The 56,731-nt window shown below is 37.9% G+C and overlaps 2 protein-coding genes across 2 annotated transcripts; both read right to left on the reverse strand.

The window, feature by feature from the left end:
- Positions 1-1,482: 1,482 nt before the first annotated feature.
- Positions 1,483-16,568, reverse strand: LOC145785962 (uncharacterized). The gene is made up of 7 exons (XM_082597655.1): positions 16,274-16,568; positions 14,986-15,098; positions 12,482-12,589; positions 4,160-4,592; positions 3,571-3,720; positions 2,851-3,023; positions 1,483-2,517 (listed from the first exon to the last, which is right to left on the reverse strand). Exons 1-7 carry the CDS (start codon positions 16,566-16,568, stop codon positions 2,380-2,382), a joined length of 1,410 nt encoding a protein of 469 aa, XP_082453781.1. The 3' UTR covers positions 1,483-2,379.
- A 1,298-nt stretch (positions 16,569-17,866) lies between these two features.
- Positions 17,867-41,266, reverse strand: LOC145785384 (uncharacterized). Its single transcript, XM_082597039.1, has 15 exons — positions 41,131-41,266; positions 40,566-40,626; positions 35,375-35,468; positions 26,218-26,297; positions 25,586-25,673; positions 25,093-25,222; positions 24,136-24,854; positions 23,703-23,797; positions 23,036-23,147; positions 22,213-22,404; positions 21,459-21,662; positions 19,942-20,073; positions 19,347-19,491; positions 18,979-19,126; positions 17,867-18,470 (listed from the first exon to the last, which is right to left on the reverse strand). The coding sequence occupies exons 1-15, from the start codon at positions 41,244-41,246 to the stop codon at positions 18,162-18,164; spliced, it is 2,625 nt and encodes an 874-aa protein (XP_082453165.1). The 5' UTR covers positions 41,247-41,266; the 3' UTR covers positions 17,867-18,161.
- Between the last annotated feature and the right edge of the window lie 15,465 nt (positions 41,267-56,731).

The following is a 56,731-nucleotide window of genomic DNA, read 5'->3' on the forward strand; positions in this document are numbered from 1 at the left end:
ATTTATTTTCTTAGCAGATTTTAAAGACAACTTTTTTAATGAATGTTTTTCATATAATAACCACTCCAGCGCTTAAAACAAACCCTGTAGCAGTTGTTGTCAATCTGAGACCACTGACCTCAAGAGGGGGTCCAAAATGAAGTTTGAGTTACAAAGGTTGGCAACCACTTCCTGTAATTTTGTGTGGTTGCTATAATATCAGTTTGAGGGATGTGACGAAAGTTCAACGGTCGTATGCAAACTTGCAATACCAACGCCAACTCAATGGTCAGAGTAATTCTTCGCGACCTAAAATTTTGCACAGCCTAAGGTTTGAACAAATTGAGCGACCTCTACTTCAAAACAGTATGTTGCTTAAATTTGGACAACGTCTGGCAACACTTCTTAAGATACTTTTTTTTATCTGCATATTGCAGTATAACGCAACCTAATTGAAATTTCTTTGTTCTGAATTTCTGTAAATACAGAAAAATGTCTTCCAATCTCCAACCATCGGAGGATAATAGAGGAGCACTCACACCGTCGTAGTCTTACCTATAGTCACCAAAAGAAGCCAGTACCTCTTATTACCTTACAGAAGTTTGAACAACAAATTCTTGGCTTCGACTCTTTAGTCATGCTTGATAGAATGTTTTAGATTTGTTGACTTAAGTTACTTTTGCACTAAGGTCACATTAAAAAAATTTTTTTACGTGAGAAAAAGGTTTGATAAATATATTGCTATTGTAAGATCAAGCTTACCAAGCTGTGTTGAAGTGTCAACTTAAAACAGCAAACAGTAAGAAATAATGAAAACTCTTATTAAATAGGTTTCAATAGCTTAATCTTCAGCAAATACCTGACTCTGCCACCAAACATCACAAACCAAAAGAAGCAATAATACAACTCCAGGCTCATGACTTGGTTAACTCTGCGTCGCACAAGACACTAGATTCCCAAATTGCTCAGAATTACCAAAACAGGAAAGGGAATTATTAAATGGTCTTGGCACTTGTCTTTTTCGCTTTCAAAGCATTCCTGTGCGACTGTAACTCACCAGCCTGGGCCTGGGGCACATTGTATATAACTCTCTTACACCAATGCGTAAAAAAGATGGAGCAAATTAAAGTATCTGAATCAATGGCACTGATTTGGCTACAACTATTGAAGGTGACACATGAATTGCCACTCCATAAAAAAAAATTACTTCAGCAAAACAACGCACTTTGGTACAACTTTCCATTTGGCCCCACCTAGTGGATTAAATTTGATGACTTCTATAACGCCATAGCGACGACAAGTGGCGTAATACTGCCAACCTCGATGTGAATAGTTCATAACATCTGCAAAGATGTGAAACTGACAAGCGTATGGTTCCAAAGCATCTTTTTCAGTCTGGCAATAAATCTCTCTATTAAATTTAAAACAATTCACACTTTAAGAAACTTAAGGGGTAATGGAGTACGGCACTCAAATTTAAAAATATTATGTTGATCGGTGGCCTGAATCGCTATTGTGGGGTTTACAACGTTGTGATAAGCGCACGTGATGATTGCAATGCAAATGATTATCCTGCTTAACTGAGGGTGGAACTTCTAGAAAGAGCTCTCTACCAAAAAAATATAGCTTTTTTATTCTTTATCTATCTATTGGAGTGTCTGCTTGAGCGCAGTTGGGTTATTGGAGTAAAACAAAAGATATTTATAAATTTACGATTAACAAAATTACAGAGAAAACGTTTTCATTGAAAATACTGTTATTCTACTTTCTCAAAATATCGTGTTAATAGGCTATTGCATAGGTTATGTAGGCTATAAACAGCCTGTAACATGATTACTCGAACAAAAGTATGTAATTTTGGATTATTTCGTTTAATACTGTATACTGTACAAGTGTTTGAAAGCACTATAATCAAAGCATGGCTATCCACAAAATAGAACAAACGATTCACTTTAGATACGATATTCTGGGTAACTGAAGTTGTTGTGACTGTATAGTGACTAGGGATCGCCCTCGGATCCGCCACTGATAGTGACTGCATTTTCTTTTGTTAGAAACGGACGTTATAACGAAGAACTTGCACAATGTAATTTTGAAAAGTGTAAAAGGTGTAAGAAATAACCTCCAAAGGATAGTTTGAGATAACAAGGTTAGTTGAGTTTAAAGTTTCACATTGATGCTAAAATATTGATCTTGGTAGATTTTAGAAATATTGTTTGAATTCTTGCTGACTTGGTGGCTTACAATGGAATTCGATGTAAACAGTAGAAGTTATTTCCAAAGATTATCCAGCAACAAATTTTTGACAAAATGCAGTAGACAATTAAAAAAACTTTGATTTTAGTGTTGTATGTGTATTTTCATCTTCTGAGCTACAAAAAGAAATTCAGGTATTTTCTTTTAACAAACAAGGTATTCCATTCGGAGTGCGGCAAAGATGTTGGCTTGTATGACAGTCAATCTGAAATATCGAGCTGTGATTGGCTGAGGAAACATGTTGATGACGTAGTTGTTTCTGTCAGTGTTTCCCCGAAAAACCTAAACAAATCTGATGATGAAGTCATGAACAAAATTTTACAAAATTTCTTCTTGGCCTTTACGCGTTGTATTTTTGTATAAATTCTGTAATACTTCACAGTTATGACGTGACTTGTTGCAATTTGCATGTAGGGCACTGCAATTCAATAAGATGAAGGAAATATAACTTAAAATGTGATAAAAAAAAGTTTTCTATAGGAAACCTAGCAAAAGCCTAATAAATGCAAAATATCGTTGGATTTTTTGTGGACAGACGTCAGACTGTAGGATTGAATCGGGCGTTTTGTTGAAATGAAATCTGTGAAAATTTATTTAACTACAGTTTGTTATTACCTTGTCTTGACCGGAAGTATTCATGATCGTCTGCAGTTGATCTGTTGAGTTTCCGTAGGAAATTGTGTATCTTTTCACAAAGTGATTCAAATCTGTTCGTCCTTGTGTCACAATGCCAGCAACTTTTATCAGTTTTTGAAGATCCACTTGAATCCATTGCCCAAGAGCATGTACTGTAATGCACCGACTGCTACTTATCGATATAATCTACTGACATATTTGTTTTGTAATATTTTTTCTGCAATTGTTTTCTCGTGCAACTTTGCGATTCATAAATGGTGGGGAATAGCTTTACAAAACTTATAGTAGTTGACAAATTTAAAAAAAATTTTTGAGTGTTTAAGCTGTTCTGGTTCTGCATATTTTGTAAATTTTCCTTGTCCCATTTCATTTTTTTTTGACAATCTGATTTCATTCAACAGTCTTTATAGATTACTTTTAGTTACTTTAGATTACCTATAAGTCTTGTTACTCACGCAACAAACCGTTTACGAGCCTCCTTTTTTAATCATATTACATTATGATTAAAACATGAGGCTGGTGAACTTTTGTTGCAAGGCTTATACTAATGATATGCGAGACAGTGAACAGCTTCAAGTGAACAGTTTCTGAGTTGGTTTACAGAAACATAAAGGTTTTATTAGACTACTTCAGCGTAGCTTTACTTAAAAGCCATACTGCAACATTGCGGATTTCCTTGTATAAAAATGCATTTCTTACGACCAAATGAGGGAACCCATGCTACTCGATTTCGGACAGTTCGATCCAGCCTTGCATAGTGAGCGTCAAAGCCGCTTCCACCCGTGGACGAAGCTGTAAATGCGCTGTCAGGAATTCGGCCATCTTTAATGCCAACGCCGCATACCTGGACTAGAAAACAAACATTTTTATAAAGATGCCAAGATTAGAAATATCCCATAATGTAAATAAAACAACCTATAACTAATTTTAACTGGCTCTGTGGCATAGTTTGTAGATTGTACCACTCTGGATGAGTAAGTGCAGGTTCGATACCCTGTTGTGTCACACAAAAAATTTTTTAAAGGGTCTTGCTTGGCACTAAGCAGAGGGAAGAACTTAGTGTGATAATGTAATCAGCTAAGCTTCGATACGGCTACGCTGACACTGTCTGCTATATGTAAAGCGTTGAGAACAGCACATATGTGGAATGCATACAACCTATTATATTATGATTATGATTATTTTAGTATTGCTACTACATTCAGAGCAAAGTAGGCTGTAGCGTTTTGAGTATTGACAGCAAAACAATATCTACTCGACACTATTTATTAAAAAATAAGCATAATACCTTTGAATGGGGACGCTTTCAGTTGAGAATAAAATACCTTAATGAATTCTATCTCTTCTTTCAGTCGATTGATTTCACTCAAATCACATCCGCAATTTAACGGTGGAAAGCTTCCCTGTAGAAATCTTCTTGGCAGGGAAGGTGGGTGAGGTACTGAAACACTTCGTCCAGGTGGTCCTGGGGGGCCTGGAGGTCCCGCAGGACCAATCTTACCAGGACGCCAGGGCCCGATTAACCATGAGGCACAAGAGGCACAGGCCTCAGGCCCCCTGGCTTTGGGGGCCCCCAATTTTTTTACCTTAGTACCGTAGGCGTCAATACTTTTATAGGTTTCAAGCAGTGTCGTGTAAAGGGGGCCCGGACCTCGGGCCCACCATCTCAGGGGCCCACAAATAATAGATTTTTGCGTTTCAGTAAAGTGTTTTTTGAGTTGCTAAAGTTCACTGCATGTACTTGTCCATTAAGAAGATGATTTAGGCCCTTATTATACTAAAACATCTCAAATTTGGGCCCTATTATACAAATTTGGGCCCTAACTACAACGAAACATCTCTAAAAACAAAGTTAAAATGCGATAACGTTAGTAACATGATCTGCAGAAATGTATTTAACATATAACAGGTTTGATGCAATTGAATATATGAATTCGAAAAGGGCCCAATTGCCACAAAGTGTTTTTGGCACAACTGTTTTGATTATTTTGGTCATTTACATTTGTGGTGAAACTTCGATAATGATTATATGCTTAAACATACTGGTAAGAAGCATCATACCTAAAAAGTTCACTCAGTGAGGATTCTGTGGAGAAACTATAAAGAAGTTGAAGTGCAATTGCTGTAGTTGGGCCCATTTCAAAATCAATGTAAATATGATAGGGTATTTTTAGGTGTTTACCGATATGTTTGAAAAATTTGGCTGTTTTTTTTAAGTATCGTTTAGTTTAGAAGACATTGAAAGAAATCGGAAAGCACAAATAGTGAAATAAAAACAACAAAACTGGAGGGCCCTTTTTGAATTCACATATTCAATTTCTTTTCATTGAAAGAAATCGGAAAGCACAAAAATTAAAATAAAAAAAATGGGGTTAGGCCCTTTGTGAATTCACAGATTCAATTTATTTTCACCAATAAAAGTGTTTTGTTTTAAAAAATTGTTAGGTGTAAGCAAAATAGCATTTCAGATAGTTTAATTATTATCATTTCATTTTTAACATTTACATACAATACCATAATTATAAATATCCTTGACTAGTGATGTTGCGAGCAGGAAAAACCTGTCCTGTACTTTTAGCAGAAACGTTCGTCTGCATTTACTTTTTCTGAATATATGCACATGAAATTGCTCTTATCTTCAAAAACCTTATAAGCCTGGCATATCACATGTTGTACGGTACAAAACAAAAATTATTCTTAACACAAGGACCTGTTTATTCTTGCCACTATAACCTAGGCTACCATACCCTAAAAACTTTAATTAGACTTGAATGCCTGCATAAAATTATGAAAGCTTTGCCTTGGAATGAAATAATGTTGAATAAAAATAATTGAACACCTGATCCTCAAAACGCTTTACACTGCTTTTGTTTTTGTTTACAATTACAATGTTTTTACCTTGGTTGATAGAACAAGTAATGTTGTCAGATAAAAAATAAAAATGGGAAAAACAATAATGTTACCAGGTGACCAAATCTGAATGGAAGTTAATAATTTCTACAGTTTTGGTTTTATCTGCGCGGTACTGGGCGGCAAAGTTCAAACAGTCAAAATTTTGTACAATGGTATTACCGCGTCGTGACCGATATGTTTGATATGTTCCATTGCCAGTATTTTTTTTATTAGAAATTGTTGACACTTTTGGCTTTCATTCCGAGCAAAGGTGTAGCTAAGAAATGATAGACCTGTGTTTGCGGTTGCTTACACTTGTGTTGTTTTCTAAACTGGTGAGAAAGTCTATTGAAATGAACCACATTTCCATGTCGGTGCAGTGAAAATATACACAATATTATAGGCCAAAATTATTCTGGTCCCGGGGCCCACAAAGGGTTTAACACAGCACTGGTTTCAGGGATCAGTTAATAAACTCTGCTAGTTCAAATTCAAATGTAGCATATATTTTGCTAGTGTTTCCAGTATGAAATTGAAATGAGCTCAATTTCCAATCTGTTAGAGAGATTTTTCATCCAATAATTTTTGTAACAAGTATAAGAGTGTTCAACTGTTCATACTTTTGTTTTGTTTTATTATCTTTATCCTGCATTGCGGAAAGCGGACTTGAGCGCTATGCATCGGTGTACGCCTTCCGACGTACACCTGACCCACGCTGCAGCCGATGGCAATGTCTGTTTCCGGTTGTCTACTCTACTTATGACTTAAATTTGGTACTACTCATTACTCGAAATCGATCACTGGGTAGAGGCAATTATCGTTAAGTTTCTTGCCCAGAGAAACAACAGCAAGTGCGGGTGGCTGGAGTCGAACATGCAGGCTCTCGACTGCGAGCCCAACGCGCTAACCACTCGGCCACTGCTGCTCAGGCATACTGTTAGAAAGTTGTAAGTAAATTGGCTAAATTAATATTTATGAAGTGATAGTTTTGCTTGAACTATTTGTTAGCCCATATTTCATCATTCGCAGAGACTACATGGTATTGCATTGAAAGCGATTGCCAAACGGGGCCCCTAAACTTAGCTGTGCCTCGGGCCCCCGTGAGCCTTAATCAGGCCCTGCAGGACGCCCCTGTTGAATGACCGAACTAGAATGACCAAGCTCGTTGCTTAGAACACCACGACGCAATGGAAGGCAAAGGTCATCACCTTGACCGTAAACAACAACCACAGAAAGACAGAAGACAAAATAGAATTTAAAGATATCCATCTGAATACATATACCTCCGATAAATATGAGGTGAATAATAGGCAGTCGCGTTGCTACGTCGTTAGAGGACTCCTCCAAGTTGAGGCAGTGAGGCCTCGAAATGACGTGGCAGTTAAGAAACTAAGTACTGTAGTCTATTTTACATTTACTTAAAATGTAAACGTCGATTTATTTTATTGATTGTGTATGAAGACATAAGCTTCTGTTGTGTTTGTAAACAAGGTACAAAATTTTAACGCAAATATACAAAATGCACAACAGTTTCCACACAAAATTTATCACAATTTGAAAATTGATTTAAAGTAAATACTGTCTAAGACTCTAATATGATGCTCAAAGCAGGATTGCCAAAACTACTGCAGGGCCAACTCCGAACTGCAATTTACTGCTTTATGACCCGAGAAAAATTCGAAAAATGTTTCGAGAGTATAATAAGACCTCTTGGCGGAATTAAAATTTGCAAGAACAATAACTTGTGCACTTTTATCGCACCATTGCACTTTTATCGCACCATTGCACTTTTATCGCACCATTGCACTTTTATCGTGATACACTCAAACTGTCTGTATCATAACGTTGACATCATTTGTTACTTCTTGTAAGTGCAGCGCTATAAAGCGCACAGCTCTGCATGATTTTCAATTTTTATTGAAGAGGATGATGCAAAAACTTTAATATATTTTCCTTATCTGTATTCAACGCTGACACAGAATATTCATTGGAAAAATGCTTTTACTTTACAAGAACTAATTATCTCCAAATGCAAGCGAAACTCATAGCCTATAGCCTACATTCACTTTAAGTAACAGATGCAGCCTATAGTGTTGTTCGTGAAATTTATGGCAATGCTGTATAAAGCCTAGTCAAGGGCGTAGCCAGCACAACATTTCGGGGATTGGAGGCAAATAAGTATTTTTGCGTATGTAAGTGAACCCGGCAACGAATCACCGAAGGCGGAGCACCCACGAGAGGGTATGGGAAGCCTTCTCCAGAAAAAAACACATTAAAATTGTGCATTCTGAGAGTACTTTAAGCCTAAATCAACAACAAAACTTTGTCAAAAGATGCTGTAATAAAGTGTGAAATGTTTTTTTGAAATAATTCAGGGAGGAGGGCAATTACCTTCTTTGCTCCTCCTGACTACGCCCCTGAGCCTAGTATAGACTTATTGTAGTGTAAACTTTTAAAATGCTTTTCAAAGGGCACTTATGAGGTTTGTTATTTTGCAAGTGTTGGCAACAGAACAAAATGTTAATTTAAAAAATCTCTGTAGGCCTATAATGCTATCTATTTTTAATTATCTTTCTGTAACTGGTGCACTTAGATTTTGGGATACGGTACCAACAACATAGTGTGACGAAAAACGCTGGGAATCTCTAAATGACCTGCGCATAGTAACACGAGCTGCGAAAAATTAATTAAGCACCGGGTTAAGCGACGTCTGGGTTCTACCGGTAGCCTAAGCTTAGGCTACTCTGGTTTACCTGCTGATAAATGAACTAAAACTTCTTTATCAAAATGTCAAAATATACTGGACTGCTAGCATTTTTCATCTGAACTTGGATAAAATAAGTTGAATCTGTAGATTGGAGATCGGCTGCTTATGAAACCTGGAGCTTTGTATAGTCCCTTCGTCAATTTTATGCAAAGTGTCAATTGCAAGCAAGTTGATAAGACTTTTAGCGTCATGGTTTTGTCAAACCTTTAGATTGGGACCGTCAAACCCAAGGGTTCGATCAAACCCAGGTTAAGAACTACTATCGTAAACAGATGAATGATAACAGCTTGATTAGATTGAATAATACGTTTTTGTTTAGATGTATTAAGTCGTTTGCTGATGAGGGAAGAGATTCTTGCTGAAAACGTTCCAATTTATTATGTTATTATTTTGTTAGTTTGCCGTAATGTATTAGCTTTTGAATGATGCTTTTCAATCCAATTAAATTGGTATCAGTCACCTGCCTGGCATATTTAGTTATGTTATTAATTTTATTTGAATAAGCAAATATCTGATGATTACTTCTGTAGTAAACCAGGTGTAGCATTTAATAGCTTTTTTATCAAAGTTTTTACAATACTGTTAATACAATATTGCTACTCTGTGAGTCATTAAGCACGCTTGCTTTCAACTGTAGCAATCGATTTCTGCAAGACTGTTACATCATTAGCATATTAAATAGTGCCATTGTTGTGACGCAAAAGTTTATAATTAATCGATCCGGATACAGTTATTATTATGTGTTTTCGTGTCTTCAACTAAGTTGCAAATATTCGAAAATGGCTTTGTAGGGAAACTAAATGTGGTTCTGAAACCTAGGAGTCTGTGGTTCTAGGAGTCTGTGGTAAAAGGAGTCTGTGGTTCTGAAACCCTAGCAGTCTGTGGTTCTGAAACCCTGACTTGAGTAAACCCTTCTGAATTAGTTCATTCAGCTAAGCGACCAATTGTGAACGAAGATACTGAAAGGCCACAAAACGACGGTTTAACTCACGAGGTGTATAGTTGAGCAATGCACCTTAAAGACAACTTTTCCTTTAGCGGCACCTAATGAATGATATATTATGCACAGACAACCACATTTCAACAAGCGAAAACTTCATTCTGTCAATTTAGGTGACAGGGTCTGCGACAGTGGTTTAAAGCCTACAAATGTGGGAAACTGCCAGGATTTAGCTTCTAAAGACATTTTCTCAGTCCAAAAATAACCGTTCCCACAACCCAATATTTTTATGAGAACTTAGAAATATATATTTTTCCCCCTACAATGAATAATATTAATACTACAAAAGTGTTCAATGCCATGCAAAAAGCCTAGCAACAAGAACAAAAAAAAGGCTGTAGAGGTTTTAGAAAGTAATAACTATATTTGATATATTTCTCTCCGTTTATATGTTTCCTTTTAGATCATGTTACGATTTCTATTTTGTGACCAACTGTTCGTGATAGGTCATTAATATTTTATAAAATATTGTTTATTTTGAAAATGAAAAGACTTCACTTGAACTGAAGTGAAACTGATTCCCCTCTTTAAATATTTTTATTGAATTGTTATCGGAGCTTCATCGCAGTCAACCAATTCCAAATGGTTCGTTACAAAAATAGAAAAATTGTTGTCAATCATTTCTAAGATATCTTGATATTTCAATTTGAAGAAAAGAAATGAGACGACTAACACAATGAAAGCCTTTGAACAAAAATAAATCGCATTCGGCGAAGCGCTGTTGCCTGTGAATTTTTTTTCACTAGATGCCACTGAATAGAAATGTATTGCTCAAGCGTACACTTCCTCAGTTGAACTTTCGTCCTTTGATTTTGTTGTTTTTTTGTTAGCAGAGTCGTGGGTTTGAACGGACAAGGTGTCGGACAGAAAATTTGAAAGAAACGCTTGAAGGATTTATCCTTAGCCTAGTAAAAAAACAAGTGTGAATAATTACGTGACTTTAGAAACAAGTTTATAGACATAATATATGATTTGCAAAATCTTAGTAGAGATAAACAGCTAACGTGGCCATCGGTCTCCACTACTTTTTACCGTTTTATTTCTATGAAATTTTTTTGGTGGTCACCATAATGCACAGTGATGTCATTGATGATTACATTTCAATTGAAGCCTAAATGTAGAACCAGTTATTAATAACAGTAGAATTGGTTAAACTCAACATCTAAATGTGAATTGAAAAAGTCGTCTGGTTCGACGAAACGTCGCGTTGAGCAATTTTATGCATTTTTCAACAAAATTATGCGTATTTTTGTTTGCAAGAAGATGCGGGCCAGCTATGCAAGTTAAAACGGGTTTGGGAAAAGATGAGATGCGGTAATAGGCTAAACACACTCACTGTAAAAAATCCGTTGCTTAAAGTTTATTCATGAAAATACGTAACACTAGAACACAAAATATACCGGTACTCATTATCTCATTTTACAAAACCGTATGATACAGAAAACAAAGTAAAACTTCAATCAATCAATCAATGGTTTATTTGTCAACTTACTTTATATGTCAATCAACTTACTTCAGAAAAATGAGATGTTTCCAATGAAGTTGCGTTTCAAGTGTTTTTAGAAGCTTTTTAAAGTTTGTAGGCTGAATTGGGATGCTTAATTTCATTTCGTACTAAAATCTCACAAATGTTAATTTAGCAGCAGTGGTTTCAATGATTAAATTGGTTTTAAAGGACACTGCATTTAAAATCACTACGACAATGTTGCGTCGATTCACGTATTGCTGCTGTGTTTGTTGTCAAACAGTTCATAAGATTGCATGGCAAGTTACATTATATGACGTGATGTTGTTTGCTGTTAATCGCAGTTTTTTTAAATTCAAGACGATGTTGCTGTTTTACGAATGAGAATTATAACTTTTTGACTTAAAAATATTTGAAATGTTTAATGCTCTTGACTTACGAATTTTAACAGTCGCCAGTTCAGTAGATTTAAAACCTTCCAACGACTTTTGTGGAAGTTTACGCAAGAGTGGAGTCACTAAACTTAAGCGTCGTATGATATTATTCACTTCCAACAGCAATTTCACTCTTGCTGTCGATGAAAACAAGGCTTCCTTGTAAGCAACATGTTTCGTAACTGCTGATGGACTCTTTGAAATAAGATTTTTTTGTATTTTCTTAAAATACAGTTACCGATATAACTGCATTCACTGAAAGATAAACTTGTGATACCTATAAAATAAGTTTGTGCTATTATCCAGATTTTTTTTATTACGATTACTTAATATTCCATGTAATCGATTACGATTACTTTCTCATTATGCAATTATGGTCACATCCCATCTAAATTTCAAAATGATCAACTGGATCGACTTGCTCAATCTGCAAGCACCCTAAAGTTTCAATTCCATCAAACTGCAAAGCACAAATTTTCATTGCAAGATTTAGGTTGGTTATAGCAGATTGCTCATTTCCTATGTTCAACAACGTTGGTCTTTGTGGTGGCAAGACTTTCAATCAGAGAATGTTGGGATTTTGTCGCCACATGGCTTCTTTTAGTGATGGCTGCTTGGATGGCTCGTTTTCATTTTTCCATCCTGCAGATGCCTTGATGTATATCTTGACAATTTTAGAAGTTGGCGTTGCGGATAGCAGCAGCGTTAAACAACACATTGAGGAATAGTTCTAAAACATTGAGGAATAGGTTTTGTTCAACAAAACACTTACAATTATGGGAATAGCAAAGTAGTTTTGAAATTACCCCAGCTATAGTAAATAGCTCACTTAAGCCCCGTTTTCGATTTAGCTTTTGCTGGAAAGAAGAGTAGGCTAAATAACAAACATTTTCTGAATGCAATTTCAACCAATTGCATCCAACAGACATTTTAGTTGACAACCACTTTTCAGATGATAAATACGCGTGACTTTCAGTCCTGTGCGAAAAGTCTCCTCAAATTTAAGTCGTAAAATTATGTTTTCAGCAGATGAGATATTCCATTCGAAGTACTGCGTGGATGTTGACTTCCACTACAATTATTCGGAAATAGCGAGCTGTGATTGGTTGAGGAAACATGTTGATGACATAAGAGTTCCTGTCAGTGTTTCCTTGAAATACCTGAAAATGACAAATGAAACATTGAAATCATTTTTGCAACTCTTAAGCACATTATGCCAAAAGTCAGCTGATTCACTGGTCAACAAAATAAGAAAAAAATTTTTTGGCAGGACATCTAAGAGTGTTTTCTGGGGTTTTCAAGGCCGCTGATTACGAATATGACATTGGTTTTGCCAGATTGACTCTAGTTTAGAAGATACCTATACCCCTAGATTAGCCCAAATTAGTGTAGCCTATTTACCTGTATTTACCCCCTATACATCTCACCAAGAAGGACGCAAATCTTATCAATTTTGTTTGATATAACATAATAATTAAAACAATGAAAACTATTAATACTACAAAAAGTGCTCAATGCCAAGCAAAAAGGCAAAGCAGAGCGAATTAAATCAAATATAGTTATTACTATCTGAAGCCTTTACAAATTGTTTCACCTAACGGATCATCAGAAGGTCTGAAAAAACATGCAAACAGTAAAGAATCGATAATTCTGAAAAGATATTAAATATTACAACTGTAATTTAAACTGTAATTACAACTGTAACTACAACTGTAAAATACAACTGTAATTACAACTATAATTACAACTGTAATATGTAACTGTACAACTGTAACTGTATATTGCTCCTAGCACTGAGCGAGTTGAGCACTTTCTTTTGATGCTACTATCCAGTTATTATGAATTTGGAAAAGATTAACTACGGTTATTCTTTAAAAACATTGCTATTCCAAGTAAGGATCGATATTTGAAGACGATGTTAGGTAAGATTGAAAATTTTATTAAACGTTTACGTTGGAAGGCCTATTTTTTCGATCTTAACCAGCAGGATGTTTCTCAGTCTGAGCATTTTAATAACTTTGGCTTTACGACTGAAAGAACACCTCCACAGCATGGTGCTTTGATACCATTTGAGAATGGTTTATACGAGATGGTTCGTAATATTAAGTTCAAACCCATTTACAATTCTTTTTCAGAGAAAACTAACTAATGACATTAAGAACATTATTAACTCTCCGGATCTGTTGATATCAGCAGATAAAACTACTAACTTATACAAAGTTAAAACCCAGGATTATAAAAAATTGCTTAATGATAATGTATCGGCAAAATACAAAAAGGTTAATCCTGCTATCAGTGACACGATCAATACTGAGGCTAAAAAGATTGCCAAGGCGTTAAAGGTTGATGATCGGGTTGAAAAAGTATCAAGCAAGAAGCAACCCAGCGTTTATTACGCTAAAAGATCATAAACCTAACTTTACATCGAACCCTACATGCAGGTTGATTAACCCTTCCAAGTCCCAGATTGGCCGTATAAGTAAACAATACTTGGACTCTATTAACGTAACCAACCGTGATGCATCACGACTGAATCAATGGAAAAACACAGACTTTGTGTTATCCTGGTTTAAGGCTATTCCATCTAAACGTCAATGCACCTTTATGAAATTTGACATTGTTGATTTTTATCCATCCATTACGGAGGAACTTTTGTGTAAAGCAATTGAGTTTGCCAAACCATTTATGGATTTGGATGATTGTATCACACAAACAATTTTCCATGCCAGGAAATCGTTGCTTTTTGATGGTGGTGAAACTTGGGCTAAGAAAGATGGTTTGTTTGATGTTACAATGGCTCATTTGATGGTGCTGAGATTTGTGAGTTGGTCGGCTTGTTTCTTTTGAACGAACTTTCTGCTATTGTTGACAGAGACATGCTTGGCTTATATCGTGATGATGGTCTGGCTATTTTGCGTAATTTATCCGGCCCTAAAATTGATCGTTTGAGAAAAAATGTCATTCAATTATTTAAACAACATGGCTTCACAGACGTTTTCGATGCAGATGAGGTAGCTATCTTGAGCAAAAGGAAGTGAATTGCTCGGATCTATTTTCACAAATGTGCTCTGTGGAACGGAATTTCGGCGCAAGTGCTCGTAACTTTTGGTACTTTCGTCATCATAGCCATCAAACACAACAACAGCATGGGTATAATCGTAAAGGTTTTGGATATATTTCACATACGAATTTCAAACTTCCGAAAACTTCATTCTTTTTTTCCAGCGAACTTTATGTAGTAATGCACCACCGTAGATAATAGAAGTCACTTGCTTGTTGATTTCCTCCAAGGCATGCGACGAAGAACCATGCAGAACTTTTCAAAGGGAGAGTTTGTCAGGCTTTCCCATCATACCTTCCTTGAACATCGACATTGGCTCTGAAGTCTACTCGAATTCGAAAAATTGCTCAAGGCTTTCCTCTCTTTCAGCAGCAGCAATCATCCTATTGAACATGACCTTCGGACCAATACCACTTTTTGTTTTGTTTACTTCCATTAAGGATTTTAATGGCTTGATCAATCTTTGCGGTTGATTGATGCGTTAGTAACTGCTACCCCATCTAAACCTTTCTGGATATTTTGACCAATTTGCTCCGCTTGTTCACAATTGACGTCATCTTTTCCATCGATGGACACTAGACCATTTGAAAGAGAAGATAGGTTTACATCTGGTACCAAGAATGGGTGTTTCATTGTTAACCAGGCCAGAAATCTTCGTAATCCCTTGTTTTTTCTTGAAGCACCCAACTCTTCATGCTGGTTGCTTCATAGAAACTGAGCCTTGCTTAGTTGCTTCATGAATACTTGCCGAGTGACTCACACTAAAAACCCAAAGATGTCGAACACTTTCTGTCATACTTTTCCTTCCGTCAATCCTCCACACGACTTAATTGAGCGCATAAGAGTTTGCTCGATCGCAAGATCTGTCCAAATTCCAGTGAAGCTTTTTGCTGTCCTCTTTACTGTGTGCTGCTCGGTTTGGAATTGATCGTACAACCATAGATGAAAAGAGAATTGTGCAGTTATCAGCAATATCTGGAGTCATGGTGTTGAATGTAATACTTTAGTAAGTATGCTTGAAATACAAAGATAGTTTTACATCTTTTTCGTATCTAAGTAGGCTAATCATAATTAGTATAAACGACATACTCCAGAGAATAGACGAAAAACTTAAGAATGAAGACTTTTTTTCACTTCTGCAAAACGTCGATGTTGGTACCGAAGAAGAGGAATACTCGTACAATGAAGATGAAACGGAACAAGACGAGGAGGAAAGCAACATCTTTGACGTTTTTGATGATGATGATAGCTTCAATTTATGTTTCGCATACTTTGTTCAATGCTTGTCAAAGAATATAAAAGAATAAGTCCAACAGTGACGAATAATTTCAAATTTGCCTGAACTTCATAGATTTATCCTGTTACTTAATCGGTAATAACTCTTTTTCTGTACATTTTCAGGGTTCTGGTTAATAGAAAAAGTTGTTCCCCTTGAAAAAAGCTAAAAAATGATGTATAATATGTCCTATTTTGAAAAACTTAAAAATTTCATATGTTGGACCCAAACGGGATTGTGACGTCATTTGGAAAAAAGGGCCCAAAAAGTGGTTTCCCATCATCCGATTGATGGGGATTTTTTTCTGAGCCATTTGCATAATATGGGGAAGGTCTGAGCAAAGTATCAGCTTGATAAAAAATTTTTCCCACAAAAAAGCTCCCACGACTGCACTATTAGGCCAATACATTATTGTGTGGCACACTGCTACATATCGTTAGGCCTATAGGCCTACCCTTTGCTTATGGAGATCCATTACAAAACAAGTTACGGAGTGTGGCAGCCTACCTTTTGCTTTCGAGCTAGTAAGCCTTAAGAATTCCTTCAACGGTCGCATTTCTTCTCGGAGTTGATCAATTTCATTGGGATCGCATTCATAACGACCAGGTGATCCCTCGTCTCCTTTTGATCCAGGAGGTCCTGCTGGTCCGATCTTTCCAGGACGTCCTTGTTGATTGACAGGAGCAGGATGACCAGGATCGTTGCCTAGGACACCACGACGTAATGGAAGACAGAGGTCATCACCTTGGCCAAAAGCAACAACCAGACAAGAAAAAATTAAATAAAATCTAAGGTTTTCCATCTGTATGTGTAATGAAACGCCATTATTTATTGAAAAAATTTTTTATTCCAAGTAGTCATATGTACTAGGACCTATTTTCTATGCTTAACTTAGTTTCGTTCTGCATTTTCTTGCATAGCCGAGAGCCATGATTCAACACCGGTCAAGAACATGAGGCTGTGTCTTTGGCAAGACCTGCCGTTGATTGCGCAGTGGTGCCCCTTCGACCATAGCCCTAGATTTCTCTCATGATCATAAACAGTACGCTGCTCTGGAGAAAAATGCCTACGGCCCTTCTTGGGACTATGGCCTGCTGAATTTCTATAATAACGAATACGCTTCCAATAATGGGCAACTAACGCGCGAAATAACCTACGCGGAAACTGCTTTGAACCTTTCAAGTTTCAAATTGCAAAATGAGCTGGAGTTACTTTCTGTCAATTTTACATCATAAAGCGTTTAGTTAATATAAAAGCGGTTCAATTAAAATTTACTGTTTAAAAAATAAATTGGCGGGATCTGATTAAAATAATACGATGGTATAATGTGGTGTCGTAAATAAACTTTATCTTTCTGTAGCCCACTAGAAATTCTTTTAACCTCAATGCCTATTTTTTTTGTAGTCATAATGTAGCATTTCTTTCGGAATTTAGTGTTTTCAAAAAGTTCTCTAAAAGATATCAAAAAATATCAAAACAAGAAAATGATGCAACAGAAAAACTGAGCATTACAAAACTCATTTTATTACGGGAAGCAAAGCTTTAAGGACATTTGTGCAGCCACATTTGATCTTTTTTATATTTTTCACTCTGTCAATATTTTTTTTTGATTTTTCCTGCTAAGCACCATTTTGGATCAAACAGCAGTTGCCGGTTTCCTTTACAATATTGCAGACGTAAGACATGACTCATGCTTTGTGTAAGAAGTAAACCCTAAGATCAAGCTGATTAGGTTTGGCACTCGGGTGTACGCTTGGGCAACGCATTTCAGGGATGGCTCTGCATTAAAAGGCACCTAAGTGGTTGGAATAATTCGCGGACAACTCACTTCAATAATCGGAATGTTCACTGTCAATCTCGATGACCGAGCCTGCGTCAGTGGTTCAAAGCCTCTACCTGTGCAAAACTGTCAGGATTAAGCTTTCTCAGTCCGAGGATAAAAATTCAATCAATATCACGAAATTGAAATGTGAAGTGTAAAACGGATTTTTTTGACACCCGCGTAAGAAGTGAAGCAAAACAGGAAAATTAGCCCCACGTCATACTTGATTAACCGAGATTGGTTTTTAGCTTGCCTGGTATTTGCTCTACGCATCGACATTAGGAGATTCTTCATTTTTTACACTTTTTTGTGTTTGTGTATTTATTGTGGTAGCGAGGACCACAATCAAAATCAACTGAACGAGTCTACACAAATGGGTCAAATCTGTAAAAGTCCGATTGAAAAGTGCAAAACTTTGGTTGCTTTGCAAGACCACGTAAAATCCTTTAATATGCTGCCTGCAACACCAGACTTTAGAACCCTAATCATTCAGTAAAACAGTTTATTGCCAGATAGCCGAACATTGCAATCCACAGAACAGAAGTTATCAAAGTAATCCACAAAGCAGCAACGCTACCCAAATATTTCGGCTTCACTAGCATTGTAAACGCAAGTTAGTGGCTCTTTATCGTCATCTCGTGGTTGAATATCTGACTGAGTAGAAAGTTTTGAATCGAAAAATGTCGCACTCTGAGGTTCCGAATCGGCCGTGTACCCGGTGTCGTCTAATCGATCTTCAGCCGAACCGTCTTCATGATTTTGCATAGACTGCCCCCAGTCGATGAGCTCTTCTCCATAATAGGCAGTTAGAGTTTTCACTTTGTTATTCAGTAGATTCTGTTCAATTTCTACTCGATTCCCATGTCCAGCTAAAGCGACCAACTGGAAGAACACAAGAGGTTACGAGGATTGTCAGAAAAGAATTTCAAACAAAGAATGCTTGAGAAGTTGACTTATTGTAATGGCAGCCTAAAAGCCGGCTGCGTAGCCTATGTTTTGAAGGTCGCACTTACAAACAAAAACACGAAACATCACTGACAAGCGGGATAAAATGAAGGGGTGCACAAATTACCATGTTTCTATTACTTCAAAACAATGAGCGTGGGACAATTCTTCAAGAAATGCGAAAATTAATTTGATATTTCAGTATGTTCCACCAAAAGAAAAAAAAAGGGTTCTGGCAGACATTTTACGCGGTAGCCTAACCGAACAAAAACGAGCTCTGTCTGCTTGAAAACTCAATATAACAACTGCATATTAGTTGGACGGCTGTAAAATGGTCATCGGGACTTGAAAGATGGTGAACTACGTCTGGGCAAGCACAAAGATTAGTGGCAAAAAAAACAACATAAATTTTAACAATTTTACGCCAGAGTATTACTGCACGTACCTCTTCCACACACGCATTTCTGGGTAAGAAAAAAGCGACATTCTGATTAATTTTTCTCCCAAAATGGAACGCTTTGCTTCCGAAATCCTCCATGTCTTCAATGCTGAAAACTTCTTTGTGGATATATTCCGGTCCTCCCCAAGGCGGGCTAGAAGTTGATACGTCATAAATATTGCACAAATATTGCATATTTGCACATCCAAGCGTTTGCAAGACTGAAAATGCCAATTTTACTAAACTTTAAAAAATTGAACATTGGATGTAGGTTGTTGCAAGTCAAGTTACAAGTTACGAATACATTTGACTTGACAAAACCAAGAACTTTGTTGTGTTGTCATAAGTAAATGTTGCTGACGTTGCCAACTCACCTCAAAAACACAACGTCGGCAGTCAGGCGGTGGGCAAGCTGGAAGAAATCCCCACAAAGAAACTCAATCCTGTCATCCACCCCGTATACGGAAGCGTTGTGCCTGGCGTACGATATCTTGACAGGATCGATATCGATCGCTATGACTAACAATCGGAGACGTATTAGAGGTTTTAAAACAAACACAATGCCTAAAACAAACACAATGCCTAAAGCAAACACAATGCCTAAGCTCTATTTTTGACACAGGAACAACAAAAGGTCCATAGTCATTAGTCAGTGCTAATCATTTGCCAAATTAGAGATTAAACTTATTATTCTATACAATAAGTAGATACTAACCACCAGTTTTAACCTAAACCGGTCGTAGTATCTACATTGTGAAATAAGCAACGATCATGCTGCTAAAAGCGAAACTCAATCTATTATTATACTATATCAAACCTATAAAGAAATTTATGAAAATAAGATATTTTCTTTAACAGAAATTCAAACTAAAGAACTTCCCTTAAAAAAAATAAAAACAAAAACGGACCAACTGTTTAACTGGCTAAATTAATCACAAGTGATGTCATGATCACGTGAGCATGACTTACCTCTTTCACATGTGAAAGCAAATTGAATGGAGTTGCCGCCGACACCGCAAAACGCGTCGACTATGATGTCACATCGGCATCTTTCAGCGATATGTTCGGCTATCTTCTCCGGGGTGACTGAATACCAGGATTCTGGACAATTAAACTTGTTAAAATGCAATAAATCCTTGAAATAAGTTTAAAAAACAGAGAAAAAAATATTGGCAAACTGCTCCTTTAAACCAAATCTGTACAAAACCCCTACCAATTTACTGTAATTGCCATGGACGTGAGGTAATTTATATTTGTGCAATGTGCATTCAAAACAACATCTAGCCGCATTCACATTATAAGAAACATAACTGGCGCGGATAATCCCCTACAGAAACATGAGCGTTCTACCGACTGGTCTTAACCAAGGCACAGCATCAATATTTCATGGTAAAAGGACTGAAGGTTGACTTCAATGACAAAGGCACAGAGGAACATAAGTAAAATGGTTTCGTTAGTCTCGTCAACACAAACAGTTAACGTCAGCGAACGTTTAACGGAATCACACTCAGTTTAGCAACAACTCCATTTTTTTGGTAAATGCCTCTTTACATCTTTAAAAATTCTTTTATAAAAGAGAACTTCAATTAAAACTTTTTTTGGAAGAGTTCTGGCTGTCCAGTTAAATGCCGCTATACAGCTTCAAAAATCTTTTTATAAAAAAACATGAAATGAAAATTTTGGGGGAGAAAATTTTGTTTTTGTAGTGGTTGCAATTAACCGGTTAGGGCCAACAAAAACAATCAATAAATCGATGAAAATCCTAAGTTTTAATGTTATATAATCTGTTTTGGGAAAAGTGTAGACTACTTCGCTTGAGGGTACCGGTATGCGTATTTGCCATCTGCCGGTCGCTGGGCAGATGAGGTTTGTTAACCACGTGATAGTGACTTGTGCACATTATATTGTGAGCGTTCTTCTCGAAATCTTTCTGATAGAAAGTAAATCAAGTGAACGTTTCGCCGTCGTCAGCGTGGTCAAGCGGTTTGAGGGTAATGGGTTGGGAAAGTAGTCATCTCAATGACGTGGGTTTGATTTCCACCTCTGCCATTAGTAGAAGGGTCACAATGACTCCAGACAGCTGGTTCATAGGGAAAATTGTCTTATATGAAAGCATCCACCCGGCAAAACACCCCATCTGCTGCAGCGACCAACAGATTACAAATACGCTACCGGTATATATCGATAAGACGCAGCTGAACGGTTAAAAATTCGATGAAGTCAAGCCAATACAGCAAACCATGTTGTTCAGCCGTAGGTATTTCGGTTGATTTAAATATTAATCAGCGGCTTCTATCATATCCGCTATGAATGCTAATTCTACACTACAACCTAAACCATGCGGGTACTCGACTGTGGAAAGAATGCACTTCTTTGGATAGGTGTTCCAGTAATTTAGACCTTATCGATTCTCAGCAATTAGGTGATAATTAGCTTATAAAAGAAGCAGTCTACACGTAAATGGAACGCATGGGATTGTTCTCTACCTTGATCCAATCGTACTCCGTCGTCAAATCTGGAGAACAATTTGTATCTTTGCGCCCAGTACTTTTTCATGGCTGGATTGTCCTTAATTTCCTCTGGCATTCCTGAAGGCTTCGTTAATGGCTCGCTGCGTTTTCGCTTTCTCTTCTTTTTCTTTTTTGCAGCTGGCAACTTAACGGTTTCTTCCGTTTTCACAGAAAAGCTATCTGTAGATAAAATTCAAATTAAACAAAATGAAACAAAAACGATGTCTTAGTTACTAAGGCTTAGTACGACGCCAGGACATCCGTTGTTGTGGAGCTAAGAAAAGCTTCCACATTAAAACAGCAGACTTTGGAGTAATACTCTATGCATGCTTCAATTGCATGTAATGGATAATAATCAACTACTGCCAGATATGTATAGTGCGGATGTGCATCATCCTATTTCTGTTGAGGACACAAGGACGTACTGAAAGCGTTTGAAAGTTTATATTAATTTTGTTGTATATTTTCCTTGTGTGATCAAAATAAAATAAACAGACATAACTCAGCAACAACACTACATTTAACATTGCCTTGTTGAACTTTACATTTAACTGTTACTGAGTTATGTCTGTTTATGGTTTAAAAAAGTTACCTCTCTACCCAAATTGTAGAAATAAAATATGTTAAACCCATTGAAGTTACTTTGTTTTGTATGTACGATTGTACGTGGCACAATAAAGCAAACTCTCTACCAAAGCTTTCTGTAAGTGAAAATGACAAAAATATTTGCCTTCCACGTCGGCACTGAACGAATCGTGACTGCCAGTTGAGCTGTTGGTTGGAAAGCTGTCGCCATCTTTGGCAACAACGTCACGCGAGTTACTTGACGGATCTTCAAGTGATCCGTCGGTTAACCGGTTGGATGAATCGCTTTCCTCCACAAGACGCTCGTACGGAATTAGATCATCATCTTCTTCGGTATCTGTAGATGAGTGAATTTAGAGGCTGATAATAAAAGGACAATTTTGTTTCCTCACAGCTAGGGCCGGACAAAGTGATTGGATTGGTCGATATTATTAAAAACTACAACAAACTCAACGTTCGGACTCAGTCGAACGTTTTCGGCGCAACAATAAGCCATTGTCAAATCAAAAAAGAATTGAATACATGTGTCAAAAAGTTAGTGACATTGATGTTCTGATAGTTTTACGTAGCTTTTTCCGGTTTGATTTATCTCAATAGTTTTTAGTATTGGCTGCAACTAACGTTTCTCCGGGTGCAGTCTATCATTTCCCTTGATGAGCACAATTTCGTGTCGAGAAATTCGAAACTATTGTTTTAGATTTCGTTAGCGTTAACATTTTATTCTGATTGTCAGTTAATTTTGGTGAAACGCAAGAATCCAAATGAATATCGAAACTTCTCAGATTCTGTGCTGTTTTGATTAATTTGTTGCCGATCGTACGCTTATAACAAAACCATTACTCAGAAACTTAATTCTAAAACACTCGACTAAACGTTGAAAGAATATTTCTTTGTTTACGCCAAAAATATCAGTCAGTGAGTTTTTATGAAGGGTTATTCAATTTTTTTTATGGTATCACGTCGCCTACCTTGATCTTCAAGTTGTGAAGCAAGCTCTAAAAAATCTTTCACTTTGTGCAGTGTCTTGCTTTTCTTCACAGTAAATGGACTTCCATTGCTGTCAAACTTGATATGTGTCCGCTACAAAATTCGAAAACACAATTTCAATACTTTTGTAAACCAGATAATATTGTTTACCTTAGGACCAGACACCGGAAAACTATTTTAAGCAAAACGTTATGGCGATAACAGTTTCAATGTGTTGTTTGAGGTAACAGAAGCACAAGAAAGTAATGCAGAAGCGCTCGCAATGGCTTAACAAACAACACACAAAGTATGCCGTCTTTATCACAATAAGGATTCCTTTGCGATCTTTGAACAGAAAAATGATAAGCAATCATGGCTGCTTTGTTGTTTGACATGACACTAAAAGTATTTTAGCACCTTTCTCTGAAGTGAGTACAATTTTTGAACTTTTACAAAGCATACATACAAAAAATATGCATCAACAAAACTTGTGCGTTCTAAAATGAGTGGTAGTGAGTCTGAATATATGTCAAGCTGTCTTGTTCACATCTATCAGCCAGTCAGCTTCGATTTCATACACAAACTAAATGCATTGTGGATAGACTACTGCATCACAAAACTACTTTATGGACCATATCGTCATATGCAATTCATTCAACATTTTTTTACCAGTTTAACAGAATGTTCTTTGAAATACTTGACACGTTTCTGAAAGGTCCTTTGCACGTATGTGGTTTTTGTTTCCTTTATTTTTCTCTTTTGTCCTAAACGAAAAAACAAAGATTTACTAAATGTTTTCTACTGCATGTTACAAATAGTCTAAATGTGGTACAAAACAAACTCTCAAAACAGTGGACGGAAAGACGAAGAGCTGGATGGTGAAACAAATTAATTATTCTTACAACCAATACTCCATCTTGCAGATAATTCAGAACAGTAGGGACTTGACATTTGCACAATTTTAGTGCCAGTTAATATTAGTACTGTACTCAAGAAACTAATGGCAACAGACAATACAAGTATTGCAATGAGTTGAAGAACGCAATGTAATGCCTGGAAAGCCAGAACGCTTTCCAAAATGTAAGATGTTAAAATTCAATACCTTTGCTTTCAGAGTGAAGCTTGAAGCCAATTGCAGAGCAAACAGTCGGGAAATCCATGTGTTCCAGCGATGAGTCTTCTTGGCCGTCAGTTTCACCTATGCTTGAATTGTCTTCACTTTTTTTTAAATTAATTGTCTTTAGATGATCCCCACTAAAAATAGTTCGTAAAACTTCCTCTTGGCTTTCCTCCAGGTCCATTTCGTGTACGCTCTTAAGTTTAACCTCCTTAGGATTATTCTTATTTGGATCTTCATCATCTTCGTGGCTCCTGCTGTTCGAAGATAATTCTTCGGGCAATTTTGAAACAGTAATAGACTGACTTGTTTTGTCATTTGGTTTCGCTGTGTTGGAAGACGCAGAGGTGGTGTTTGCTTCGCCATCTGCACAGGGCACAAAAGCGTCGGCGAAACAATTCTCTTCATTCTTATCGACACGTTTATCATCAGTACTGTAGTCTCCTGCCGCAAAGTTATCTTCAAACTGAAGCAATTCTTTGCGTTCTTGTGTTGATTCGCACCACGACATGAACCAATTTCTATAAAACCTGTACTGTTTGTCACAGTGAATGCGCCATTGATTTAAGAGGCGTGATGAGCTTTTAATAGAATTTGGGGGCTGTTGAAACCAAGGTGAGTCTGTACAATCTTGTAGGGACAAATCTTGTAAATTTTCTTCCGTTTTGTTAATTACGTTTTCTTCATCTTTGATGTCCTGTCCGCTGAGTAAATACAAAATAAAACTTCACTGATCACACTGTTCACACAGTTGAGACAGCAACCATAAAGATTTGCAAATTTCAGTATATATATACTATTCAAAACTCCGGAAGATAGGAATTTAACGGATTACAATTGATAAGCAACGCGTACTCTTCTATAGATAACCCACAGTGCACTCATGGCTACCATGGACCATTGTGTACTTTAAATTGTTGCACAAGGCTTATTTTAACTCACTTTCTGCAGGCATGGTCATCGGATTCATGATCTAATGCAGTTTGACTTGACCAACGTTGTAACACGAGCTCTGGGCCCATAGTTTTCCAATAGTCTATCCAACTTTCCTCAAGATTACCTTGGGGTTTTTCTAAAAACATCAGTGACATTGTTTGTTAGACAAGTTTCCAATTTAAACCAGTGATATTACATCACAATAGCAACTGACAACAACGCGAAAAATGCGAAAGAATTGGCAAAAATTACCGATGACGAAGTTTTATTGATGCTACATTAAATTATCGCTTTTAATCGCTTATTACACTCAACCTCCGGGAGATTTTAAACATGCAGTGGGCATTATGGCTGTGTAGATACAAAAAGTGTATCGGTCTTTAAATTGTTAATTAAAATTTGTGACTATATGACTGAAAACAAAAATCTTGGTCGAAATTGTGAACAAAAACTTGGATGGATTCCACAAAATAATTCAGTTGATGTGTAAATTGCTAACCATCGCTGTCTTGCTTTTTAATTGCCTCATTGTCATCAGAACTTGCATCATCTCCGTCATCATGAGCCTTCCTTTTTCGATCGGACTTCTGCAACAAGTGCAATGATCAGCAAATCATACCTCAAGGCAAAGAACTAAAATTAGTACTCAAGATTAACCATAGAATGAAACCTATATCTACTTGAAGAAGCTTAGACGTTAACATGGTATGTTGAATTGTTGAACAACAATAGGCCTACAGATAAAATGACAACAAGCTATGAAAAAACTAACAAAACTACAAGTGGCCAGTTTTAACCCAGATTCCTTTTTTTGTCATATCCAGGCAAGATTTGAAGGTTTGAATTAAGTGAACGAAAAGACAGAGAAGCCAATCTTTGTATCCACATTCAAGCAGATCATGAAATGTCCTGCCAAAAGCACAGTCCCATACTCTAGTCTTGAGCGGTGCCGAATTGGCACCATTTTAAGAATCATACAAGAGCAGGAGAGCACAAACCACCCATGATTGACAATATTTATTCACTTTACAACAGAAAATAATTTCTTAATACGCCAAAAGCAGAAATGAAGTCACACTGTAAATATAGATGACAAAGAAAACGCAGTATAACTTAAACGTTATGGCTCACATTAGCAACACATCTGGTTTCCTTCCACCGAACGGGAAGGCCCATTTGTTTCATTAAAGCTTCATCTCCTGCAAATTCACCTGAACATAGAAATATTCATGCAATTGATTGCCGTACAGCTTAGGGCTAATATAGCTTGAGAAAAACAATGAAATTATGTACTAAACATAACTGAATGAATTTACTAGCTACCCATCCATACAGTAGAATCTGCATAATTCAACCACGAAAGGGAAATGAAAAACACAAAAAAAAATCGAGTAATGCAATCTCTTGATTTTTCCACATAAATAAGGCCAACTGTGCATTGATGCAAGGTAGCATACGTTTGAAAAAGATTAAGATGCAATCAAAAAACTACAAGCACTGAAAAAAACAAACCTTAGCTCAAAATTCACGCTTTAAAATATGCAATGACAAAAAGGTTGAGGACCGCTGATCTAGACGGTGGTGAAATAAAAACTGGTGTAAACCTCCCACGACAATATTGGGATACTGAGTAGAAAGTCGTATACTGTACGTAAATATTTTAAATATTGCATGCACGAACAACTGCAATGCATAGTGCCTTGAAGACAATTACCACAAAAAGAAATCTCAAGATCAAACACAATGACATGCAGAGAATAATAACCAAGTCATGGGAATTTTAAAAACTATATACTAAAGTATTACAAAAAGATAAATAAAGCATTTTACTGTATATAATGTTACTACATAATCTACATATTATATTTACTGCAGACAGAGACACCGCTGAACATTTCGACTCTAAGAACTTATCAGTGCAATAAAATCATGGCGCCCTCTAGTAGAGGTCACGTCATCGCGCGTACTTCAAACTGACTGACGGCCGATTCTGAACTTAATCAGTTGGGAGGAAGATGTCTCATCTATAGTCTATTCGTTATGCTAAGGTTCTAGTTTTACTGAACTTATTTTTCATATTTTCCTTAACTTGTTCACTAACTATGCATCTTTGCCAGAAAGTAGAAGTTTAGTTACAACTTACAAACTTTATGAAAAGCTGAAGCAGTTACAGTTATGCAGCTTAGTTTAACAAAATTAGGTATAAGCTACAATGTTTTCGTTTCAAGGAGCTTTTATCTGTTCATGAAGTCATTGGATACACAGAAAATTCACAACAAACTGCCATTACCAATCAATGTTTCCTTTAAGTTTTTGCCCAGTTTCCTTGAAGCATGTTGTGGGTAAAGTAGGTAGAAAATTGTATTTCTTCCAGGTTTATTAAAGTTAGCAAATAGAGTAGGCCTAATATTTAATAAATCTCCATTTACATGTTCAGTTGTATGCAATGTTACTCACTACTGGTAAGTTAGTTTAACAGCTTCAGTCAATTTTGAATGTTGATACTAAATGTTTACCTGTACGGTACTTTATATTACAAACCTTCATGTATTTTTTTGCTTGCCAGCAACATGTCTTCTGTCCACTCACCATTTTCTTATAGATAACATAAGATATCAATATTCACAAAAAATTACTTCACTGATATTACATTTATTTTCTTACATACCAGTACCAAAGCTAATCTTTGTAGAATGTAATATTATTAATTTGTGTGGATTACTTACTGTGTAGATAACTAACAAATCTTAACTAAGTTAAATACTAACTTTCAATAGGCTATACTGGTAGTACAACAATTTTTAATAGATTGACTGCCCAGTTTCAACAACTGTTCAGTTTTGTAGCATCTTTATTTAATACATGCATGATGGGGGATCTTTATTTGTTATGCTTTGATTTATTTCTCGAGATGTTTTGATTTTTGCAATACCGTACATACATCTTGAGAATTCATGATCTGCATGTCAGTAGAGAGTAGTTAACATGCATGGTTTGATATTATTTAGATTTACTAATCTGATTAATTTGCATGAAAGATAATTCCTCTGTTTTAAAAAATGCCTTTAAAGTGTTGCATACCAAACTGCAATTCAAATTATAAGTCTACTGGGATTGTTGTGTCCATATATAAGTTACCACAGGATAAGGAAGACAGAAAGAAATGGATAGCCATGATACCGCGTTCAAATTTAGTAGTAACAAAACACACAGCGATTTGTAGCAAACATTGGCCGGATGATTGCAAGATGGTTGCTTGTCGTGGAAAACTGCGCCCCAGTGAACCCCCAAGTGTCTTTCCCAATATTCCAAGAAGCTGTTTGTCCTCACCTCCTCCCAAATGCAGAAAAACAACACAACCTTCTGTCAGTGTTCGAAGTGTTTTGCCAGATGAGATCGCAGAGTTTGAAAAGGCTGATATGCTTACACTGAATGAGGTTGAGAAGAAGTTACATGATTCAGAATTATTTGTATACAGTGATGATAAAAGTACAATTATTCAGTCAAAAAAAATGATGCAAGGTGTACCACATTTCATAATAAAAATGAAAAGTGATTTAACCTATGAATCATTTCACTGTGGATCCTCATGTACAGTTAACACACTTTCAGCAAACCGAGTCACTTCTTGCAGTCGTTGGTCTACTCTTCATGAAATTATTCGATTTTTAAAACATAAAGAGCAAAACCACAAAACCCAAATCATTTTTGAGCAACTGAGTGCCATGGGAAAAGAGAAAGTTGGGAAAGCTATTTATTCACCAGATTCAGTCACTAGAGCATTTAAATATTTCGCATTGTCAAGATCATTATACATCCGATTTCGTGAAGATTACAAGCTCCCGAGTGTTAGTACACTGACACGTATTACTTCGAAAAAGGATAACATAACTGATTTGGCTTTCTTAAAAAATGTTTTAGATGGTTTACCTGCGCGTCAACGTAACTGTGTTTTGTTGTGGGATGAAGTATATATTAAATCTATGATCACATACCATGGTGACACACTATTCGGCAAAGCTGCAGATCATCCAGAATGCTTAGCAAAAACTGTTTTGGGGATGATGGTAAAGTGCTTGTTTGGTGGTCCGGAGTTCCTGGCAAAAGTTCTACCAGTGAGTAATTTGACATCAGATTTTTTAATCAGTCAAAGTGATCCTGTTTTGCAATGTATCAATCAGTCTGGTGGAAACATTTTAGCAATTATTGCAGATGGGCATAAAACCAACCAAAAATGTTTTAGGAAACTTAACACGATTAAGGGGAAACCATGGCTCAAAGATGAAGGAACATTTTTGCTGTATGATTATGTTCATGTTATGAAATGTATTCGAAATAACTGGCTCACTGAAAAGTGTGGCGAGCTGGAATTTGAATTTGATGGTAAGCGTCAGGTTGCAAAGTGGAGTGATCTAAAGCGGTTACATGAAATGGAAACAGATCATCTACTGAAGCTTTCGAAGTTAACAAATGTGGCTGTTTCTCCAAAACCAATTGAGAGGCAAAAGGTGTCAACCTGTCTGCAGGTATTTTGTGATGAAACTGTCGCCGCTTTACAAACCCATCCGAAACTGAAACATCTTCCTGTTGCAGGTACAGCAAATTTTATCAAAATTTTCATTAAATTATGGAAGATTCTTAATGTCAGAAAACTTGGTACTAATGTGAGATTTAACGATCCAACTAGGGCAGTGATTCGGTCACCCGATGACCCAAGGCTACAGTTTTTGCTAGATGTTGCAAGCATGGCAGAAAAAATGAAGAAAACTGGCTCAGTCAGAATTCGTCAGTTAACGGTAGATACTGCCAACTTCTTGTATCATATATGCCATGGTTTTGTAGATCTAGCAAAGTATTTACTTTCATGTGGAAATGATTTTGTAATCTTTGGCTGGTTTACAACAGACCCATTAGAAAAGTGCTTCAGTAAACTTCGACAAGGGTCTGGAGGTACCTATTTCATTACTGCTCAGTCCGTTTTGGAAAAGGTAAGAATTCAACACGCGAAGCTTTCACTGCAATTAGATTTAAAGTTTGATGTTGCCGAAGATCATGTTTGTGCCGCTTGTAATCGTGATCTTGTAGAAAGTGAGCTTGAAGTTTTGGATAGCATATGTGCTTTGGAAGGGAAAGTTTCAGAAGAGGTTTTAATTGCAATGGTTTATATTGCTGGGTATGTTGAGTTGAAGAATGGATATGCTATTGCAGAAGACACATACTTCTATTATGAAAGATTTGGTTCATATGTTGATAAATTAAATCGAGGTGGTCTGACACGTCCGAAGGATAGTGTTGTACAGTGGTGTGTATTTTGTTACATCTTTTTTACAAGTGTTGTTGGTGAAATGTGTCGAAAATTTATTTCCTGTAACTTTCTATCCATATCTGAACGAATAAAACGAATTCGTTTTATTCGTATTCGTTATTATTTTTTATTTTATTCGTTTTATTCGTAAATTCAACTGGTTGGTGTCTAAACAAAATTCAACCATAGAAGCTTTGACCCGGAATAGTGTGAGAAAAACTAAAAGTTCCAAGAATGCCAATGACAGAAAGAGATACCGTGCACGTCGCAAATTTAAGGCAATGCAGGAAGCCATGAATAGAGCCAATCATCTGATCTTGAATAAATCGTCTCTTAGCCTAGATGATCAAGATAAACTTTTACTTATGAATGGTTTAAATTTTGCACCGACCCCAAACTGGACAGAGACAGTTGAAAACACTGAATGGTATAATGCCTACCAACACATCAGGCGGGTTGAGTGGAAAGACGTTTTCTTTGATGAAAGTACTGAACAAACAGCTATACCGAAAAAACTCAAAATAACTAAAACTTCCAGACCTCAGTTAGATCAAATTCACCAGAAAACCAAAGTGTATGTAAACATGGCATTTAGTAAACTTAGAAATTTGGGAACAGCGGTCAAACAAGGCTATCGCAAACACAATAACCTCACTACTGCACAGCGCAACAGCCTTAACAAAATTCGAAAATTGGTGTCTGAGAAAAAAATTGTGATTTGCAAATCAGACAAAGACGGCAAAATTGTTTTACTTGATTACCAGGATTATGACCAAATTTTGCAAGAACAACTTAAGCAGTTTCAAACGTTGCCCTACAATCCCACCACCATTAACAAACACATGGATCAAATTAGAAAGCACTGCGAGGATTTTGTCTTGAGATTGCATAAATTGGGTGTCGTTGACGATAATCTGCTATACCATACAACCGAATTTAAACTAAAAGGTTCATCCTACCATCGAGAGACAGGTAAAAATGCCAAACATTTTCGGGATAATCAACCAGCCTACTGTTACCCTCTCTTCAAAACGCACAAACTGATTTCGGAAAATTTATCCGCTGTCAATGTCAAAGACATTCCAGTACGTCTACTTCAATCTGCTGGAATGATTACTACATCCCGCATCACCGCTTTCCTTGAAAACCTATTGGCACCCATCAGCATCAAATTTTGCCAATCCAATCCGAACGAATACTGCAGGGATAGCAGAAACTATATTGAGGAGCTATTGTCCTGGCAGAGTACAAATTCAAGTACAATTGATAACGTTTTGAAGAAATCGCCCTTATACATTGTAGCGGCGGATGTGAAATCACTTTATCCTTCTCTTAAACGTTCAGTCGTTGATGTTGCCTTGTATAGTGCTTTGAACACACACACCACATTTTCTGCTGAAGCTAAGAAAACAATTGTTGATTTAAATAATTTTTGTATGAATGTTGTGACTCAATATCAAGAGCATTTTTTCACTCAAACTGATGGTATTATAACTGGAGATAACAACTCAGTTTCACTTGCTAATATAACTATGCATTTCATTCTGCAATCTCTGTGTACAGTTATTAACCAAGCATGCATTTTCAAAAGATTCATCGACGACATCATTTGGCTTTCATTTGGACTCGAAACAACTAATAATATAAAATTAGCGCTTATTGATAATTTCGCCAAATTTGGACTTGAATTAACATTCAGGCAGGTTGATACTTCTCAAGAGACAGGCGCAGTGGAATTTTTTTTAGATGTCAATCATTGCATCACCCATGGTAACAAGTTTAAATTTACCACTGAAGATTTCGTCAAAGCTACAGCAAAAGATCGTTGCTTCATAAATGGAAAGTCGCACCACCCTATATCCACCTTCAAATCCATATTATACGGAGAAGCCATTCGAATGCGTCTTCTGAATGAGTGCCATGAACATTACATTTCCAGCTTGTCAAGACTCAAAGAAAAAGCTACTAGGTCAGATTTCCCTATCGCGATGACAAATGACATGATTGGAATTGCTTCAACTTGGACTGACAGACCTAGGCCACCAAAACCTCAAAAGAAAAACAGCAAGACTGTGTGGGCTACTGCTTTCCCAGCTTTATTAAAAATGAGTGAAAAAGAAAAGGAACTTAAACCTGATGTCATGGTCACATACACAAGGCCAAAAACAATTGGAAATTATGTTACAAACTACAAAGATCTATCAAAAAAAATCCAATCTTCTGTTCTACAAAGAGGTTATTCTGCCCCTTGTGGTCGCTGTGCGTTGTGTGGTAACCATGGTCATCATCGTTTGTCAATGGTTTCACGTACAACGACATTGAGCACTCCGCAAAGACTTTTTAAGTTAAAACAGGAACTCAATTGCAGCAATTATGGGATTTATGTAGCAACATGTTTACTTTGCCATGAACAATATGTTGGACAAACGGTTAATAAATTTTCGGTTCGCTGGTCAGGCCATCGTGCAACTTGGAACACTTTCGATTTTTCTTCTAATAATGACAGGGCTGCGTTATTAAAACATTTTGCTGTATTTCATGATCTAAGTACTGAACCACAACTTTCCCAATGCTACAATGTCACATTTGTTGAACAACCCAATATTGATAATCTAGATGCTTGTGAAGATAAATGGATACATAGGATACATGCCAAAATAAATATCCAAAAATTAATTCTGCCACAAGTTTAACTTTTTGACGCTCCACTACATTTTTGGTATTTTTTTAATATTTTACTGCCTTATTATTCACTGCCGTCTTTGCCTACTCTTTTTTCCACAACGCTACATTTTGTGTTTTCCAAGACGCTCCATTTAATTATTTATCGCTGTACTTAGTTTGTTTATCACTGCCTTTGACTGCCGTGTTCCGCATATACTTTATTTTCTTTGCCGTAATTTGTCACAACGCTACATTTGCAGGCTTTGCTCATCGCTCTTTCATCAATTCTAGTTTATATTTTATATTTGATACGTAATTTACTTTACTGCCGGCTTGGTTTAGTTTTCATTCAGCATTTTTTCAATATTTACGCTTATGCTTTTTCAATTTTTTACGCTCATGTTTTGACATTATTGTGTCACTGTAATGTTGTTTAAAACATTACTTGTAGGTTTTAACTGCCCTTTATCAGAACTGACGATGCACTGAATAAGTGCGAAATATATTTTCTGTAACATCTACTGACAACTGATCCCTGTTACCTTAGCAATTGAGGTTTTAGCATATCTGAACGACATTGCTTTTTCATGACATTGTCTCATTGTCGCACATTGGCTAATGTATTTTTAAAGAACTATGCCCTGTTGCAGTCTCCCAGATGCTCAAAAGAAAGTGCATTGAAAGTGCTAAAACTTTCATAGAATATAGTCTATACATGCTGATAGCTAAAGGCATAATGCTTCTTTGAATCTTTATTTAGCTGATCTGATGTTGTGGAAATGCCTTGTAGTTTATTTGTATATTTTTCCAGATAAGCTTTTACTTTCCATGCAACTTTTAATGTTTTTAAACAACATTTCTACTGTATCTATTTAGTAAGTATTTTCTACTTCGTTATATATATGGCTGCATTTATCAGTAGTACTCATTCACCATCTAAAATTAACCACTTCTATAGTTCTATTGTAGTAAATCACAATATAATTGTGACTCATTTGACTTTCTCTCCTACGCGTTCATTTTGTAAAATTACAGCTTTATATTCTATTTAACCTTATTGTTTTTGCATTTTAGGCAGTCACTCTAGGGCTAGGCAGACTGGCTTCATTGATTAATTTATTGACTGTTGATATTTGAAGAGTTGAGCTTAAAGTTTTGAAGTATAGCTCTGTCTGTCAGATGAATATGAAAACAGAATTTCACCATTTGTAAGTGAGTATACGGCAGAAGAACATCGCACTATCAATGGTATGAACTACAGAGACCAACGCCGATCCTGATCAACCAACACCAGGTGCCTCTCCCTCCATCAACTGATGACTCAGAGATAACCATGTATCAGATTCAGAGGGTGAACACTGACTCATTTTGATGTGACCAGAACTGCTTACATGCATATTGTTTTGTGTATATGCCTAAACTCAAAACTATTCTTGGATAAAATTACCAGCAGGCATATTTTTGTTTACTAGTTTCTACTGCTCTAATCTCACTGTATTTTCTGATTGTATAGGAGAGTAACAGTTGAATGTAATATCTGTCTAGAAGGCCAACACATAAGATCTTTTGCAGCACGATCTAACGAACGATATAGTTTGAGCAACCTCCGGCTCACCTGCATTATACTGTGAAGGCATGATTCAATTGAAAGCTATTGATCAGCACGATTTTGTTTAAATTGCTATTGATGTTGCATGGAAATTAGTTGCATATATGTATGATGCTCAGTACTTTATTTCTACCATGTATAAATTTTTCTGTGCTTTTATACTGTTAATGGTTTTATAGTTTATGCATCCAGTACTTGAATTTTTTGAATTACAGTACATAGGCCTACTGTTTAAAGTCAATAGGGGAAATGCAGAAAACTGATTCGTAGAAATTGTGGTAGTATCAACATTATGCAGCGATTCCACTGTCATTTGCTTACCTAAACTACTAAAACTGCTGTTATTACTAAATGCTATTTGTAATACAGTAAAACATATGACGATCAACTTATATCCATGTGATATTGTTTGTATATTAATTACAATAATTAATAAATTTTGACGAAACATCACCTAACTATCAATAACGTTCCAGAAAAGTGACAAAATCGTGTTTTTTTACACAAAGCATATAGGCCGTCAGTCAGATCTCGTGCGTGCACGATGCGGTGGCCTCTATTATAGCTCGCCGTGAGTAAAATATATATATATTAATAGTTTTCATTATAGTTTTCATTGTTTATAATATATAATATACTATTACATACACTACATAGAATGCCTTATTACACCATGCAGTGATAATTTAAAACATAAAGTAATTACATACCTTCAAAACCTATCCAAGGATTTGCTTCAGTGGATTCTAATGCACCGGGATGCTTGAGAGCATCGTGGTCTATTTCGTCATCTGTTGAGTTTTCCTAAACATAATCTATATTAAATCAAATTGATAGCAGAAATATCTATTAAATGGTCAAAGAAATATCTTATGAATTACATTTCATATGCTAACACTGCCATTTATACCCTAGGGTGGTCCTTATTTGAGGGTAAATTTTTTTTTGTAAAAGTTTCAGGTCTGACCATGCCAAAATGTTCTCATCGGCTTAAAAACACTCTGTGTAAAATATAAAAAAAATATATATACATGTATTTAGAGGTAGCCCAGAGCCATTGAAATTTGGAATTTATAGCGAAAAATGTGCATATATTAGATGTCAAAGAAATAGAGCACAAGTGCTTTTACATCATTCCATGATTGTATAGCAGTCATCAGTCCATGCTATCTGTGCTAACGATGAAAGGCAAGTAGCAAATTTTGGGAAATGAGTATGCCTGGCTAGTCACATGACCTGTTCTGATTCAACATTTTGAACTTTAGCATCTCTTTATTTACTGTGAGGGGGCCAAGCTAACTGCTTGGCGACGGACTATTAATAAATTGATGCTTTAAAGTCCTAGCGTCATAGATTTTCATCAGAAGAACATCAACCATCACAAAGTAACACAAAACACGTATTGATTAATACTATACAGTGTTCAACAGGTTTTTGTTCAGTCTATAAATCATACTGATAACACAGCAAAATAGTTATATACCGATATTCTATATTTCTAATACCCTTAATTTAGGATATTATACTGTGCAATGTCCATGTCCTTAGTTAGACAGCATATTCAATATGCCAACCAAGAGTGTCATGGTGACCAACTAATCATTGTTGCATTGAGGTCTTTTTGAGGGCTTGTGGATATTTCTTGCGCTGATCAGAAACGACTTGCAGGAGGAATTGTAATTGTTCTTCATCTTTTGTCAAACGTCCAGAGAAATCTTGCAGAAGAGCAACTCCTCTTTCAGCATGCTCGTTTGTAACAGCCAGAGACTTTACAGTTGCTTTAGCGGTTTGAAAATTAAGATCTTTCTCCCACTCTGTTGCTGGATGTTGAAGGAAAGAGTATGGAATGTTCAGTTTCTTGAAGAGTGACCATGTGTTACATTGTGTTAGTTGTGAAGAATGATGATAACATTTTTCCTTCAAGGTTACCCAATACTAATGTAACCCGTTTTACCAGGCTTTCTCCTTCATGGCTGGACATTGCTTGCACCATCTCATCTTTCATATCTGTTGGAATGTCATCATCAAACAGGGAAAGACCCACTAACTCTTCCGATAAATACCATAAATGGGCAGCCATCTTCTTAGCCGTCACCATTGAAATGCCTTTATTGATGCACTTATAATCAACCAAGCTCTTCAAAACACACAGGTCACTGTTGGGAGCTTTAACGGCAAGTGGAGCAAGAATCCAGGCTTTTACGTAGATTCTTCATTCTTACAGTAGTTCATCCATTCTTACAATAGTTTTTGACTTTTTGTAAACCTGCATCTCGCTCAGCGGTTTCAATAAGTTCACCCATACGAGATGGCGCAACACACTTGACGATTGATGAGATTGACAAAACTATGTTATGAATTATGAGCTATATGTTGGCACTATATGTTATCAGCTATATATATGTTAAGTTAAACATTGAACAACAATCCGCTGTTTCAAATGAATTAAGTTGGAGATAGCCAACATAGCCTTATTAAAAGGTTTAAGTCATTGATATGATATATTTTAGTTAAGAAACCAAACCTTTGTGCAATGTCCTTTGCAAATTCAAACGACGCACCAGTGCGTTGCAACTTACAGTTGGAGAATCACTGTAGGCTAATACAGAAACAAAGCACAAAATTTGTTTAAATTTCACAATTTATCAATCATGCTGAAAACTCGGAAACTTTAACCGACCCCTTGAAATCACTTCACGGACCCCCGGTTGAGAACCACTGATCTAGATTCTAGAAGGTACACCTTTTTTCGACTTTTAGACACACTTGCCCTTATTTTCTACTTAACTAAACAATCTGTTTAGAAAATAAGAAAGCATTGTTAGAAATTCATTTATGAAAAATAATGGTGTAAATTAAATATGATTAACTGAACAACATTCCTTCTATGGGGGTGGTGTATGGTGATTTTTCATTGCTCTTGGGCAACCTCTAAACATCAATATTTTTTAAAAATATTTCACACACAGTGTTTTTGTACCTAGTAGCACATTTTAGCAGGGTCAGACATTGAATTTTCCAAAATTGAAAAATAAGGACCACCCTATATACCCATATGGTTTAGCAATTGCATGTATCTTGTAATTACACTGTATCATTGGCACCGACTTTTCAAAAAACTTTAGAGGGCGAGAAAGGTGATGACGTCATAACCATAACGCTATTTTACTCAATTAAAATAGTCTTTGATTAAGCTTACTGTCTTGTTTATATTGACACCTAGGTCGCAAGCCGAATTTATTAGAAACGCTGCTTGAAACGTTTTACGCATGCAGTAGGCTACGCCTAGTCGTAAAAATTTTGATATTGTTAGCTCATAATTGAAATACAATTTTGGTAAAGAGGTCACTTTCTTCAACCACAGACATATACAACCAAGCAACCACACGACATTTAACATAATCCATTAAAATTGAACATAAACTATAAGCTACAAACGTTTTCGGCCATACACACGTTAGCCCTTATCAAGTAACAAAAAAATAACTGCTTATCATATCTACACTGAAAATGAATAACTGATCTAAACACTGAATTGAAAAAACGAAATGCAAAATGAAACGGCAGAGCATAGGAGAAAGGCACATCACATGGCGTTTAAATTACACGAGGCAAAGACGTCATGAAAACGTTTGTAGCTTATAGTTTATGTTCAATTTTAATGGATTATGTTAAATGCCGTGTGGTTGCTTGGTTGCATAATTGAAATAGTTGGAAAACAAGCCAAATCCTTTCCTTTTCGTGCGAGTGAATAACAACGATCAAGACAGTGAAGTTATTGAAATAAAACGCAAAAAATCATGATCTCAAGCAGAGTGGAAACCCGCTATCAGTTTTATTAACCTCGTTTCGCTCGTTTTGCTAATTACTTGCCTTCAAAGCGTTAACATCGGCGAAGTGTTTTCTCTTCTGTTTTTTATCGAAAGTCTTCATAGTCTTTTATCAAATACCGTATATAGGGCCTACTCGAGTATAGGTGGAGATGTTCGCAAGTGCTTTGCAGCTCAAAAAGACAGGTTCGACTTATACACGGGACAAGCTGTTGTATCCAGCTCGGCTGTTTTCAAAATGAACGCATGCTTGCTGCGGCAAAATCATTGCCGACGTAGATCACGGAGTATGAAATGGCGTCAGCCGAAGTAAAAGTTTGGAATACGTTTATTTGCAGCACTTGATTCAAACTTAATTTTCAAATTTAATGATATCTTGTCAATTCTAAACTTTATGCACTTGTTGAGCAATATGCAAAGCTCACGAGACAAAACAGTAGAAAAAGAGCTGTTTTAAGAGATCAATTTTTTATTTTTGCGTGTAGGATATAATCGTTCTTATTACGTAACATTCCATGATCGTTGAAGTCGATGTCAAACCTTAGCGGCCGCATAAAACAATGATGTCATGTAGGCTAGGTGATAATAGCGGTGAGAGACGTTGTTAATGCAGGCGTGCGACCGTGCTGCGAGTCTGCGACCAAGATCATTAAACACCTTTTCTTTTATCAGTTTTCCATTTAATTCTCACACATTGCGAACAAAACAATGCGTTCTGTTGAATCATAATTGATTTCACAGCGAGAAAACCTCGTTCAAAATAGCGCGTCTACCGCAATTTAGCTGGTTTACTAAATATTGCCATGAATTGAATAGTTACGTGACTATTCCAGCAGCGTAAGTTACTCTACGATCTACTTTGAAATTTCAATGCCGTACGTCAATGCCAATACTTAGATGATGAATCATCGAATGGTAGTGTCGGGAATAAGTTATTCGACTCATACATGGGAGAAGGAAATATCACCGATTTTCAGATCAAAAGTAGGGCTTTGACTTGTTTTGAACTTTATTTGGTAATTACAGAAGAAAAAGAGCAATACCAGTGGTGGGAATCGAACCCGCGTCAATGAAATGACTACTTTCTAGCCCTAACCCCTAAGCCAACCAGCTGACAAAAAATCCAACACTTAATTTGCTTTCTATGATCTTCTTTTCGATCATCTTCTTATCATCTTCTTTTCGCTTTTCTTTTCATCATTTTTTACGTCACTTAAACCGTAGCTTATGATTGGTTGGCGGTTTCATTCTAGTCAAGTTTAGTGGCAGAATTTCGACTTGTTAAAGTGGCTACCAGGTTTTCCATGAAAACAAAAAATAACGCATAGCGCGTGACGCTTAAAATCGGCAAAATATTTGACGCGCTATCACTTCCATCAACTAAAAAATAAACTGACGGCGCTAGCCTAGTCAACACTGGTAAAAAGCAAAGATTTGTAAAAAGCGATAGTTTCATTACGTCTTTAGTTTGTATTGGTTATTTTATTGTCATGTTCATTATGATGTCATATTCATATTCCCTTACGCTGACCCGTAACTGAAGTTTGACTGTGACGTAACGAAAGTGAGACCATTCGGAGAAAAAGATCAAATGTAGCTTTCTTTCACCAGGAATTGCCAGCGTGTGGCAGTTGCGGTAGCAACAACAATGCAGTGAGTACTACATTTTTTTCAACGCAGCGTTTTTGCGGAATTGCTTTGTTCTGTCGGATACCTAGCGAGAGACATACCGTGAAACAAGAAGTTGCGCTGCAGTGGGTTGGATAATTCAGCATTTAACTAAAACGGAAATAGCCTAATTGTAACGAACACTTCATAAGTGTCATGAAAACAGGGTGGGCGAAACATATTTTGCCCACCCTCGTTTCACGGCAGGATGGGCGTCGCCCACCCTATTTCGACGCCTATGTATGCGTATGAATCAATGAAAGAAAAGCAAATTAAACCAATTTGCAGTGTCTACATGTCATGCAACATTGTTAACTAACAACTAAGTGCAGTGGTAAACATTCATAGTATTATCACAGTTAAACATGTAATCATAGTTCAACGAACAACCAAGCTTGGATACCTCATTATCAAAGCTGCTGCTTATGCTTTCATCATCATGGTGTCGAAGATAATTATGATCTCTGCAAACAAACAAAACCTGAACAATGACCAACCATTTATCAATGGAGATTAGTTTAATTCATTAATAACTTAACATTGTTGAGGAGAATGCTAATTGATAGCAAAGGTTGCAAACAAAAGTGAAAAAAACATCACAATTCACAACAGTATCAGTTAGGGTGTAGGTTAATCTTAGGAATAAAACTACCGAAGTACCATTCACTTTTAACGCGATTTTATTTTGTGCCGACATACAGCACTTAATTGAATGTTATATAGCCTACCGGCACTATTTAAAAATTACTCCAAATTTGGGAAAAAAATTCTTCATCTGACAAACTACCTTGAATTTAAGCTTGTAATGTATTTGATCACACAGAATGTCAAAACACATGATACTATCATAGCATTTGATAAAACAAGCCTTGTTAAGGCTTGCTTTTTGAAGGTTTATGACTGATTGAAGTTAATTAATAAAAATGAAAATATTTGAAATCAACCGTGGCAGGAATATTCCAACTCACCTTACATATGATCTTGTTAAAATGCAAGAACAGAACACATCTCTTTCTTTGATAGAAAGCTTGTCAAGTTCCAATGTCAACTGCCCTTCAGCTAACTTAGTCCAGTGATAGCACATTCTACTGTACAGTGCACTAATCAACAATACCTAGATTCAGGTAAAAAAAAATTTTCAAGGATATTAGCTGAAAGAAACATTCTACACACTAAATGAAATAGGCTACAAGTAACAAAAAGTGTTCAAATATTGAAAAACATGTGATAAGTAGAACTGTAATAAAACAGTTGACTAGGCTAATGTCTTAACATTGCAGCAGGTAGACTACTGAACAATAAAGCACAAAGCCTTGCATAAATTTAGTTATACTGGTATAGTCTATCTATATAGGTTAGGGTATACCGTAGGCTACACAAGCCTTAAAGCAGCCGGCGGCCATCGCGGCCATGGCCGCTAAGTACGGTAGTGCTTGAATGACCGCCTGTGCTACCTCCTCCGTCGGCCAAGTTTGGCCGCCGGTTTCTTCTAGCCAATTATTTAATTTCGCAATAGAATGATTGTGGATTAAATGTCGAAAATATGTAGTATCAAAGAGTGACGCAGAATTAGGTCAGCGCATCATAGTCACTACTGTTGTTTTGTATTGAATATATCCAGCTGCGATCACCAGCGCTGTAAGTCTTGTTTGCAATTCCCGATGTTTATTTTAACGAAGTGTTAATCCGAAGTGCTAATTTACATCGGCTGGCAATATTGTCGTTTTTATATCGATTCAATGTTGTCGGACATTGAATCGTTGTTAAAAAGGAGAACTAGGTTAGTTGACATCCGTGGATAAAACACGTGTCTTCATAGTTGAGAACGCTGTGGGTTAGTGACTTCACACCCTCAATGTTGACATCATAACAGAATAAATGGTCAGGTTTTATGAAAGGCGGTATGCAGTTGAAACAATTTATTGAGCTGCGGACAGTTAAAACAATTTAGGGTCGTTAGATGGTCCCGCGATACCGGATTACAATCCCGATAAAGCATTTAATGCGTGGTACAACGATTCTATTGCAGGACGTCGCCCAGACTTCAACAACGCTAAGTGATCATTTTAACATTGTTGCAAGTTTAATGCTATTTACTTGTGCTATCGTTATTGTATTTTGGCCTCCAAGAACGCAGATTTGGCCGCCGAGAAGAAGCTCTCGGTAGGCTACGTTGGCTGTCGAAAAAAAAACACGAGTTTTAAGGCCTGGCTACAGGATCAGAACACTTCTTGTTATGTAATCTATTTAATGCAAAATTCTTTTATCACAAGTAAATTTTAATGGAGACATTTTTTTCCAAAAGTGAAATGTTGCTTGGAAACATGATGTGCAGCAAAAGAAGAGATTTTTATCAGCAGCATTGAATTAATTTATTTACCTGATTAATTATGAATTAATTTATTGCACAAAACGAAATTGGTGCTAATCCATCTGAATATTCACCACTGAAACTCATTTTTAATGTCTAACATAGGCCTATTGCAAACTATTCAATAATACTAGATTAAGTCCAAAGTCAGCTTAGCCAAGCCCAAGCAAGCTGTGAAAGTGACATGTCAGTCACTGTCAAGTCATTGAACTCGAAGTCTAGCGGCTCTAGCCTACTAAAAAAGCAGAAGCCCGAAACCATGTTTTCGTTTTTCTGAAGTTTTGTTTAGAGTTGCCAGATTCAATAGAATAAGTTATGTTCAGTTCAGTTCAGTTGTTTTTATTTCTGACCATTATATCAAAACAATACACGTCAGCATAGCAAAGGTCGAGAAAAGGGTAGAAGCGACAAAACGCGAACGTTAAAACGTGCTTGAGACCGAAGTGAGTTATTGAGTTGAAAGAAATTTGGCACGGTCGCAACACCTTCAGAAAAATTTAAGATATAAAGGGAAAAAAAAAATAAAAATTTACAAAACAAAAACAACATATATTTAGGCTATAGCTTTATTAGCCCACATAGCTTTAGCTGATATATTTAATATTTGTATGGACAGTTGCTATGAAGATCGGCCATGGTGCGTTATCAAGAGTGCTGATGGTCGTAAGTTCACTTCAATTTTATTTTACTTAGCTGAAGTGACCAAAAATTATGAAATATGCATGGATAATAAAACATTGTTCAAAAATGAACATTTTTTTATTTGCACACTCATCAAACCCACGCCAGGTGAACCTTTTGGCCATTGTTTCACCAGAGTTAAGGGTCTCATATTCTCGTCTGTCCTGTGAGTAGTGCAAGAGCGCTTGTTGGGTCTTGGGGTGGTGATTGCACTCCATCATGCCTTGCGTGATTATTTCTTGATAGTTGAATCTGCGCTAAAATCCATAGGGTAAATATCCAAATATACATACGGAAAATACCCCGGCTGGAAAGTGGTTATTTTCTAGTCGAGATATTTTCCGTGTAAATATTTTCCATTTGTGATATTTTCTGCATGGATTTTTTACTGATTAATTGCAAATTGAACAGCAAATTGAACAGATACTTTGCAAAAATGGTAATCGTTAAAAATCCATACAGAAAAAATCTACACAGAAAATATCCATACGAAAATAATTCACTTAGTTCAGTAGTTAGGCGCTTGACCATGATGCTATTTTATTGTATTGTTCTTAATTGTATTATCAGCCTATCAGGCACTATCTCCAGGTAGCCAAGCCTTAACTTTTTTCAACAAGGAATGGTCAGCCTTAACGAAATTGCTAAATTACTTGCAAGAATTATGATTAAAACAGTAGGCTGCAAATAACCGTTAAGATGGTAAAAACGGTGTGAACTAAAAATCTGTCCCTTAATTCCTTACAAAGCTGTAGACGTATCCACAGCAGTAGCGCACCCAGCATGGGGCTAAGGGGGCTCAAGCCCCCCCCCAAACCCGCCACAAAAAATGAAGTTTTTGTATGTTCCCCATTTAAGTTATAGCCTACCTTTTGCTTACATGTTAGATATGAATAAGACACAACAATACAACAGGGCTGAGCACTATACCGTAACAATATATTTTACATATTTACAAATAGTTTTAACAGTCGAACGTTCACGGCTTAACTTTAAGCCCTTATCAGGAATCTGAAAATAAGTTAATTAAAAAATCCAATAAATTTCAACTTCTTGAAGGTAAATTTACATTAGGAAAAGGCAACTACATAACTACAAAAAAATTTGCACCACACAGGGAACATGATACATCAAGTAAATGTTAAGGAGAATGGACGGGCCTCCAGCAAATAATTGTTTGTTTGAATTTGGTTTGTAGCATTAACAGTGCTTCCTGAATTTTGGTGTCAAATTGGGATTTGCCTTTGCGTAAAATTATAAATGAGTCAGCAGAGAATTTTTGATCTGTGCAAAAAGTACACTCCATGGTCTTTGATGGCACCTTTCTTTAACTCCCTAAAGTTCAGATGTTCCCTTACTCTCATGGTGTAAAACTGTATAGCCTACGACCAAGGGCGCGGGAAGTAGGGGTGCTCAAGGGGCTGCAGCCCCCCCTAGAACAAACTCAGCCCCCCCTGGAATTTTCAATAATTGCTTCAGCCCCCCCTAGAAAATTCTGACAATTTAAGGTGGGCCTAAATCATATTTTCAGAAATTTTTTTGAACAATAATAATGCTACGATGAATCGAGTTCTTGTCACGTGTGGTCGCGCTCATCATTTGCAATAAAGAGTCGTCAATCATAGGGAGCTATATAGGCTACCTCGCAGTAGCGGTGGTCACAGCGGTAAACCATAATCTCTTCGTGGGAAAATTTTAACATAAAGTTCCCGAATCCGTTCGTCTGTATATAATGACCGAAGAAACACACACTTGAACTTCTTTTCAAACAGTGTATTTCTGTAAAATTAGCCCGCGGCTATCGAAATGACTGGTGCAATGCCTACACCTCTAAAACTGTCACTACGATACAGATTACTTGGATAAAAGACGGAGAATTTGTCCAGCTAGCAAGCACCAATAAACCAGTTAAATGTGCGACCGACTTCCAACAAACAACTTCGAGAATGAATCAGAAAAATTTGTGATAACTCAAAGGCACGAGAGCAGTTCGTGACGCAATATTTCATGTCCAAACAGGTCTCAAACTGAAACAGGTTTAAACCGGTCTGACACGAGTCTTACGGACGATGGTGCAATTTTGGCTCATGTTTTAGGAATTTCCATGACGTAATATTCAGTAGACCCGAACGGTTTCTACATGACGTTTGACCAGGCGAACAACCGTCTGTAACATAGCGGCCCCTAGTTATGACAGTCTGACATGGCATAACTAAAAAAGAATTGACGACAATTGTGAGCCAATGAATAAAAACACATGATACACAAATTGTTTGAATCACTCACGTTTAAGTTAATACGCAAATACAAAGGGCATGCAAAGAATGAACAGCAATAAGAATAAACACGACGATACATGAAATTGGTACCATAGGTAGTAGGTACACGCAAAAAATGACGCTATATACCATGGTTGCGATAATAACCGACTGTTCTGGGCTCAGACAAGTGTCGGCCACCGCAGACAAAACCAGGCTCAAACCATAACACTTAGGTGTTCTTTACGGGGGCGAGGCACGAAATATCCCTCAACACATAGTCTACTTTCACTTTCCCCGTACTCTCATCATAGTTGCAGACGGCAACTTTAGCTCTACGAACCACAGGCTTCCCTTTCCTAATTTGTGGAACTACCTCATGCACCCTCCCAAGTTGATACTTCCCACGTTTACCAATGTCCTGGAGAGAACCTACCACTACAAGTTGACCAGGCTCCAAATTCTCGGCCATTTTTAGCCATTTTTTCCGGCCCTGAAGACCTGGCAAGTAAAAATCGATCCATTTACTCCAAAACTGATGAGAAAGTGACAAATTGAACCGATAATCCCTTCTTAGTTGGTCACGATCATGTGGTTGCCCAACAGCACAGTATGGGTCTAAGTATGGGGTCAAAAGTGAGGCAGGGGTGATGACAGTAAAATCCCTAGGGTCGTCACTCAAAGGTACCAAAGGGCGTTCGTTCACGATCCGAACGGCACTGCCTGTGTACGTAAGCAGTTCAATAAAATTGGGCTTACGAATTGAAGAGTCCAAAATGTGAAAAAATGCGATTTTAAATTGTTTAACCATTGCCTCCCAGGCGCCACCTTGCGCCGGAGCATACGGAGGTATAAATTCCCAGTTTATCTCTCTCTGTCTCAGGGCATTGTGAAATTCAGCTGATTCTATCAACTCGGGTAACTTCTTAGATGCTGCCTGAAAGGTGCTTCCATTGTCGGAATAGATAGCATTAACCTGCCCACGTAAATCTGTAAACCTTGTAAAGGCAAGTAAAAAATCACTCAGCGACAATGACGTAACCAGCTCAACATGAATAGCGCGAGATGCCATACATGTGAACAAGAGTCCCCAAGCTTTTTTGTGACTTCTACCTTCAACGAAAGTTAAAGGTCCAAGATAGTCTAAGCCGCAATCAAAAAAGGGTTTCCTATGCGCAGTTGTGCGAGACAAAGGTAAATCAGACATGAGCTGCCTTATAGGTCGAGCTTTCTCAATCGCGCATACACCACAGTCATTAAGATACCTCTTCACGGAGGCATTACCATTAGCGATCCAAAACTTCTGTCGCGTAGACAACAAAGTGTGCTGTACTCCACAGTGCGCATTTCCATTATGATGCGACAGTACAACAAGCCTAGTGAAGGGGTGCTTCGAAGGCAAAACAATCGGATGCTTTGCTTCAAGAGAGATCTCGGGAGAATTACTTGAGCGCCCTTCAATGCGGATTACACCAGCGTCATCTACACAAGGTCTGTACTTTTTAAGTGAACGTAATTCTTTCAACCGTTCCTTCTCACGTTGCGAAGCGCCAACACTACCTCGCTTTATCACTTCCTCAAGGGCATCCGGCGATCGTTTGGTCATTAAATGTACCACATCGCCATACACGCTCTTCTGAACAAACTTCACAGCCAACTCTGAAGCACTGTTAAGATAAGATGCATCCAGTTTTGGCTTCACAAAGCTACGCTTTCTCGTTTTACAGCACAAAAATTCAACAAAAGCAACCAAATAAGCGATTCTCTTTTTCATAACATACAAAGAAGGTGCGGCCTCGATCAATCTGTGAAGACCACCCTGTCCAACGTCAAGCGACTCCTCTTCGTCACGAAGATATAGGCTATGGACAGGTACTGGAGTGGCATTTTCTACAGATGGAATTTCCTCACACTGGTAGAGAAGACTAGAACCATTTAACCACAACTCTCGAAATTCTTTCTTTGTAATAAGATTTGGCCTTGTGCCAACATCAGCTGGGTTCATATCGGTAGGGCAAAAACGCCAATCCTGGGCTCCAGACAACAATAAAATATGCTCAACTCGACGCGTAATAAACTTATTCAAACGTAAATCAGGGTTTTTAACCCACTGCAACACAGTACGAGAATCACACCAAAAATACTTAAGGCAGTCTGGCATCTTCAATGCCTCGTAGGCCTGCTTCACGAGTCTGGCTGTATTCAAAGCGGCAACAAGCTCTTTCCTAGCTATCGGCCAAGAAAACTGATTTTTTACAACAATGGTAGATTTACCCAGAACGAAAGACACACTTGGAACTCCGTTAACCAGTCTACGTAAGTAAACAACAGAAGAGAAAGCTTGATTCGAAGCATCACTAAACCCATGCAATTGATATGAAACAATATCATCCGGACTGCACACACCAGAGTTTGCAAAATACCATCTCGGTAACGAAAAATCCTTAAGCAGGTCCAAAGAGCGAAGCCACGACTCCCACTCTTTAACAAAGCTATCAGGGACCTCGGTATCCCAATCAAACTTGTCTATCGCCAATTGCTGAAGTATAAGGCGTGCTTTTAGAAAAAATGGCGCTCCAAAGCCTAGCGGATCAAAATTTTGTCCAAGCTGACTGAGCATACTTCGGCGCGTGTGTTTAGCTAAGGGCTTTAAGGAACATGCGATACGCATCTCGTCAGACTCGGTTTGCCACACACAACCCAATGTCTTCGCTGATGGCAAAGTCATATTTTCAGTCTGAAAGTCAATGTCACGAATCAAAGGTGAAAGCATCTCATTATCCAAATTTGACAAGACAATCATAGCCTCCTTGTTAGCACTCCACTTACCAAGTTTAAACCCACGGCTATCAAACAAAGCAATTGATTCATGAGTGGTTTGCTGAGCTTCCTCTAAGCTATCAGCCGAAAATATAAAATCATCCATGTACATATTATTTGCAATATTGCAGAGAGTCAATTCACCAGCACTGCTGGGATTCTGCTCGATCATTTTCTTTATAGCCAAGCAAGCGATATACGGGCTACTCTTTATTCCCCAAGGGTGTACACAAAAACGAAATGGTACCATCCTACCATTTTCAAGGTCATCATCTTCAAACCACAATATACGAAACAAATCCCTTTGCGACTCAGGTAATTTTATTTGAAAGAAGCATTTAGTCACATCAGCCATGAGACCAAATCTACCAAGCCGAAATCTAGCCAAGACATCTACCAGAGGGTTTAACAAGTCAGGACCCGAAAACATTACATCATTAACACAAGTTCCTCGAAATTCAGACTTGCCATCGTAAACAATGCGCTTTTTTAATTGTGACGTAACAAAGTATGGTAAATACCATTCAAATCCCTTGACATTTCCTGCTTCACCAGTACGCTCAATATAGCCATTTGATTTAAGATCTTTCATGGTGTCAGTAAGGAAATCACGAAGTTCAGGTTGTTTTAAAGCTTTCTTTCTTAAAGCAGCAGCTCTATCTGACGCCAACACAAAATTGTTAGGTAGATCAATATCTTCCTTCAACGGAACAGGTATCTCAAATCGACCATCTTTCAACTCAATATTCGGTTCAACAAGTTCACTAGCCAACTTATCATTGCGAGACAATTCACAGGTTTCATTTTGCAACGTCAAATCCTGAATGACTTTATTCAGGTCTGCTATTTCCATATCACGAGACTCAATTTTACGCTGAAAGCCAGAGATGACATCCGACTCTGAAGACGTCTGCATTCTGCACACTTTAGCAACGCTTTCATCTAAGGGTGACTTACCACCACAAGCCAACCAGCCGAGAGGAGTGAGCAAAGCATGTGGTTCACTACGATTTTCACCAACACGCTCTTTTTTTGCACACATCAAATAAGCGTTGTCGTTGCCAATCAGTACATCTACAGTACTACAATCATTCAAATGAAACATATTCACGTCATGAAAATGACGGAAACCATTTAAATCTTGTTTATGCGGTAAAGTTTTAACATCATCAGCCCAAGCTGGGTTAACCACCGAGGTTATATCACAAAACAGTTCATCTGTCTCTAACGACTGGATGTTGAGTTTGACAAGGTCAGCACAAGTAGCTTTCTGACCAGCCAGGGTATCCATTTTAAACGACGCTTTATCGTACGGTTTAAGATCAAGTTCACACACCAAATCACTCGAAACAAACGTCAACTGCGAACCAGGATCATGCTGACAATACACCAACTTCGATTTGCCAGTCATTGGATTCAAAACACGAGCAGCAGTAACGCGATTAAAAGCTGCTTTAACATTTCCAATCTTAACATTACGCACAGGAACTCTGGCACGAGCATCATCTTTCCCAACCGAATCCAGAGAATCACGTGACGTCACATAAAAATCATGCAGAAGAAAATAGTGTTTCCTATCGTTGTTAAGCCCACACTTACGACAGTTGTTTGCATGAACGCAATCCCTAACCATATGCTGGCGCAAACAATTCAAGCATTTGCCAGCTTTCACAATGACATCTCTCCGATCTTTAGGTGTCAAGCGCAAAAATTCTTTACAATTAGACAAAAAATGATATTCAACTTGACCACGTGACGAACAACAAATGCATGCCGGTAGGTTTTTACGTCTGGCTTCACCACCGCGCGGTGCGCCAACAACAGTCGAGTACTGCAAACTCCCTGACATCACATCATCGTGGGGTTTTATCGACGTCTGCCTAACCGGACATGAAGGCAATTTTCCTTTGCCAAACTTTTTAAAATGCTGCGACTCACCAGAATCGCCCATTAGCATAATGCTAAAATCAGTCGACTTACGCGTTTCCTCTCGTACAACAAAATCGAACAAACTCTGAAAAGTAGGCTCATTAGTGCCACCATACTGATCACCTAAAAAGTCAAGATAACGCTGCTTAGCGTCAAACGGGAGTCGCTTAGCCAAATCCAAAACAAAACGTCCTTCTAATTTGTCACGCTGACCATAAGCTTGCGCGTAAAGCAAACACTGCGATAATTCATCTTTAAACTCTTTCAGATCACTGGAAGAGGTCGAAGTCAATTTGCTACCATAGCGATACTTTCTAATTTCCGGTTCTGCAAAAAGACCTCCACGAACCCCAAAACGCTGGGACAAGCGAGCTAACGACATTTCTATCCTGTCTTCCTCTGACAAGCCAGGGGTGTCAGAAACCAAATTAGCAATCGTTTGCGCAGCTGTCCTAACACAAGCTGCTTGTAACAAAGTCAAACGAGTCCCCTTAAAGGGCGAAGCTGCCATTAAGGCCGTAACACGATTTTTAAAGAAGATAAATGGCATATTATTACCATCGTAACCAATCAAGGCCGCCTTATCGAAAAACGTCCTACTATTTTGGTATTCAAAAAAGCAATCCTGTTGTTGAGAACTCGATTTAGCGGGAGAAGACAAGCTATATCCCTTAAGGGGCTGAGTGGGCTCAGTCACATGCACAGCCCGATCACGATCCTCACACACGTTAAAATCAGGAGACGCGATACGCCTCTCACAACCACCCAAATTACGTGTAGCTGGGCGATCAAAACCTAGCGGCGCAGAAAACTGTGAAGGGGGCAAACCATTACTAATGGCGGCCCCGTGACCTGTACGCTCTGGGGGAGGAGTTCGGTTGTAATTCGCAGGCCTTGGCTCTACAGCATTCGGAAGACCCTTAGCCGCGGCCCCGAGACCTCCTGAAACAGCTGGAAAACGTGTGGATTGCCCTGGTCCACTCACAGGTTGAACGGGCGTTTGGAAAAGGTTATGTAAATTAAACTGCGATTGATGTTCATTTCTGGAATGCCTAGAAGAGCCCTTCTTAGAGCTACGCCGAGAGCCAACCTCTGATCGATATTCAGCTAAAACTACCTCTTTACGTTGTTCAGCCCTCAACTGAGCGTCTTTGAGTGCGAACTCAGCAGCTCTCGCAGCTGCCTCAGCTCGAATGGCCTCAGCTCTCGCGGCAGCCTCAGTTCGTATGGCCTCAGCTCTCGCGGCAGCCTCAGCAGCTCTCGCTTCGGCCTCAGCTCTCGCGGCAGCCTCAGCTCGAATGGCCTCAGCTCTCGCGGCAGCCTCAGCAGCTCTCGCTTCGGCCTCAGCTCTCGCGGCAGCCTCAGCTCGAATGGCCTCAGCTCTCGCGGCAGCCTCAGCAGCTCTCGCTTCGGCCTCAGCTCTCGCGGCAGCCTCAGCTCGAATGGCCTCAGCTTGTATCTGGAGCTCCTCTCGTCTTAGCTGCAGGTTAATTTGTGCCACTATCCGAGACGAAGTCCTAGACATCCTAGTGCTTACCTTTGAGGCGCTATCCTCAGGATGTATGTCAGCATCCAACATATCTGAGAACTCACTTTCTTTTTGTTCAAAGTTATTTTTTAACGAGTTAAATTCGGGATCTACCCTATCACGAAGTTCTGCCAAGATTGCAGAGTTAAAGATTTTAGTCAAAAGAGCATGGAAATGCCGTAATTCCTCTTCTAAAGTAGATAACTTAGATCTAAAAATTAACAGTTCCTGCTTATCACTCAAAGAACCTAGGGCTACATAAAGTTTCCCAATTTGAGTCAAAATATCCCGTCTAAGATGCCGGGCCTCTCAAACTGACTTAGCCTCATCGTTAATGGGTCCCTCCCCAGAATGGCCTGCCCGACCGCAAAGAACATCATCAGGCTTAAACTCAGTCGAGTCTACGGCGGTCGAGTCCTTGTCGCCACCGAGTGTAGACATATTAAATGTTGGGGCTAAATTAACAATTAAAAAAATGAAGTTACACAAACACACAAAATTATTAGGCTACAGTAGTTATAAAAAACTTAACTGCAAAGACCGTAAAAATACAAAAAAGAATTTAAATGCACGATACCGTAGCTGTACGAGTATGAAGTCCTAAAGTCCACAAAACTTGCTTGGATTCTTCCACTTGAATCTACAAGCACAGATGGATTGTCTTTTAATCTTCTTTCTTGCCAATGAATGTCAAAGTTATTTTTCTTCTGTACCAAACTGAGAAGAAATGTCTTTACTTTTCTTTGCTTCTGTAAGAGTGTAGACTACCAACCAACAAATCTTCTTTTATTATTTCTTGTACTTCTAAGTAGTTTTTCTGCACTAGCTGACAACATACACGTCGTTTATTTTTATGCCTTCAAGTGCTTCTTGGCCTACCAGCTAACAAATTCGTTTTTTATTTTTCTTGCTTTAATTTCTTCTTGACCTACCAACTGACAAGAACTCGTCTTTTATTTTTTATGGTCACAGCGGTAAACCATAATCTCTTCGTGGGAAAATTTTAACATAAAGTTCCCGAATCCGTTCGTCTGTATATAATGACCGAAGAAACACACACTTGAACTTCTTTTCAAACAGTGTATTTCTGTAAAATTAGCCCGCGGCTATCGAAATGACTGGTGCAATGCCTACACCTCTAAAACTGTCACTACGATACAGATTACTTGGATAAAAGACGGAGAATTTGTCCAGCTAGCAAGCACCAAATAAACCAGTTAAATGTGCGACCGACTTCCAACAAACAACTTCGAGAATGAATCAGAAAAATTTGTGATAACTCAAAGGCACGAGAGCAGTTCGTGACGCAATATTTCATGTCCAAACAGGTCTCAAACTGAAACAGGTTTAAACCGGTCTGACACGAGTCTTACGGACGATGGTGCAATTTTGGCTCATGTTTTAGGAATTTCCATGACGTAATATTCAGTAGACCCGAACGGTTTCTACATGACGTTTGACCAGGCGAAAAACCGTCTGTAACAAGCGGTACTAGCCACCCTCCCTACTAACACGGCGGTCCATCGTTTATTGGACATCATTCTGCAATATTTACATTTCATGCTGTAGGCTACTTCTGAACATTACAATAATTTATGATATTGCTTTGTCATGTCTGACTAACATGACAGAAGATAGTGCAATGAGAGGAGACGCACATGCAAACATATTCGGCTTGGTAAAATAGGCATGCACTATGCGGCTTTATTTTGCGATTACCTGCAGCGGTGAAGTTTTTCAGCCTGCAGAAGCCATCGCAAGACAGCTCCAAAACAAGATCTTTGCTTCTTCAGCTTTGGAATCAATGACCATTCTCCGCGAACGGATCAGAAATCTCAGAAAAGATGAATTCGTTTCCAAGCTTATGGAAGCAGCGAACGTCTTTGCGTCTGCTAATAACCTAAAGACGCCAAAAGATCCCCGAGTGAGCAAAACTCCAGCAAGATTTCAAACACAGAGGAATCGGATAGTTTGTCGTCTGCGGGAGAAGGAGCTTGGAAACGGCAATACATCGAAGCCCTTGATTTGGTTCAGGTTGAGCTTGATCGAAGATTTGGCCAGGCGGATCTGCTTACAGCAGCCAACAGAGAAAGGGCCCTTTTGAGCTGTGTAAACGGTGAGGAAAGATCTAATACTGAGATCAGCTTACCCGATGCCATCGCCTAAAAACGGAACTTACTTTGCTCAGCGATGTTGTAAGTGAAGAAACCGCAAACACCGTTCGAAAGGTTGCTGAGCTATTATCGCAACTAAACCCTCAAACACTAGATCTTTTCAAAGAAACGCGAAAATTCGTTCTCTGCCTTTACCTCTTGGTTTCAGCTGCATCATCACAACGTTCTTTTTCTGCTCTAAGACGCCTGAAAACGTGGTTGAGAAGCTCAATGACACAAAAAAAGACTCACGGTAGGCTACTCATCTTGCGTTAATGCATGTTCACCAAAACATTTTGGACACTGTCGATGTCAAAGAACTCATGACACAGTTCATAGACAAAACGACATCTGAGCGAAAATCAATCTTCGGAAGCGTGTGAGAGCTCATTTCCACAAAATGTCGATTTCATATAACTTTTTAATTTGTTCGATTTTAATGTGTGTGTTTTGGCGTCGTTTATTTTATACAGGAGGCGCCAGGATGGCCACTACCAGTTTTATAAATGTACTCGCACACAAGGGGGGTCTGGGGGGCGAAGCCCCCAGAAGCTGTTATCACTACGACAGCTTCAGCCCCCCCTAGAGAAAAATAGTTCTCGCGCCACTGCCTACGACATTTGAGCAGAGAGACGAAGGGGTCTGGGACTTTAATTGAAAATACGAACTAATTTTTGATTGATTGAATCTTTATCCTCGGACTGTTAAAGCTTCTTGCAGAGCTTAATCCTGGCAGTTTCGCATAGGCTACTTGTAGAGGCTTTGAATCACTGACGCAGGCCCGGTCACTGAGATTGACAGAGTGAAGTTTCCGATTGTTGAAGTCTTGTTGCCGGGGAACTATTCCATCCATTAAATACTTCTGAATGGAGAGCAGTCCTTAACGTGCGTTGCTCAAGCGCACACCCCGAGAGTCGAACCAGCGCCGCTTGATCTATGAAGTTTCTTCGTTCCAGAAGTGACGCGCTAACCAATTGAGCTATGAGAGAACGAATAGGCTACTGATGTATCGGCAACCGGTGGGTTGTGGGCCGTGAGTGCCTTTGAATATTAATCAAAGGGATGGGAATTGGCCTACTGTCACTATTGTCGCAAATCACTCGGCCGCAGTGGCCGAGTGGTTAGTGCGTTGGGCTCGCAGTCGAGAGCCTGCATGTTCGACTCCAGCCACCCGCACTTGCTGTTGTTTCTCTGGGCAAGAAACTTTACGATAATTGCCTCTACCCAGTGATCGATTTCGAGTAATGGGTAGTACTAAATTTAAGTCATAAGTAAAGTAGACAACCGGAAACAGACATTGCCGTCGGCTGCAGCGTGGGTCAGGTGTACGTCGGAAGGGGTACATCGATGCATAGCGCTCAAGTCTGCTTTCCCGCAATGCAGGATAAAGATAAACAAACAAACAATTTCTGAATTAGCCCCCCCTAAATTTTTTTCTGGGTGCGCTACTGATCCACAGGGGCGCCGGAACGATTTTTGACTGGAGGGGGAACAGGATTATAAAAAAAGGGCACTTTTATTACTGAAAGGCCAATTTTTTTTAAGGTTCAAGATAAGATATCGCGATAATGCTCACATATCAGCTCACTATCGAGTAATGATACAAGCACATAAAAGTGTCTGATATACAAAGAAGGGCATCATGCTATGTTATAATGATGTAGGCTAACCTACTGTGTTGCAGAATTTTGTGCCGTAGCCTAAATATTATTTTAAGCAAAAATGAAAGATTATAATTAGGCTAAAAGCGAAAAGCAGAAATTGTTATATTGCAAAATGTGCAGTAGCTTACATGACCTTAAAAAGGCACCATTGTCCCCCTGCCCCTCCATCCACGAAATATTGAAGGCAGGGGTGCATCCGCCCCTCCTGCCTCCCTGGTTCCGGCGCCCCTGTCTATCCATGCCAAAATTTCTTTTGCTGGAGGTTATCCGGTCGGTGCCGTCGCCAGTGATGGGCATTATCGGCGATAAATTTTTATCGCTTATCGTTATCGCTCAATTATTTTTTCAGTTATCGTTTATCGTTATCGCCGAAGGCAATATTTGATTATCGGCGATAATTAATCGCCGATAAATTTTATTTCGGATCAATACACAAGTGGAAAGACCATGAAAAGTAATATTTTTACTAGCCACCTGGTTAATGAAACTAAAATTAAAACCAGTTCTTCTACAGTGCCTGAAGTGTGTGTGCACAGGTCGTTGTCAGGGGAGGGGGCACGCCCCCCTGCAGCGACGGCCCTGACAACACAATAATTTTTAGAGTTGCAAATTGCAATGCAATGAAATGCATGCAACAAGTCTCTTATTGTTTTGCTGCAATCGCGAGGAATTTTACAATTAAAATGTAAGCGCACAGGCGGTACAGATTCCTTTGAAGCGAAGCGCAAGAAATTGGCAAGTGCTGGTTTGTGAAAGTGTCGCAATACGAGGCCGCTTTTACATAGGAAACATGGTCTTTCGCGCCACCTCACGATCAACTATTTTATTCTTGTGCTTTCTTTTTTCGTTGAAAGTGTTAGTTTTTAGTAATTGTAGAAAAAAAATAAAATCTCCTGTCAAAACATGAAACTTACTGTTTTAAGCGCATTAAATCTTTAGATGAGTAGATTAACAAAAATTGCAAGAACTTGCCTTAAGACGTGCGGTTACGTCACAAACTCAGTTTAAATGACAAAATTTACACACAATAACAACATAAGATCGGTTATAAACTGTAAGATCGATTTTTTTTTAGCTTGGCGATATAACTTTAATCCAAAAATAATAACCAAATGCGTAAGTGCCACTTAACTTAAAAAGTTCACCCATTTGTGCCGAAAGTGGA

This window comes from Aplidium turbinatum, chromosome 16 (genome assembly GCF_918807975.1).
Source record: "Aplidium turbinatum chromosome 16, kaAplTurb1.1, whole genome shotgun sequence".
Lineage (NCBI taxonomy): Eukaryota > Metazoa > Chordata > Ascidiacea > Aplousobranchia > Polyclinidae > Aplidium > Aplidium turbinatum.

Excerpts from the sequence above, each read along its gene's own strand:
- LOC145785384 (XM_082597039.1), bottom strand. The coding sequence starts at position 41,246 with ATGTGCTATCACTGGACTAAGTTAGCTGAAGGGCAGTTGACATTGGAA. Across the intron at positions 40,627-41,130 it reads TTAACAAGATCATATGTAAG|AGATCATAATTATCTTCGAC; the intron begins GTGAGTTGGAAT and ends GTTTGTTTGCAG. Across the intron at positions 23,798-24,135 it reads GCTTCACTCTGAAAGCAAAG|GACAAAAGAGAAAAATAAAG; the intron begins GTATTGAATTTT and ends TTTTTCGTTTAG.
- LOC145785962 (XM_082597655.1), bottom strand. The coding sequence starts at position 16,568 with ATGGAAAACCTTAGATTTTATTTAATTTTTTCTTGTCTGGTTGTTGCT. Across the intron at positions 3,721-4,159 it reads GAAAGCGTCCCCATTCAAAG|TCCAGGTATGCGGCGTTGGC; the intron begins GTATTATGCTTA and ends TTTGTTTTCTAG. Across the intron at positions 2,518-2,850 it reads ATACTTCCGGTCAAGACAAG|GTTTTTCGGGGAAACACTGA; the intron begins GTAATAACAAAC and ends AGATTTGTTTAG.